The sequence below is a fragment of the Echiichthys vipera genome (assembly GCF_963691815.1).
Source record: "Echiichthys vipera genome assembly, chromosome: 3".
Classification (NCBI taxonomy): domain Eukaryota; kingdom Metazoa; phylum Chordata; class Actinopteri; order Perciformes; family Trachinidae; genus Echiichthys; species Echiichthys vipera.
Genome location: NC_139828.1, coordinates 21481668 through 21553756, shown reverse-complemented (window position 1 = coordinate 21553756; position 72089 = coordinate 21481668). Strand labels below are relative to the sequence as shown.

Below are 72089 nucleotides of genomic sequence, written 5' to 3'. Positions count from 1 at the left end.
CCCTAAAAGCCGAATAAATGGAGGCAGCGTTTGTGTCTAGTGTCAAATCATTTGATGTTGAGCACAAAGGAGTTCTGCACAGGCAGGAAAATCTTGTACATTGAAATGTTGCCTTGAAAAAAAAAAAAGAGAGATAAATAATTTAGAAGATGAAAGAAAGGGGAGAAACAGCAGAAAAAGTTAAGCGATGTATTGCTTCAGGCCAGTTAAAACATGTTGATCTTACAGGCAAGGCAAGGGAAGATAAACAGGTTGCACTTCTATCAAGTTGTCAATGATAATCTGACTAAATGATGACCTGACAGAGAGCTGGTGGCTGTTTTGAAACCTCTGGACAAGCGTTATAGACCAAAACATGAGAGACAGCCTCATTTTATAATAGGAAGTAAGAAATAGGTGATCTAGCAAACTTAACAAGATAGTCGTCCAGGGAAGCAATAAGTGAATCCTGATATTACAAGCTATAAGAAGACAAAAGAGGACTGCTGATGGCTACACAAAATGTAATGGCAGTCCATCTAATAGTTGTTGACATATTCCAGCCACAGTGGTGGATCGACTGACATGACAATCCATAGAGCAATGCCGCCAGCATGGCTAAAAAAAACTTCACAGAATGAAAAAAAGAAAGACAAAATTATCAGTTCCTCCATCTGCTTGCCATTTGTTCCTGAAACCAGTGCTGATGCTAATTTAAATTAGAAGGGCAATCACAGAGTGTGCAGACCTCTGTCAAGTCTAACGCCCTATTCCACATGTTAACAAAAGTGAAAAAGATGATACACCCTTTCACCAAATTTCATGAAAATTGGACCAGTAGTTCAGTAGTCCCACTAACGAACAAACCCAACTGAAAACCCAAGTTCCTTTGCAGAGTTAAAGATAGAAAAACAAAAAGAATGGACCCAAACCATCTGTTTACAAAACATCTGAAAACTATTGCTTGTTCTTGCTCAGGGAAAATATCTGGACTGATCAGGGAGATGAAAAAAGAAGCATGACAAAGCACAAAACGGATAGGCAGATTACCGATGCCATTAAGTCCATTGAAAGATATTGAATTAGAGAGTGACTGGGCCATTTCATTCCACATTAAACTCTGATTTCTTACATTCTTGAGAGCTTGAATGAAAGCACGTAATGCATAGTCACAGCACAGGAAGAACAGAGATGTTCAATAGGCCCTGCAGCCAACTGTAATGAAGCATGGGCAGCTCTGCACTGGTGTGTTGTAATCAAGAGGACATCAATAATTGAATTTATTGAAACTGAGAATGATACAAATTCTGAGGTTTTTTAAGGCATTTGGGCCACTTCTGAAAAATCCTTTGAACAGACTGATTAGTCATTGAGTCAATTATTAGACTTACAGACATTTGCTGATTAACCAAATGACATTTCTATCAAATGGCTACATAAGGGGTTAATGAATTACCTGAGTGATTTTAACTAATCCTGACATGAATATATCAACCACAATGTATGGCAATCTATTCCCACAAACGCCAGGTCAGGGGATCCTGAAAGTCAGCAGAATTCCTCCTCCGGTGACCACAAATATGACTGTCAAACTTGCCTGACAATAGCATGGCTATGGTGCTGGTTTCAGCTTCTCAAATGTAAAGATTTGCTGGTTTATATCTTTGCCAATCGGAAGCCTAGAAGGAGATCATGCATTCGGTGTGTGTGTGTGTGTGTGTGTGTGTGTGTGTGTGTGTGTGTGTGTGTGTGTGTGTGTGTGTGTGTGTGTGTGTGTGTGTGTGTGTGTGTGTGTGTGTGTGTGTGTGTGTGTGTGTGTGTGTCCTAATCTCACACACTTCTGGACCCGTCAGCCTAATATTTCTTGTGCACATTCACTGCATATTCGAGGAACTCTTTGGGTGCGGTGCTTAAAACGTTTTAGAAAGAGCTATCTTATTGACCGTTTAAGCAAAGGGCAGAGCACCTGTTTGGCTCATCTGTTAGAGTGTGTGCTTTATATATAAAGGCTTATTGCAGAGACCTGAGTTGGAATCAGACCTGTGGCCTGTGTTGTTTTACCAAAACACAAATATCACTTAAACCAATGAAGGGCATAAGCAAGAGGATTGATAAACTCTGTTGTGCGTGATCAAGCATGTATGCATAGTAAGAATGTTTTCAGTGCAGGATTAAGAGAATTCTTAATAAAAATATCCCTCTAAAGGATGGAACAATTGAGTGACATTCAACGTTTCTTTGTTTGGTGAGGGAGAAGGCGACACACCTGGTGGAGAACTGCTTGCACCTTTCTAGTTCTTAATATCATTGTAAATTGACTACCCTATGGGGTTTTTAGTTTTTTAATTTATAGATGTCTCACTGGGTTCTGGGATACTGTGATGAGCATTTGTCTCACATTTTACTGACAGTGAGATGTTTTAACAGTAACCAGGTTTTGGATCTATCACATTATCTATGCCTCCACATTTGAACAAATTCAGTTGTAAGTGGAAGCTGATGAATTGATCAATCAATATCCTGCCAATTGTTTTGATTTCCTTAGTCCTTATATTGTTGAATGAGCCTAGGGTTAAAAATCTTGCTGCATCTCCAACCCCCAACTGTCAGTTTCCATAATGTCAAAGTATGCAAGAAAGATGATCACCCTGCCCTGTATTGCCTTAGTATTTGGTATCCCACAATGAAACCCTGAGCAGGGAGATCAGAACATCCTTAGGTCCTGTGTTTAAGTTGGGATCTTGCATGTATCTGTGCGTTAATCATGAGTGTGTGGGTCAGATGGGGGTGAGAGAGAGAGAGAGAGAGAGAGAGAGAGATGGGTTAAGGTCTTGAGATGAGAGTCCTTAATCGAGCATCTCTGGTTACATGACACCATCTATTCCTTAGTCCCTCTTTCATGCTACGTCTCTTTCAGATAAGTGGAAATCATTACTGCCATGTGGCCCAGATCAGCAGACCTGCATTCATTCACAGTGGTTCATGGAACAGAGAAAGAGAAACTCAAACACAAAGAGACAAAAAGGATGTGAATTATTGGTCAATATGAATTACCTCCACAGCAAATATAAACAAAGGATCAAAGTTTATAAAATGGAAAACAAACATAGTAGAAAGACAGCAGAGCAATAGCAAAATGGTTTCAGGTGGTTTGTGTAGAACTCTGAAAAGGTTTTTATGATTTGAAGGTGACATTAATATTTCTTCTGTGTACAATCCTAGGGAATATAAAAAGAGTGATGTCCTCTACAGATGTCTCCCTGTTTGAGTATATAGTAGCATGAAGACAGTTATCCTATTAACATCCCCGTCAACTCACAGCAAAACAGATAAAACTAGGTTTAATTCACACTCACACATGAGGATAACCATGCAACACAAACTGACAACCAGGAAAGTAGGTGAGGTGAAAAAAACAGTTAAAAACAGATTATTTTTCCTCTGAACCAAAAGTCTCCCAAAGCTGATGAAACTGTGTACTGAGTACATGGCAGCTTGTTCCAAGGATATAGCGTAAAACTGGAGCATATTTGGCCATCCAATGCTTCACTAGTTAAGCTGTATAATCATGCAAAAATTATGAAATATTGGATGCATGTTGACTGTTAGGGTTTTGTTGAGGCGGAGGTGAACGCCATTTATTTTGCCCATAGACAAATAAATAACATTTATTTTAAATGTACTAAGATATAGTGACTAAAAAGATCTACAGAGATGATGTACTCAAATGGAGCAGCATGAAGGATTGAAAGATTTGTTTTCCCCAAAACATTTAGTAGGCTATATCTCCTGATACTCAAAAGTTAAAGTCTAAGGGTTTTAATACATTATATACGCAAGTATGGTTGGAACTCAATAGCTGGAAATTTACATGGAGACAAATATAATCTTTGTGCGTAATTTGTCTGCCCTGGTCTCTGTGTGTGCTAAAATGAAAGTGTAAGGTCCAATTTCTGCTCACTGGCTCTGTGGATTACTCACGTCCACACCAAAGCTGTCTGGAACGCCAGCACAGAGCTCAATGACACACCACACAAAGAAAGTACACAGAGTGCAGACGAACCATCATCTGACCAATGTCGTCCTGACCCAGGGTGAGTAACACATCCAAATGTAGTTTCAAATCAAGTTTGGAGAGAGATCCAAAATGGAAAAATTCATTTTTAGTGCAAAATGATATCATCCTACATCACAAAGAGCACTGGTTTTGACTTTTAATAGTTCCAATGTTCCACAAGCATTCTGGGAGGACCTGTGCACATACTAGTATCCAATGTACTTGATACAAGCTAGTGCCACTATCAGACATTATAATTATGCTTCTGTTATGCACGTCTGAATATCACCAAACTGCAACAAACTACATCACATACTCTTTTCATAGAAAGCTAACAAAGAACATAATTTACTGAACTGTACACCTCTGTCTTCCTGAATTATGTTAGGGTTTCTTTTATAGATCATGTCAACTCTTTTCACTCCTTGAGGACATTGGAGTCCACAGTCGCAAATTTTTCAGAGGCTGTAGCAGGCTTAGTTTAGCCCCTAGAGTCGCCACAATGTATTAGTATCATATACTAGCTTACTATTCAAAGATAACATGTTAGCTTGCCGGGAAGGGTGCTCAATAATGCTCCAAAGTTAGGCTAAACTTATGCGAGTGAAAACTAGCATGACCATTTTCAAGACAGTTTTTGTCTTTTTAAAAAACAGGACTTTTCATGCAGTACAAATGTGTTATTTCTGCATATTCTAAAATGGTGTATTTCAATATTTTTGCATTTTTGGGTCTCTAAACACTATTAGAATGGAATAAATTGGATAGGAATGAAAAGATGAGACTCTCGTGGACTCAACGAGCCCAACTGTATTCATGTGTGATGTTAGTTCCCATAGTGGCCATTTCATAGTGCGACGATACTGAGAAATCTTCATCACAAAAATTTAAATTTATATTAATAATCTGTGTGATAAAACATAAATCAAATGCTACATGCTACCATTATGCAGATGATGCAGTTATCTATTGCTCATCAGATTCAGTAGCACAAACCGTTGAATTCATGCAGTGTGCCTCTGATGTTGATCACTCACATTAAACCCAACTTAAGTTGGTGTAAAATGCAGACAGATCTAAACTAAAAAATTTCAATCTTGTGGGAGTATGTAAGTATAAAACTCAACAAAAAAACATGTCACATCATTTTTAGATATTTTAGTGCAGAAAAGTTGCACATTAAAGGCTACCTTTAACTAAAAAGTACACCGACTAGTTTTTCCTCTCCTGCAGCCAGCTAACATTCATGCAAGTTCACCGTCAGCTGGCTGTCAGCAGAAGTCATTAGCATATCACAACCCTAATATGATTACAGAACTAACTAGGGCTGCCCCCTTATGTTATTCAAACAGAAAGGTCATTGGTCAGACCAGTTTTCATTGGTCGCTCTTTCTTTAATTGATACGATTTGACCATGTGGTAATTTAATTTGAACACTCAGAAACAGTCCTAGTTTGCTTGCAACATACCCGTCGTTGTCTCGTAGCCAGTAGGTTACAAACAAGACAAACTTGGAGGACCAAACTAAGATTGATGGGGGTCCATTGGCATTGCAGCAAAAAACATAAGGAACAATATCCAAAATTTGCCAGAGCAGCACCCCATCCCTTCCACGCCATCAGAGCACATCTTTTCCAAAGCAAGCTTCATTGTGAGCAGGACAAGAATATGCATATGCATACGCTGGTCTGTTTATTTCGCTTTTGCACTGATATCTATTTCTTTGGTGATTAAGTTTTCTGTGCGCTGGATTATGCATTTTTTTATATTACTCATCACTCACTCATCTTCAACCGCTTATCCGGGGTTGGGTCGCGGGAACAACAGCTCTAGCAGGGGAACCCCAAACTCTCCTTTCCCGGGCCACATTAACCAGCCTTAACTGGGGGATCCAGAGACATTCCCAGTCCAGTGTGGAGATATGATCTCTTCACCTGGTCCTGGGTCTTCCCCGATGCCTCCTCCCAGCTTATCTCTAAGGGAGACTCGAGCCACCCTCCTGAGAAATTCCGGCCGCTTGTACCCACAACCTCATTCTTTCGGTCATGACCCAGCTTTCCTGACCATAGGTGAGGGAAGGAACCAAGACTGACCGGTAGATCGAGAGCTTTACCTTCCGTCTCAGCTCTCTTTTCGTCACAACGGTGCAGTAGAGCGACTGCAATACCGCCCCTGCTGCTCTGATTCTCCGGCCAAACTCACGCTCAATCATCCCCTCACTTGTGAACAAGATCCTGAGGTACTTGAACTCCTTCACTTGGGGAAAGGACTCATTCCCTACGCGGAGTAAGCAATCCATCGGTTTCCTGCTGAGAGCCATGGCCTCAGATTGAGAGGTGCTGATCCTCATCCCAGCTGTTTCACATTCAGCTGCAAACCGATCCAGTGAGTGCTAAAGGTCACTGACCGACGATGCCATCAGGACCATGTCATCTGCAAAAAGCAGAGACGAGATCCTCAGCCCACCGAACTGCAACCCCTCTCCACCACGCGTCAATATCCTTTCCATAAAAATCACGAACAGGATTGGTGACAAAGCGCAACCATGGCGGAGGCCAACTCCCACCGGGAACAAATCTGACTAACTGCCGAGGATCCGGACACAGCTCTTGCTTGGAGTGTACAGAGATTGAATGGCCCACAGAAGTGACCCCCTTGCCCCATACTCCCGTAGCACCTCCCACAGTATCTCCCGGGGGACCCGGTCATATGCTTTCTCCAGATCCACAAAGCACATGTAGACTGGATGGGCATACTCCCAGGCCCCCTCAAGGATCCTTGCGAGAGTGAAGAGCTGGTCGGTTGTTCAACGTCCAGGAAAGAATCCACATTGTTCCTCTTTAATCTGAGGTTCGACTATAGGATGAACCCTCTTTTCCAGCACCTTGGAGTAGACTTTACCAGAGAAGCTGAGTAGTGTGATACCCCTATAATTGACAGACACCCTCTGGTCCCCCTTTTTAAACAGGGTAAACCACCACCCCAGTCTGCCACTCCCTTGGCACTGCCCCGACTTCCACGCAAAGTTGAAGAGATGTGTCAAGCAAGACATCCCCCTCTCAATCCCTTGGGCTTTGTCACTGTTGAGTTGTTAGACTACCTCAGTCACTTCTGCCAGGGATATTGACAATGATTCCCCATCAGCCTCCAGCTCTGACTCTACAAAAGAGTCGGATTAAGAAGTTCCTCAAAGTGCTTCTTCCACTGCCCGATTACCTCATCAGCTGAGGTCACATGCGTCCCGTCTTTACTGTAAACAGCTACGACGGTTCCCAGTTCCTCCCTCCTGAGCAGTCGAATGGTTTTCCAGAAGCACCTTGGTGCCACCTAAAAGTCCTTCTCCATGACTTCTCCGAACTTCTCCCACACCCGCTGCTTTGCCTCTGACACAGCAGAGGCTGTAGCCCTTCTGGCTTGTCGGTACCTTGCAACTGCCTCCGGAGTCTTCTGGGATAACATATCCTGGAAGGACTCCTTCTTCTGTCAGACAGCTTCCCTGACCACCGGTTTTCACCATGGTATTTCGAGGGTTACCGCCCCTTGAGGCACCTAAGACCTTGAGTCCACAGCTCACCGCCGCAGCTTCTGCAATGGAAGCTTTAAGCATTGCCCACGATTGAGAGGGTGTATGTTATTAATAGCAGCCTGCTATTTTATTAAACATATAATAGGTACTTAATGGTGTTGTGTCGGCCAGGGAAATTCTTAGTCGCAGGCAGCCCTAGAACTAACAGACATTTTTGCTTGTATTGGTTGTGATGGCCTGTCTTCGTGTTCATGGTAACTTCTAAACCTACATCAGGTGCTAATTAGTGTGCATGTGCATATAAATGCATCCACTGGCTTTCATTTAGTTCTGTTCTAACTCTCAATGTCTTGGTCCTTTACATTTAATGTTTCCTTCTGCACCACACTGGCTTTTTTCAGACAATGGCACAAGCAAACCTGACCACACACACACACACACAATCCACAAGGCACCCTGAAACAATTGTGTACATCAGCAGGAAAAATAATTGAATCCCAAAATAACTTCTTGCTCCCTCCGCCTCCTCCCAAACATTGATGAAAGCACTTAAATAAGTACAAGAAAAAGAGGGGATGGAGAGGAGATGAGGACTACCAGCTTTAGGCTTCACTAGGCAAGAAGTAATCAGAGGACCTTCAGGAAGGTTCTGCTGACCCTGACGTTAGTGGTACCTGAAGGAAACATGGTGTGATAGCTTTTTAAAAAAAGAGGAAGGCCAGAAGGGAAAAACACACAGGGGGAAACATGTCTGCCTCTACCACCACCACCACCACCACTGATGACTGACACCTCACCTGCTTTAAAGTCTGCGCTTGCCTGAGCGAACCGTTCATCCACCAATAAAATTGCTATTAACAGAAAGACATGGAAGTAATCATCAGAGTCCGTAAAAGTAAAAATTATACTGTATATGTTCAGATGGTTTACGAATTACCACCACAAGCATACAGAAAAGCTTCAGTGCTCCTTGGCAGAGATCCTTCCAAATATTTGTGTTTTTCACGATGATGGTGGAGAGAACTGAGTTAGCCGTCGGACCAAGGTGTTAAATTGGTTTGAGATCTGGTGACCGAAGGCAATAGCATATTATTCAAGTTCCATTCTCAAATTATTCTGTGAACTCAAGTGTGGAAGCATCTACATTTTTCTCTACTCATTTATTCATCTTTTTTTGCTCTAATCTGTCAACATTTTGGTGTAAGTGTGTGTGTGTGTGTGTGTGTGTGTGTGTGTGTGTGTGTGTGTGTGTGTGTGTGTGTGTGTGTGTGTGTGTGTGTGTGTGTGTGTGTGTACCATGTTCACACTGCACTCTTCTAGTAGAAATAGACATTTCAGCTAAATTTATTCCCTAGAGCCACACTGATTAATCAATTAATAAATGACTCAACGGTCAGAAAATGTTAACTACTTCTCAAATGTGATAATTTGATACTTTCCGATGAAATATGAGATAATAAACTGAATATCTTTGAGTTTTGGACTGTTGGTTGAGTATAAGAAGAATAATTTGAACACATCACCTTGGGCTGTGAAAAGTCACTTTTTTCTATTTTCTAAGTTATTATTGTCTTATATATTATATATTTTAAAGACTAAACATTACTGCCATACAAACATTATTTTTCTGGGTTTTTGTAAAATATTAGATTTTTTTTTTTTTGCGTTTAAGGACAAACAATTTAATGGTCTGAGATGGGATCATCACTCTTTCTGACAGATTTGATATAAACATATTAATCAGTTTGTCTCAAGGACGTCTTTCTTGGCTGCAGCCCCAATCAGGACTGATTTACACTAACCTTTCCAGCAGCCCTTATCTACTGCAAGTCGAATCAGGACTGATTAGCTGGTTAGGTAAAAGTGTATCTGAATCTGACACGACTACTGGCTGCCCACCAAGAACTGGCCACTTGCTGTTGGTGTACACGTTATCTGAAACTACACGTTGTACCTGTTGCTCTGTGCGTGTGTGTGTGTGTGTGTATGTATGCGTGTGTGTGTGTGTGTGTGTGTGTGTGTGTGTGTGTGTGTGTGTGTGTGTGTGTGTGTGTGTGTGTGTGTGTGTGTGTGTGTGTGTGTGTGTGTGTGTGTGTCTCTAAAGACATGGTGCATAAATAATGAAACAAGACAGTGTCATATTCAGCAGGCTGAATGCAACATGACAGATTCTAACAAGATTTCCGAAGTCCAGTATTCAAGTTTCCAGAACACATGGAGGCAGGATATTCACCCTTGACCCCTCTCGTGTTCTTGCAAGAGCTAGTCTGCTGTTCCGCAACCAACACACAATCCACACTGCTCAACTGCTGAAGCTCAACATCCGCTGGAGTCTCCTTTACATCATCCTGGCATAAGCTGTTCCTTGTAATTAAACCGGGGCCAATTTCACAACACATTTAATGTTGCAGCTGTGCAACGCAGCTGTCTATCAGGAGGATTTTTCGCTAGACAATAAATGCCCTATCCAGACCCCACTTAGTGCGGCAGATCATTCGCTTCCCCTTAAAGTGTTTGTATCATAACTTTCGTTTTAGGGACTCATTTCCTCTCAGCCAATAACTGTGGTCATAGAAGGTATGAAAATGATGTCATCCGTAGCCGGGAGGTCAACCCCGCACTCTAGTCTAACTCCTTAGTAAAAGTTGGTCTCAGAGGCTTTAATAGGTTTTAAGGATTACTATTAACTAAAAACTGTTAGTGCTCCTTAGGAGTACTCTTAGCGCTAAAATAAAATGTTTTTGTGAATTCAGCCCCCGTTCAACAATAATGGTGACATCTTTGCAAGATTAAATAGGAACATCTACCAAAAGAACACAAAAATATCAAGCACTGGCTTCAAGCATCTCAGGGTAAACCTCATCCAACCCTGATGCTTTGCCTCTGTGGAGTTTTTTGACCTGCTCAGTCTTTATTCATCCCCTCAAAGGATGTAACTGAAAAGACTAATTTCATGTACCAACATGATCTGGCAATGACAATAAAACTTCTTGAACCTTAATGCAAAAAGAGTGTGACCATGACATGGTTTTTCCACCAGAGAGCACTAACAAGTCTGTTTTCCAACTATAAAATGTCCTGTTCAGTCCATATCAATTCTTCCAAATAAGATTCAAAAGATTCAGATTTAAAAGATCAGTTGATATATTGTTACCCAAATCTCATATCCAATAATCATTATTGTCCCCAAAACACTCCCACAGCTCTTTTCCCCTGAATGTTAATGTTTTATTTCATAAAAAGTAAATTCATTCTCTATGATACTAAACACTTTCAGGAAACTCTGGGTCAAAGCCGCCCTTTAATCATCAGTAAGTGCTGTATCTAGCTGATGGAAACCCAATATCCACATCAGCGAAAGCATATCCCTCTCCAGTAACACACACACCAACCTCCCTCGACTCAACGTGCCAGCGGTGCAGCCTGTGCACTTTAATTAGAATGAATCCAAAATGATTAGTCTGTCACTGTTGTGGTGTAAAAACAATGTGTCAACTTCTCAGGAACTAAGAAAAGCAGCCGGATGTTTAGATTACTTCAGGTGTTTGACTGTATGCAGGTGGTTTTACATTGTGTCGTTAACATTGGGCGCGTTAGTGTTCTATTGCTTTTTATTTTCCTGTCCACTCACCATTCAGGATCAACTGGCGTGATGTCTATCCTGGGAGGGGCTCCAAAGGGTAAAGACGTTGGCCTGGCCATGATTTCGTCATCTGGTGTCCGCGCCCTCTCCCTCTCCCCCTGACGCCATGACAACGGGGGAAGCTGCAGGTTGCCTGAGAAACGTCGTCGGCCACGGCGCAGGTCCACACCCAGTGTGCAGGACGGAGATGTGAAAGACTCACTGAGGAGGCAATCTGGAGGCTCTTTGCAGTCCTGAGAAGAGAAACAAATGAAGGAGGAAGTGCATGAAACTAAAGAGCACAGTTTCAATGTTCATGTTGAGTTTCAAATAGAGAGAAGTGGATAATTAGAGTAAAGACATGATAGAATACCAAATGAATGTTGCAGGACTAAAATTATCAAATACGTCTCCCCCTCAATTCAAAGTAAACCAGTGTTAAATTGCAAGGCCCAACTTTGTTTCTACAACTCAACTGTTTGGCCACTAAGGGGCGCCACAGGCATGTTTTTGACTAAAGATGGAGTTGCTTAGGTAAAGCACTACACCTCACCTCTGTGGTAAACTATTACAAAATATTTATAAGCATGCCACTCGTCTCTCTTTCCCCAGCCTACTGTCTCAGATAAACTCATATATAAGTGTAGGACGAAAAAAAAAACCTTAACCCAAACCAAAATGTGTTTCCTAAAGCTGAGTTAGTAAAAAAATGTCTTTAACATTTTTTAAGAAAACTCATCAAACCTTTGACATCCCATATTCTGATTACTTTAATAAATGTTCTACTTAGGTAAGTGAACTGTTAACCATACAGTATGCCAGCATTAACCCACACTATTATTTTCTTTCATCACCCCTTCACAAATACAGTATATCTCGCCTCCACTCTTTCCTTCTGCCTCATTCACTGATTTAATTTGGCTTGTTAGCATGTGCTGTCTGTAGCAAACTGACGGCAGGGCATTAATAAAGGTTTATTTCTCAGATGTACAGTCCGATTTACATGTAAATCTGAAGAGCACGATAAATCTGTACCTCTGTTGTCTCATCGGCTTGCGTTTATAGTTCTGAAAACCAGGGCCGTATTTATTGAGCATCTCAGAGAATGAAATCATTCTGTTTGACAAGGACTAAAATAAACCTTAATACATTCTCAACAAGAAATATAACTCCTCGCCTTAAATTGATTCACATTTACTATTTATCACGATAAATGGTTTTCACCTTTTGTCCAGGATTATTTCAATAAACAGTCTTAAATTATATTGTATTATAAATATCAAATCTGTGTTATCTTGTTTGTCTCTGCAGCTTGACCTTAAATAAATCCTTATAAAAAGCAGAGATAGGTCACTTTCTTTTTAGGGTCTTACAAGTTAAAACAATTCATCTTTTGTTTGTGAGTTTTGTGTATATCACCTTTCATACACTTTAGTGCAGTTTAAAATGCTTCATAGATGACTGAGAAGCCGAAAGAGACAGAAAAAATGTCCAAAAATATAAAAAAGACAAAAAACGATTTGGCAATTAACATTTAGAAACCAATGTAGCTGAAACTAGAAAAATTAGGGGAAAAATAGATTAAAACAAAGCAAGAGTAAAAACATGGTGATCAAATAGATTTAAAAGTTATAATGATAATGAAAATAAGATTAAGAGATAAAAACTTGACTATGTAAAAAAAAAAATTATGATAAAAAATAATGACAAAGTAATAGATTAAATGAAAGAGTTAAAACTTACAACATAAATACTTGAAATTCTTTCAGGATCAATACAGTTTTATATATATCTAAAATTTTAAAAAAGTGAATAAAATAATACTAATAATGTATCTAAGCCAATCTCAATCAAACGTCTGGTTGATGCCCCCATCCATAAACTGTACAAATATTCTTAGGGTTGCCAATCACAGCTGACACAGAGAGAGACAGCCAGTCAATTTAGAGTTGTCAATTAACCTAACCTGCATAGGACATAACGGGTTCATCTGGATAGAACCACAAAGGCATGGAGAGTACTTGAACGAAAGTTTGAAGTTCAAACCCAGAATTTCATCGCCAAAGTGGTTTTTATAAAAGATTAAAATAATTGTTAGTTGGGGCCCTACACTGACAGCATTCTCAACCTCCACTTCCTGCTGATAGTGTAGTAAAATTCATACAGTAAATAACTCAGTAAATTTACCCCTGGTCCTGTACTAGACAAGTCTAGTCAGAGTTGGCAGAAGTGCAGAGGAAAATACTAAAAGACCAAATCATTTGATTCTTTATTTTTGAGCCTGATACCTGAGTTTCACTGCCTCCCACTCGTAGTCCCACAACAGCTCTTCTTGCCTTCACTCGCTTACTCACGGCTTCTGTACTTTACCAAACTAGTAGCACAATGCCAGTGATAGTAATGGAAGCCCTACAGACTCAATTCATTGTTGCTTTACACAGAATGAGAAGTATAGCTGACTTCTAGCAGCGTGGGTGGTGACTTCTTTTTCCTGTTCAAGCTGTGCTAATGTGGTGAACACGTACGCTGAGTAGTAAACTCAACTTGCATGTTGGTGGTAGCAAATACAGCAGATGCTTATGGGGACTTGCTGTTTTGTTGTTGGCCTCCAGACATTCATTGTCAAGTACAATTTATGCATGAAGAACTTTAATGCAGATATTTTTCAGTTTTATTGGATAGAGGATTTACTTATTGTATTTCACAATGTGACACCTCTTCGGTGTTTTTGCATTCAGTGGTTGTCTACTTTGGTTAAGTTTTGGTACTTGATCCTATACTGAACACTTCAACTTCACAAAACTTGGTACAATATGCTTTAGATATCAGAAACCATTATGCTCATATTATATTATTGTACTTGTATGAGCACTTTAGATTAGTACTGTGAAACACTATTCCGCCAATTCTCTGGAATAGGGTATCTGCCATGTTTTAATTCTATATTTGAGTATTTTTACTGTGTTTTTCTTCATTGTGTATGTTTAATTTTGTGCCCATGCTGCAAACCAATTTTTCTCTGGGATCATACAGTTGATCAGTCAACCCACCAACCAATCAGCCTGCAAATACTGTGCATGCTACTTTGTTTTGGCAAGACTAATATGTGGCTTGTTTTACATATTGCTGTAAATAATACTTAACTTTTTAATTATAAAACTAAGTTACCAGGAAGTTAATACTAATCCTAAATTAAATTGTCCTATTTCTTCAGTACTTGCACAAATTATCAGCATGTCCTATCCTCTACTGGCCTAAACACTTTACTGAAGACAAGACTCAAGCCTGTAAATCCGTATTCATTTGGGTACTAACTCCATGCATATACTTTTATTTTGTAGTCAAATTTTAAGCGTGATTGCAAAGACTATTTCCACTGCTCGATAAGTGGACCTGATTGTCATTCCATGATTTGTATTTAAAGACACAACCAAATTTAAGAGTCAGTAATAAATAAAATACTGTGATTAAGTTCACCATTCTGGCTCATTCATTGCTGTTTAAAAGAGTATAAATATGGTAACCTGAAGAAATATGTTATGAAATACAAAGCAGTGAAATTAAAACAGGGATTAAAACAGTCCCTGCTGCACTGACCTCTGTTAGTATAAAAAAAGAACAAGGAACAGAAAGTAACACAGAGAAAGAAAAGTGTTGCTTACGGACGCTGTTTTCACATAATAGCTCAGAGAGGAGATAGAGCTGTGTAAAGCCAAGGACAATGTGAGATACGGAAGAAGTCGGAAGTTGGTGATAATAGATGAACAACAGCAGAGAGAGAGAGAAACAAAACAGTTCAACACTAAGCGGAATAATACCTGTTTCAACTGAAAACAAATACAGAGGATTAGATCATGCTGGATGCCTTTCAAAGCCAGTGTCATGTAAATTAATTTGCTTTTTGATGATTTTAACAAATTGACTATTTGATTAGTTGCAAATACATAATCACATGTTGATGGATGATGACGGACACGTACAAAAAAAGATATTTAATTTATGGCCCATTCAGAACCCACCACACTTAACAGCTCTGTTACACATGAATCATGATGTACAGGAAGAAAGTGTGACATCATGACCACACAAAGGCTAACTTTTTAAAAAGTGGAACATTTGATCGACTGAGAGAATAGAGACTTAAGTAGACATCTGGCACTGATAGTCCTAAACCAATGCAAAGGTGTGACTCATCAGACAGGAAGCTGTGACCAGGCTTATGATGATTGTATATTTTCAAAGACGACAAAGGTCCACAGTCACGGATAGAGTCGGTAAATGCAGAGATGTGACTTCAACATGAGTCATCTTCTTATTCACTTTACACCTAGAATTTTTCCAACCCAGTCGCTGAAATAAAATGTTGGCATTGCACATTTCAGCAAGCAGCAGATATGGTGAAAAATAATAATAACCATAATCATTTTAATGTTTCTCAGCTGCTACAACCCATTCTCGTTTCCTACTTGTCACATAGTGCCCACGAGCGTTCACACAGCTCTGTTCTAGGCCCTAATACACTTTGACAATTTATTTTAATTAATTATTTAGTTACTTTAATTTTTGATTTACGACTAGAAGAACTTGACCCAAAGTGCTAATATTGACCAGGACACCATGGTAGAAGTGAATTTCCTTATTATATAAAGGATACATAAAAAAAAAACGCTTTTCATAAATTTGTGTTTTAAATCCTTCCTAAATTATAAGCTTATTGGAGTTTACATGTTCTCCCAGTGTTTAAGTGGGTTCATTGATGACTCTTAATTGCCCGTAGGTGAATTGTGAGTGTGTCTCTCTGTTTGTCTCTATGTACCCCGCCTCACGCCCGATGTCAGCTGGGATCGGCTCCAGCCCCCCCGCGACCCCGATAGGGGCAAGTTGTTGAAGACGGATGGATGGATGGATATTACCTCTTCAAATCTTAACAAGTTGTGTTTTAGCTGAGTTACAGTTAGAAGTGCCAGTTACTGGGTGTAAATATTTACTAAAAATTAATGTTGATTCAACTCTAAGTTAAATTTGAAGCATTTTTTGAGGCACAGTAGAAACTGAGGTTGGACTGCAGCTAATACTTTAGTCATTCGTTCCACGTACCTGCTATCCTTAGATGACCCTCACCCACTGTGATGTTGAGGGCAGGAGCCGGAGGGGTTAGGTGGGTGGGTGCATGCGCACACGCACGCATGCACTAGATGATAATGTACCATTTGGATGAATGTAGACCATACAATACACATCTGTCACAGTCTATAGAGACTGTCCTCACCAGAGCACCAAAGCATTGATCATTTGTTGGAACTGTCCTGTGATTTATGACTGTCCTCTACTGGAAAAACAAATACACAGAGGTTAAAGTCGCCTATGATTATGAGAAAAAAACAAAGCAGCAAGGAGCAGGATGTCTTTATGCCAAGGCAAAAACAGAAGACTAGGATTGGAGTTCAGTCTCATATAAACAGTACTAGTTTCCTTTTACCATGAAGATGACTTTTCTCTAGCCACAGCCCATTTGTTTCAGATGTATAAAGTGCATAGACTAACATCTTGGCACCTTAAAAACAGAAGTGTTTTTTTTTCAAGAAGGTATAAGGTCTTCTTGCAAGTGGAAGCTTTCTCTCTGGTATACACGCTGAGATCTTAACGTGTTGGATAGTTTGTACAGTGTGAACCGGCCTATACTGAATTTTTGAGGCTCTGCTGGCATGGCATTATTAGCTACACATGAAAGCATGGCAGGATAACAGCGGTTTCTCCATCTTTCCATAATGTAGTCAGACACTGTAGTCAGTGTCAGTGTGTCAGTTCAGTTACTTTGCAGCCTGGTTACTGACTTCATGACTGCAATCATACAATATACGCTCAGTACTGGACAAAGTTCATTCAATTGTTGTTCCCATTAGTCACTTACCCACAAATACACAGGGAAGTAGGGTCCAAGTTAAAAAAAAAAGTATATACAAAATTTTTTATATAATAGGACTTTCAGAATAGTTTTGGTCTGGAGCTCACAGGTTAAAGCATTTTCAGTTTTTAGTTTCCTCCAGAAATGTCTGGTTTTAGAGTCAATGCAGCAGCACATGGGCTCTGCAGTCCCGAATGTGTAGGTCAGTTTGCTTCCAGATGAAAAAGCACACATTTTTCTAAGCTAAAATAATGTATGAAGAGTGTAAATTGTGGGAATGAGAGCAAGTTAAAGAGAGTTTTCTGACAAGATTTTCCATCTTCTCTCCATCACTGTGATGTCTTAAGCTTCAAAGAAAAATGAATATTTTAAAAAGTTTAAATGGGATTTTATAGTTGAATAGAATGTATCAAGGTATGGAACATGTGAGTTGCTATCTGAAGGAATAAGTGGATGGATAAGAGCTGAAACTGCACAATCCGTGGAAATGCTGAAATGCTTCACATTCCATCCATTCTTATGAATGCAGAAGATGTAATGTTTCTGAAAGTATTAAAGCTATCAATCATATAAGTAATAGCTGGAATGTCCTACTTGAGCTTAAAGTTTTGATGTTTGATTGAGGTTACTATGTTGAATAATGTGGACGGAATTAAGTGAAAAAACACAAGGCGTAATAAAAAAAAATGGCTTTACACAACTCTTTATAATTAAGTGTATCCGGGGGTTTTGGTATGAGAGAGACTTTTTCAAAACACTCTTTAGAACAAAAACTTGAAATACTTTTGCGATTAAGCACTAAACTAGGAGAAACATTTCCAACTCTGTCTTAGCTAAAATAAACCATCTGCTCTTCAAATAATTGCTTTATTTAAACATCCCAAACAAAACAATCTATTTGTACATTTGTGATTTTTTTGTTGGCATAATGCATCTCAAGGCATCCTCGACTGGCACACTTCCCATCTGTCGCCCACCCCCGTTAACACCCAAATCTCTCTGCACTCTGGCCATTTCGACACCAAGGCAACGGCACAACAGAGAGGAAATGAAGAGATGAGCTGAGAAAACAACACCTGCTTCCCATCAGTTAGAGAGGGAAGTATAGAGAGTGGGAGAGGGAAGACAGAGCATTGTCTGTGCGGTGGAGGAACAGGAGGGGAAAAGGTCTGACAGACAGGAAAACAAGAGAGAGGATAACAGCAAGAAAGGAGGGGAACAGCCGGGGCAGGGCATGGAAGGGAGGACTTTCAGAGAATGGTGAGTAAGGCAGAGAGAAAGTGAGAAAGGGATGGAGATTTGCCGGAGCAAAGAGAGTGAAAGGAAGATGAGTGAGAGCAGGAGAGAGGGAGGGAGGGAGGGGAGCAGGAGAGAGGGAGGGAGGGAGTGGAGCAGAGGGGGAGTAACTGAAAGAGACAAGATTAGTATTGTATGAAATAAGACATATTCATCTACAGCTGAGCATAGCTCCCAGCCGTATGGACGTGCAAACATGCATCTTTAACAGCAAATACTGTACACTTTGTACTCGCACATGAATAGAAACGCCCACTTGTGTATGCACAACACGCATCCATATGCTTACAAATATGAGCATGGTTGCAAATACATTCATGGCCTTTAACTTAAGGGTTGTTTGAATAGTGTCAGTGTGTGTTTGTATGCGGATGTCTTTAAATCCCTTTTTGTAGAGTTATTGTCAATTGCTTAACTACATCAAAGTTTTTTTTAATTAATAGGCAGATTAAAAGACAGAAGGACAAATAATTGATTTATAGGCTGCTAAAAGAGATGAAATATGGCCAAGAGGTTGACAGAGGAAAAGCATATTGATACAACTGTTTGGTGAATTATTATCTCTTCTTTCTTTCTTCTACCAGAATCTTTACTTAATCGCCATGAAATAGCCCATTTCCTTGTGTCAAGTAAGACAGGTAATAAAATAAATTGCCTACTTTCCCTCTCTACAGCAACATGTGATGTGTGATAAATTGTGCTTGTCGGAGGGTTGAGCACAAGAACAAATCAAGTGTAATTCGCTGAAGGCAATTTCAGCTTCATTTATCTAGTATGCATGCAGGGACAGTTTATTAGAGAGACAGGGAAGACAGTTGCGATGTAACAAAGCATGAGAACAGACTGAATTCATGTTGCTTCAATTCATCATTTATTTATTTTGAGAGCAAATTGCCCTAAAATACATACATACATTTTGATTATATACTTTATTTTGTTGGTACAAAAAAATCACAGTAAAAGCACAGCCTTTTTTGTAATATTGCTAATGCCTAATTTCAGAGTTGTTGTCGAGACCAACTCAAGTCCAAGACCAGGTCCAGTTGAGTCTTAGTCAGGACCAAGTGTATAAGCTGAGGAGACAAAAACCGAATCCAGAGCAAATTGAGTCGCGTTCAAGACCATAATAGGCAATAGTGTCCTTCCAATGCGACAGGGATTAAGGAGTGAGGATGGATCTATAAACAAGTTTGATCAATCTACTGATATCAAACTAATCAATGCAAATAATTAAGGCAACGTTCTGTACAACTGTTCCTTAATCAGCAGCCAGGAAGAACAAGTACAAGACATTGAGACAGAGCCTGGACTACAGCCTTGCCTGATCTTAACATTTATTGAGATGAAATCCTGCCAACTTTGCAGGGTTCACATGCATTAACAAATCATCAAGCTCAATAACTGTGAGAGATATGGATAAAACAGGCTAAAAAGTATTTGGGCCCATAGCTAGATAGCACATATTCTGGGCACATAGGATGATGCAATCTCTCCATCAATAAAGAGTGTGTCTTTGGCGAAACATGAATGAAACCAGTGTCATCTTCCATTCCTTTAATGCCAGGTGCGGCTCCACATTTTAGAGAATGTACTGATTTTTTATTTCCTTATTAATGATGCATTATTTTTTAACCAATACACTAATCAGAGTGTTAATTTTATGAACTGACCAGCCCGATCCCTGGATTAACCACTATCCTAGCATCACCATCTCACTATCTGAATAATGCGCCCTTTAAATAGCAGGAAAATATGACGCCTTTGACTTTGATTGTCATTCTAAGAACAACAAATCCTTCAGTGAACGGATGGTTACAAGTTAATTTGCTACACACAACATGGGTGCGGACAGGGAATTGTCAACAGCTTGCAGCTTTGCGCTGGGTAGAAGATAAAGACCTTTCTATTGGACTAAATATTATACTAAATACTAAATTCATTCATCACATAAGTGTCCCTCTCACTTTCACAGCCACTGTAAGCATACATTTGTGAAAAGGTTTTCATTGACAGCAAAAAAAAAGAAAAGAGAAGAGGAGAAGAGGAAAAGAAGACAATAAAAGGCACCATTCATACTACCTATTGTGTAAAAGAATGACAAACTAGATTATATGAAATAAATATTTTGCAAGTGCAGGGAACCTAAAGCTCCACATGGGTAACATTACTGGAGGACATTTAGAGAATGACAAGGCGTGAATCAAACCAGTGCCAGGCGATAGAATGACAGGCGAAGTGCAAGAGGTCACAGTTCATATAATCCCAAGGTGCCATGTGACAGAAGAGTTATTGTTGCTGTGGTAACCAGCATCACTACTCTCCTCCTGACCAGACACAAGAGTGAGACAGACAGGGTGACAGAAGATGACAGTGTTTGTTAGGACCGAAATAGAGAGAGTGGAACGGAGGTGAGACAGAGGTTGTTAAAGAGAGATAAGAGTGAATGAGACCAGGACAGAGCAGAGAGGATGGGAAGAAGAGCCAGACAAAGTACGGAACTGTTGCTTTCACTGGCTAAGATTTGTCCCTCGGCTTCCAAGCTCTCTAATTGGAGAATGAACAGCTGTTCAGTTTGACCCTTACTCTCTGTAAATACAAACTGAACTGCTGGAGAGGGAGAGAGAGAGAGCTGTAGAATGACAGTGAAGAGATGGAAGCTAAAATAATTCAGTTTTATTTATAGTGCCAAATCCTAACAAAAGTTATCTCAAGGCACTTTACATATAGAGTGGGTCTAGACCACACTTTATGACTTATTTATGATTTACAGAGACCCAACAATTCCTCCATGAGCAGCAGCAAGTTGCAATATATATAATAATAATAATAATAATAATAATGTCCATTTACAGCATTTATCCAGCAATGTTGTGCCCATAGTGGCTACGAAAAAAAAGGCAGGAACATTGAACAGACTCAGCTCTATGTCAGACGGTTGGGGAGAGAGGGCGAAAACTAAGAGAAACTGAAATGGAGAGGAAGCAAGAGAGATTAAGAGTCTAAAAGGAGGAAATAAAAGCATTAAAGAATGAGGTGAAACAACTAATAAAAACAAGTTCTCCAAAAAAACACCAGAACGAGAACCAGCACAAAATGAGCCAATTCACAAAACCGTTACAATACATGAGGTCATTACAAGCATGATTGCCCTAGGTTTTTGGTTTGATTGTTTTTTTTGTTTGTTAGCTTGTTTGTTTGTTTGTTTGTTTGTTTGTCAGCCAATTACTAAAAAACTACTGACCTGATTTACATGAAACTTTGGTGGAATGGTATAGCATGTATAAAGAAACAACCCATTTAATTTTGGAATGGATCCAAATTCACAAAGCAGATACAGAAATTATTGCTTCACTTTTGAGATGGAGCAAAGCCTTGGTGGAGGTCTGCGCTCTCCTAGTCCCCTTTATCCCTTCATGTCTTCTTATCTGCCACTTCTATGGTTGAGGTTTGGTTAAGTTTAGGCAAAAAAACAAACTATTCAGATTAAATAAATAGTTATGAAAAAAAATTGAAATGCACTTATTTGCTTTCTTTATAGGAGTAACAGTATTAGGTATACACTAATGTCTGTGTGCTACATGTTAGTTTAGCTTAGCATAGACACTAGAAGCAGACGGAAATAGTTAGCCTGGCTCACTCCGAAGTAGTGTATCATTTCCAAATATGTTGAGCTATTGCTATAAAAGGTTAAAGATTTATTCATTACTTGGATGAAAAAAAAACGGATTATTGTATTATTGTTCAGGGAAGCTTAAAAGGGGTTATAACTACATTACTAGTCTTACTTTTCACAATGACAGTTCCGTGTCAGGTAAATGTAAACAACACATTTACCACAGCGCTACATAACATTTAAGAGCTGTAAGCTCCTAATAGTTGTGTACTTTTATATTTAGCTTTGTAATAGTAACTTTAGTCAATTATTTGCTATTTTATGGTATTTTATTTCATAAAACTAACCCTCTAATAGCAGTTATTAAAATAAAAACTGTCATAACATTTTGACAATAAAGAACTTCAGATAATAAATTACCGGTACATTTGAGGACTTGCTGCACACGTCCTTTAGCAAAACCCTTTCAATGGCATGGTAAAAACTATTTACTGAATTGCTGACATGAATCAGAGAAGACAGTGAGGTTAAATTAAATTGATAAATTCAAATACATATTTTAATTTTGACAGGCCTTGATGAGAGAAATGTGTGCACAGACACACTTCCCTGCAAACCTTAGGATGTAGATTTTAATTGAATTGAGTGAAAAATTGGCCAAATGCCCGAAGCACCTGTAATTCTTCATTTGTCAGCGGAGATGAGCGTTAAACACATTTCCAGAAATATGCAGTCACATATCAACACACACACCAGCTTTGGTTAGCTGTGATCTGCATGGGAATGAGGTCATTAGGTCTGTAGAGCACAGTCCCAACACACACACACACACACACACACACACACACACACACACACACACACACACACACACACACACACACACACACACACACACACACACACACACACACACACACACACACACACACACACACACACACACACACACACACACACACACACACACACACACACGCACACGCACACGCACACGCACACGCACACGCACACTCACACACAAATGTAAAACAGATCATACGCTTGCACATACTGAATCCTGATGACTTGCCTACACACCCTCACCATTCACAAACAGCCTAAAAACACACCAAACTAACCCAAGTCAAATGTCAGCTTCACGATGGAACAAAGCATTAACACACATTGATCCCATCTGAGCGTCACCAGTTAAACCAAATAACTACCTCCTGAAATCCAATAACATGGTAAGCTAATCTACACAAGGGTAGTATCAATCTTCTCATCAAACTTAGTGTATTTACCATTCTGAACTCTAAGTTTACATGGACAACCCCGTTTTCTTTTACTTTAAAAGACACATCAGGTCTTAATCTCAAGCAGAAATACACATGTGTCATTGTGGCTCTGTAGCTTACCATTAAATGTACTGTTTAAAAGCTTCCAAATGCTTGTATTCACAAACTTCAGTATCTGTTTTTCATCAACCAACCAGTCACTAAAGTAGAATTCTCCTTCTGTTTCTTACCCCTCTCCACAGGAAGCTATCAGTACACCTTGAAATCCCAAAGAGAGCCTACTAGAGGTGGGAAGAAATTGATGTCAAGTGCACATCTTGCCCAGATTCCATTGCTTTTCTGGTAAAGGTCTCCCCTGTGACTACAGAAACCCAATACCAGGTGTGATCTCAAGTGTGTCATCATAAACGTACTGAACCATCTGACAGGTAATACCACCCACCACCCCTAATCCAAACTATATTTGAGCTCCAAAATCTGCTTTAGAGAAAGCACATACTCATCTTATTCATCTGTTCTTCATATTCCTCCTCCATCTGATATACAATTGTTACCATTATTACTAATATATAGTTATGATAATTATTATTATATCATCAATATTCACCCCCCACACACACACACACACACACAAACACACACAGGGTCTCACATGCATACTAACCAATCTTGCTCCTCTGATCCTCCTCCCAACACGCTGTTGCTGACAACTACATTGATGGGGTCTACCGGCTCAAATATGGTCGGCATCTCAGATGCCCAACGTTGTTGCAAGATGTATAGACCATATAAAAAATGAACGTAGCCACTCCGCCGGGGCCCGTTGTCTCAACTTGTTCCAATCATATTCGCCTGTGGGAGCCACCAACTTGTCAGACTGTGACTCCTCCTCATTTCCTCTTCCCAAAAAGGGTGTTGATGTGACGTTGGGGGGAGGGAGATACGTCCATCTGGCTAAGGTTTACAGAATTAGCCACATTAGCTCACATTTGCTCTACCGCCAGTTTCTAGATAAATGGTATAATGGTAATAAATGGAATAATTAGCATAACAAAGCTAATGTTAACACGGTGTGTTCCTAAGCCATCTGTTGGTACAGTTGATCGAAGACCAAACCATCTTGTCACTTATGGAAACACCACCACACGAATGGCCGCAGTCAAGGTCCAGATGACGGAGTTAGTGTGCTAATCCTGAAAACTAGCCTCAGAGGAGATGTGATGGTCAGAGGCTAACTGTCACTTAAGAGGCCCCTAATTATTCATAAACTTTAACCTCCCATAAAACAAAAACTAGCATGTTACAAAAATATTCTCCCTCCTAAGTGTTGACATGGAGATATGATTTAAACATACAGACTAGAATGTTTTTTGCAAACAAGTCCTAAATAGGTTTAATTATGCCGCGAAAATTGGCCTGTTTAACATGGGGGTCAATGAAAAACTGCTCTACTGTGCAAACTACTCCTACTGGACACTCAGAGAATTGCAGTTTTTGGCACTTCTGTATTAGATCAATCAGAAAGTCGCTGTGGTGGGGGGGTTGGTTGATTTGAGGAGTGTGATCACAGCCTAAAGTACTGTGAGCTTCTCTAGGAGCTCACAGTACTTTAGGCTGTGATCACACTGAAAAAAAAAGGTTTTCATTAACACAAAATTTCAGAGGGAAGGGAAGGCAATAAAAGGCACCATTCATACTACCTAAAGCACCACATGGATAACATTACAGGATGTGTTGATTTGATAAGTGTGATCACAGCCTTAATGGTCTGGGAGCTTCTGGAGGAGAACCCTGGTCTTCATTTTTTTGTTTCTGATCCAGGGGTTGAAAAATACACTACTGAGTCACTCTACTGGATGTATTTTTTCATAACAATAGCACATCCCCCAGAAAAGCGACAGAAGTCAGGGTCAAGAGAATAAGAAGAAACAAAGGAATACATGGTAAAGTCATACAGTGGGAAAAAGAACATGTTCGAATAAAGAAAAGAGTACACAATGTTCAAACTGACACAAAAGGAGAAAGAGAGAGAGACGGAGAAAGACTGATTAATTCACACCCACACCTTCAGCTAGGAATGTTTGAGCAACGGCGCCAAACACCTACAGCCACCGTTAAGTGCACCTGCATGTTTCTGTCCATACGATATTAGCGTACAGTATAAATGAGCAGGTGTCACACAATAGCGGTCCCAACCCCGTCGCATACAAACTAAGGCAATTGATTTGTAAAAGCAATTAACATTCAGTTCCGACGCAGATTGAGAGTTGTGGTAATGCAGTGGAGTTAGTTTAGAAAGGCAGACGGCCTTTAAAAGCACTCCACTTGGACACCGGAGCCTTGAGTCAGGATTTACTTTTCAATATTCCACAATGAACATAATCTCTCCTTCTCCATTTCCGAGTGCTTTAATAGCCTTAAGAGAACTATACTGTAGTTGCAATGACCCACATTTTATCCTAACATAAATCTTGCGCTTTCAGGTACACAACTTAAAATAGTTCTCCACAGATAGAGCATTGCACTTCTACAACTTTGTCAGACTCGCAATAGAAAGTAGAGATGAAGCGGTAGGAGCAAGTCAAGTCATTTTCAAAGTTATCAGTATCACTGTTCCCCTCGACGCTTCAAAAAATTGAGTTTACTGCATTCCAACATGAAAAGCAATGGATTCTCTTTGCATATTGAATCAGTATAGTATATAGTAAGACTACAGCATACCTCTGGAGGACTCGATAGGGGGTTACCCCCTCTGATTGCCACGGGGTTTTTCGCACACTGCCTCAGGCTACTCTAAACCCCGGATTTGTTTTCAATTTCAAACTTTTTGAAGCTTTCAGAGCAGAAGGACGCTGACTTAAGTGACATCGCTTGAGGTAATCAGACCTTATGCAGCTTCCTCTGGAGACACAAAAGGCTTTATACAACTTTTTCATAAATGTAGTAGTACTCCCCATGACATCTAAAGTGACTTAGATAAGAAAAATAGGCAGTATTTTTTCCTATATACATTAGTATATAGTGTACATAGTACAAATGTAGTTTAGATGGAAAGAAAAGTAATTGTGTTGTAGTGAAAACGCAATTAGACACATGAATGTAATTTTGGTGAAGCGGTTAGCTGTCAGTGACACAAGTGCAGGAGGTGTTGGGCTACAGTGCAAAAGACTACAAACACCATGTCTAAACACCAATACCTGGTGGGGTTCACACCACCTGTGACTCAGAATGAAGGAAGAAGAAAGAAAGATAGATACAGAAATAAGAGGAGGGAGAAGTAGGGAGTTGGAGGAGGAGAGAGCCAGCCAACGCACAGAATAAGCTGTCAAAACACAGGGTGAATAACAAAGAAAGGACACACAGAGCATTAGAAAGAAAGTATACCATGCTGCATCCTCTGGATGTGGAGAACCGCTCATCTCTGCACTTCAGTTTTTAATACTACAAACTTATGCCCTGCTTTTATCAATAAAAAAAACTCTTCCTACTTGTTCATGATCCACATTATCCGAAATAAAAGTGCCTGTCTCAGTCAGTAAGTCACTTTATGTGTGCTAGTGTTTATGCCTCTTTTTCTGTCTCAATTCTTTAATTAAAGAACATTATGTTATGTTGAATAAGTAAGAACAAGGAGTTGTTTTTAATCCGCTGTCTACCTGCCTCTGAGCACTAAAGAGGGCTCTTTCTTTACAACAAGGTCAATATTTTTTAACACAGTACAGCCTAGTGATTACACCTGTCATCAAAATGTATTTGATGAATCTCTGGTATATACAGCTTATTATTTAAATGGTGAGATGTATCGGGACATGACTTACATTGTTGGGAGACACCGTGAGAACACTCCTGCTCTTCCTCATCTTCCCCCTAGTATCTCCCTCACTGTTCAACCCCTGGCAGCTTCACATGCACACCTGCAAAACACAAATATACAAATCTTTTTTTTTTTTAGAACAAATTGCAATGAAAACCATTGATGGTGAGGTCTGTGGATTATCTTGAGTAATTGGACATTGTTTCCAGACAAACACATTGATGTTGAGTTTTTTCAAATGACAAATCTTAATTGCTAGACACAGAGATACATGTTTTACCTTAACTTTTATTTCCCAATCCAAGGTCTATTTCCTTTGCAGTATTTCTGCAGTATGCCCCTTTTTGGGGCTTTACAAATGAATACAAAAACACATATAAACAAACATTTCCCTGTGCATCAAAATGGAACTTGTGAAATATTGAATTACAGTCATTTTGGTTTGTCGCCCTATGAGGAGGAGTAAAGTAAAGCAGTCAAAACAAAACAGCCTTGCATTCAATATTGCTCTGTTGAGGGTCACTCAGTAAGTGTGATTACACTGCTGTAAAGCACACTGGAATCCCCCGTGATGCACTGCTATGTGGAAATGTGCAGGATATTCTTAAAAGCCACACAAAAATAAAAATAACAGACTGAGAGGCTGGCATGCTATCAGGGCAACATGATCCCTTCTTTGCTGAACTCATTTTTGTTTTATTTCTAAAATTCTTTCTTCATGTCTGTCCGCACTGAAATAATAGGTTAAAGGTATTAATTGTATTTTGGGGCAAAATGAAGGAATGCGTGGCACACATCTTCAGCAAGGCAGCACAGAAATTCTATACAATCAGCAAAGTTTCAAGATTAGTGTCACCAATTCAGTATCCAACCAAATGTCTCCCCTTCTGTTGAGTTATGGCGTTTAATAATGGATAGAAACATTATGTCACAGAGACGTTGACCTTTTTGGATACATAATACATAATCACTTCATCATTTTATCCTATTAGACATGTGTGTGACATTTCGTAATTAGCACAGGAATTATGGATCTATGGCCAGAGTTTAATCAGACTCAGAACTGTAAAATACAGTGATAAAGGGCATGGAAAACAGATTGGTAACACAAGACATTACCTGAAGCAGGATAAATTGGTCAAACTAATTCCAGTAAGATAAGATGTGAGAAAGAAAGAGGCAGTTCAGAAATTAGGTCTTAAGAAGAGATTTAAAATATGATACAGGCTCCAAGTCGTTCCAGAGCCTCAAGGCCCTGACTGTAAAGGCTCTGATCTCTTTAGCTTTAAGCCGGAAGTGTGTAACAGACAAAACACCTCTGTCTGAGGATCTTAAACTACATACAGGGCTTAGATTGGACTTAAAGGTCAGAACTATAGCAAGCAGCCATGAAGAGGCATAAAAGTAATCAATAAGATCTGGAAGTTAATCCTACAACATCCGGGAGCCTGTGTAAGGAGGCTAAAATGGATGTGCTGTGGCCTGGCAGTTGACTATTTATTAAATAAATTCGGTGACTGTATGGCTGCAACTAATGATTTTTTTCATCATTGATTAATCTGCAGACCATTTTATCTAATTTATCTAGAAATCATTTTGTTTATAAAATATCAGAAAATATTCAAAGATACCTGTTCACATTTTTCCCAGAGTCCTTTTTGAAGCCATAAAATCTATTGCTTCGAAATGCCAACAGTCCAAATCTTAAGAATATTCAATTTATAATGACATCAAAACAGTTATGAAAATTAATTGAATTATTAATTACAATTCATTTCTGTCGACTGACTAATTAATTAATGGCTTTATCACGGCAACCCTATGTAATCATATGCTCCAAATATGTACACATAGGGGTCACAGGATCAAAGCAGCAGAACATGGACAGTGGAAAAAAATATTCAAAGAGTGATGACTGAAACAAATGTTTAGTAAGGTTGTATAAAACTATGTAGGACAAGAAGAGAGAACTACACATATTATAATAAATTAATTAATCACTTTATTAAGTATTAATTAGGCTATGTGGTTATTAAATGCTTTCTATGCATTTCCCTATAATATTAGGACATTGAAATGATCAACAGCTGCCTGGCTGTCTCTCTGGCTGCACAAATGACACTGTCAAGTGATGTGAACTTGAAACACACTGCTACTGTCTTTTTGCAGAAAAAAAATCATGTACACATGATAAAACACGCTTCTGACGGGTATAGAAAAACACACAGTGAACATATTGATCAGGAAAACGGACAATAAGAATTTACAAACAGTAAACTAACATGTGTGTTTGCGTTTATTATGTAGAGCAGGGTGGATCTTACACCACAAAGGAACATACATATTACACATGATCCACACAAAACACACTGATTAGTACCTACCTTCTGTCCCTCAGCTCTTCCTCTGATGTTTTCAAATAATCTTTCCAATTTCGCTAATCCTTATCTCTCAAATTATACTTTCTCTTTGTAATTTTTCCTCTCAACAGTACGCACTGATGAAACCTTAAGCAGCCTTAATGGTTCAGCACACTTTAACCCCCCCCCCTCATGCTCATCATTCAAAAGCAGTAGACAAGATTGACTCCACAGCCATTCAGCCTCTCTCTAATGAGCCAATTTAGGCAGTTGTTAAAAAGGCCCTAAGAACTCATATGTTTCCCCTGTGACCCATGATAGTGTCTTCTTTATTCTTTAATATAAAGGAAAGAGGGGGAGGTGAGCTTCAGCAGTAGCAAAGAGTAATACAGAAGGAGCGCCTGACGGTAAAAGACAAAAGAGACTGTTTCAGGGAAGATCAGGCAAACTTAGGTGAGGAGGGGTTCAGAGGATGATATGAAGACATAGATGGAGAATGGGAAAGATATACACAAGCAAGAAAGCCAAAGAGGATTTAATTAGATAAATAGAAAAGGCTAAATATAGAAGGATTGAAGAATGAGGTGTGAAATTGGGAAGTAGAGGAAGAGAGAGAGCGAGAGTCAGGGAGAAACAGGTAGAAAGACTACTGTAGATACATCTTTCTGTTTAAAGAACAGTTCAACATTGTTGGGAAATTATGAACTTTCATGCCAGTGCAAAGCTTATATTATGTAGTAGCGACCCCTCCCACCCCGGACGTAAACTCTTTGAAACACTCCCCTCTGGCAGGAGGATGAGGTCCATCAGGATCAAAACCATCAACAAGACTCAGGACCCCCGCTGACACGGACTCTCATCCTGATCCACTCCTGATGTTATGGGTCACACACTAATGCACATCCTTTCCATATCCCCATATTTTATACTTAGACTATGAACTTGTACATGCCCTGGACAATCATTTGTACAATACTGCACAACTGTTACATTCTTATATTTCTTCAGATTGTATTGTAACTATTCTTATTTTCATTTTATATTATTTGCAAGCATATTTTTTCAGTGCAAAGAGTGTGTGATTTAAACTGCAACAAAACTCATTGGGCAGCACTTCGAAGCGCTAGGATGCAGTTCCCCAGCACCCTGCAGGCGCCTTGTATCCAGAGAAAACTTCCTATGTGGACACAGACCCTTATGCACCAAATCACCAAGTCAAATTCCCTGTATGTTCAAACCTACTTGGTAATAAATAGTTTCTAGTTTCTGGTTCCTGATTTCGATTAGATAGACAGACATGTTATCCTTCGTTAAATCCCGTATGAAACACTGAATTGTCATTTTTACACTTGTGCTCAGCTAAGCTAGCACAGCCATGAGAGTGATAGCAATCTTCGCGTCTTCACTTACTCTCTGAAAGAAATGGATACGTTTATTTTCAAAAAATGACTATCCTTTCTTAATCATTTATGCAAACAGGGTAATGTCACATCTGGTGATGACATATGTATCCTGTTACATGATGAGAAACTAAATCATAAATCGTGGACAGCTCATGCCCTTGAAGCAGATGGACATCTTTCAGCTTGGTGAGACAAGATAACCTTGACACCACTATTTCATAAAAACACCCCCCATCCTGTCACTTTAAGCAGTGAAAGAAGAACAAACAATGTGTCAGACCATGCAGTATTCTTCTTAAAAACATGGCAATAATTGTTTTTGGCCTGCTACAAGAGCTCACTAATAGCAGCTTCAAAAAGGTTTGTTAAAATGTACTTTTACAGTGTAATTTTTCTAAAGTTTACAGCAAAGACAGCAAACAACACTGACTGTTGGCTGCTAATAGAAATGTTTTCCACAAAGTGATTTCTAGGATAGCTCAAAGGCATGCGTCCGACCCTTTATGGTTGTTGAAAATGAATGAAAATAGCTGAAATCTCAATAGTCTTGAAGGAAGTAGAACTGCCCCGCAGTGTGGATTTCCTGACTTGCCTTTTTTGCCTACTTCATCACAAGTACCCTGGTTTCTCCAAAACAATCACTTTTAAGGAAACAAAGATTGTTCAAATGATTGAAAATGCATTTGTTGGAATTACTCTATCTCAAATACAATTGTTCCATCACTTCAATGTTGTCAAACATGATGCATAAATGCAAAACATCCTCATCATGTTTCATTAGAGATTTTCTGGTGGAAGACATTTCGTAATAATTACTTTGACAATTGTAAGCTCATTAAGCTGAATGACATAAATAAGGTAAATCATTAAAATATGAAACAAAATCACATCTAAGACACCATGGGTAAGTGATTATCCTGTTGAGCTCACTGATCACAGAGCTCACGGACTGATTCACACAAATAAGACAGAAGTGAGAATGAACAGTGTATTCCTAAAGCAACTACTGTTGATACCAGGCGTGGCCATGTTGGATGCAACGTTGGGGTTCTGAGACATCTCGACTGGGAACTCAGAAATGCCTCACATCTACCAAGACTGAATTTTGGATTTAGTTTTTTTTCATAAACAAAGATTTATTTTGCAAGAATTATCAGAAGTTGTAAACAGTAGTGTTTACAGTAAAACATTTCCATGCACTGCAGGGTAAATTTACAAAAAGTTTAAAGTCTAAAGATACTGCAATTTTCTGTAAATTGAGCCCAAATTGGGAGGACATTAGTTTTACAGTTTTTAAAAAAAACTGAGTGATGGACTTCATAACTCTTGCCTGTTCAAAGCATAGGAATATTTTAGCTCAACTTTGTGGCTCAACAGGGCCCACATCTCAGTGAAAGTTGCAAAGTGCTACCACGTATGACAGACTTAACCTTTAGAAAGTTGGTGTAACTAAGAAGAAAATGAAAAGCTTGTCTTTGAAGGGATGATGATATGTTTCAGTTATCACCATTAGCAGATAAGTAAAGGGAACATCAGACATTTATGTTTTAGAGCACATCTGAAAGTTGTGCTCAGCAGCACAGATGTAGACAGCAGTTTATGAACACAGATTAGTGCTGCAACCTCAGGGGATGAAGCACAACGGAGCTGGTGTGCGTGCGTGTCCAAATTAGCGTTTCTTCTTCCTAATTAAGAACATTGGGGCAGACAGGTGTGAAGACAGAAGACACTCAAACATCAACACCTTCCAGGAAGCAAACTTACACATGCATGCTCTGAACGGTGAATGTCGAAAAGGCCCCAAAGTAAGGGCTGTTAAGTGCTGTTGCTCATATGGTGTAAGAAGTATACTGTTGGTTGCTCAATTGCTCAGCGGTTGTGCAGAGTAGTAACTTTCATATGTGAATGAAAAGAGTGAGTACTTTTCGGCTGTTCGTTCATGGTATATGTCAAACATGAATAAAAAATCTAAATTACAAACCATGTGCTGTTATAATGCTGTATACCAACATATGTCAATTTGTAGAATTAATAGTATTACCAGCATTAGTATTATTTCCATTATCTTCTTCTAGATATTTTTACCATTACAGAAACCATCTCAGAAATGGGGAAAAACATCATGCTGATATTTTATTTTCATCAAATATATAATGGAATAAGTTCATAAGTTTTTCATTATGTAATGTCATAACCATAACCATTGTACAGATTATGTTTTGTGTGTGTCCTCTGAATCGCCAATATAGATAGGAGCAATAGCTAACACTGTTTCCCCAGTGTGGGAATAATAAAGGATTAACTTATCTTAACGCCTCTCATCTTTGTATCTGCTGATATAAACATTATATATCAGTGTTTTACTCTGAATCTTGGATAGAGAGATGGTATTTCTTGCAAAATTGTCTAGTTCCTCGTTATTGTTTGATGGTAATGGTCATATTAGGCATATTACTGGGAAATTCCTTTATGTTATCCTTAATTCAGTTGTGTGTGGTTTCTCTTTATAGAAACCACACACAAACACAAGTAAACAACCAAACAAAAATTAAACAACGTATGAACCATCTGATCTCTCAGCTCTTTATTCCATACACTGGAAGATCCTGGCCTTAAGTATTGTTCTTGCCGACACACCTGAGTGGATCTAGTGATATAAACAGAACTAACACTAGTGCCCCCTGAGAATGAACATTCCATGTTGAGTAAAGTTACCCTATGCTTTTTTAAAACAAGGAAGCTCTCTGTGACATGGCTTTGTAGAAACATTGAGCTTGACATAAAGTTTTATAAAGTGGCTTTCTACCGCAAAGACACAATGAAATGTGTTATAAAAATAAACTTGACTTCTCCCACTGTGAATTCAGGAGCCGCATTTTAAAAGGAACTCTGAAGATAGTTGTTGGAAGTAGTGGGAATCTAATGCTTAAACTGCAAAATAACTTGCTAAGGTTGCATGGATATGTATGACAGGTATATTGTCATATTCTATACATACACTGCCAGGTGTACCTACTAAGTGCAGTATCTTACTTCCAGCTTTCTTCATTTCTACCTAAGTGGTGCTTCATCAAAAGGCAAACATTTCCTCTCCGAGCCATTAGTTAGTCAATGGCCCATACAGTGTAATACCTGAAATCCCAGTCCCCAGACTGCAGTGCACAGGTATTCAATTTCATATGCCACACAGGGAGGCAATTTCAGGCGGGCTTTTAAGCAAAAAGGGACATGGTGTACAGTCACATCTCATCTTGTACCTCTCACACACATGCACACTTTGGATCACATGCAACAACGTCATTGGAAGGTGGCTTCAACAGAGCATAACAACCTAATAGAGCAGAGATAACAAGCTCTATGCCTGCCCGTCCTGTTGACTGACTGGCGCAGTGGGACGCCTGACAGAGAATGAGGAGAGGCAGGCTCTGAGCAGCTGGCTGTCTCTCAATGCACCCATCTTCTGGGCCACAAAAGGCTACAAAAAACTAATCAAGGCCCACAAAAGTTGAAAGAGGGAAGTGGTGAGTTGAACGGATGGGTCACAAAAACATGGACTTTCACCAAGGAGGCTGCGGTTCGTTTCCTGTGTGAAACCAAGTCAGTGTTGGTACTTTATGTTTTGCTATGTAGACCTAACATACGTACAGTACTTAAACCCATACCACAATGTTTCTAAAACTAAACAAGTAGTTTTGTAGCAATTCACAACATTAACAAGATGTTTAGAACAGCGGTTTAGTTGTAATTTTGTAGGAGAAATGGTTGACATTTCTGTTACCTGACTGCAAGTTAGAGCCTAAAATTGTCTGCTTATCAGCTGTTATGGTCCTCCTGAAAAAAAAATTCCAGAAATGTTCCAAGGGACGTTAAGCTCAGGGAATTTGGAAGAAACATTTAGCATTTCAATTAGTTCTTCAATATCATAATAATCTTATGTGGATTTATTTGAGTGAAGAATACACATAAAATCTTAGATGGAGCAAGTCCATGGAGAGGATATGAAGACCTGAGAAAGAAATCTTCTGGAGTGAAGTCAACTCATTAGTTTTGACATTTTGTTAGTTAAGCTGAACAAAATTGTTTTTATTCGGCCTTTTCATGGCTTTATGTACCAGGACAGCTTAAAGGGTGACAGGAAAAAGGGAAGAGAGAGGGGACAACTTGCAGCAAAGGGCTGCAGGTCGGGGTGGAAGACGGGCAGCTGCGGCGTGGACTTTTAGCCTCTGTATATGGGGTGCCTGCTTTAACCATTGAGCCGCTGGGGGCCCAGATTTTTCATTTCTGCTAGAAGGGTTAAAAATGATGTATGCTTATGTCATGGTAAAAGATGCTTGAGGAACTAACCCCTGTATTCTCCTTTTGAATCAAGTTATTTCACATGAATTCCCATGGAAAGCTTCCAACTCAAATATTCCTAGAATTTTGCATCGCTAGTTCTACCTTTTGCTCTAATTTAAGAGTTAAACACCTTAGTAAGGAGCTGTATAACACAGTGATCCAGGGAATGGTTGAAAGACTCAGAGGCACTTCTAAAAAAGGGAATTTATATCCCAATGAAAATCTAAGGTGGAAATGAAGAGAAATCAGATAGATGCCACAGGAATACAGCAGCATCCAGTCTGTCTGTATTTAATTATCGATTCACTATGACCTGCCATGCTCTTGCATCCTGAATTGAACAAAAGGCAATAAATAAATACCATAAACATTGTAGTGTGGACAAATCCACTTAATCAGTCTTTATGCCGCACTCCAATCAGACTCCCTTAAGATTTTGCACTTGCCATTACTGGGGTCAATCCAATATCTATTTCTATAATATTTTGATTCAATGCCACAACTGGTGGTGCATCGTGATTTCTGATCACAGCAGAATCCAGACTGTGCCACATCTTGAAATTTTTACCTCAACCTGTTTTTTATCATCATGCGTCTATATGTGTGTGGGTGCATGTCTGTGTCTGAGAGGGAGACGGCAACAGAGGGAGTGTGCACACACTAATAACACAATGCCAATACAAAGCAGGTTAACCTAATTATGAAGAACTGTTTGAATATTCTGATTTATTGGTCTTATATTAATGAATACTTTGACATTAATAAATACTCAGAACAGCCTTAATACACAATTTAATCCTTGACAGATTCGAAATCCAGTCAAATCCAGTGAGAGCCCCCAGCAGTGCAAACTCATCAGTTACATGCAAGCTAAAACTTAATAAAACCTGACCCTTAACACAAATACAAAGTTAATATAACATTGAGGACATCTGATTTTACTAACGGAGAGAAAAGTGAGACGGCAAATAATAAAAGTTAATGAGCGAGGCACAGCACACGGCTGAACAACTTCGTGAATTAAATACTTGCTGCAAGAATTATTATTCTAAATGTGTAATGGAGAAGTTATTTTTACCCTTTAATTTTTTGAGTTTGTTGATTCTGTTGTTAAAAGCCAGATATTATGGTCTTAGTTTCAGCTCAGCACGATTGCTCTGTTCTTTGCATGAAGAGCATGCATATACATTTCTATACAGTATTCCTAAATGTATTGGAGGATTAAGTATCTATTGTTTTTAATCTACAGTTTTTAACCAGTACTCCTGGTAACTGGAGGAGAATCTCAAGCTGACAGTGCAGCTTGCAGTATTTCATCATCTCTTTAAAGGGATAATTTAGTTGAGGGTTTTCTTTTTACGTAGGAGTTATTGCCTAGAAGAACACTGATGCATTGACTGTGGCTCAGGCGATTTCCATCCTGTGTTCAGAGATATTCGCCAGCTAATAGAAATTACATCATGGCACCCTAAAAATGTTTTATTCATCAATAACAGGACACAATATTTTTATTGGGTTTTTTTTCTTAATTTTCCCATCAGAGCTATGTATGATATAGCTACACTACACTCTGTATAAAGGAAGGTTTAGAGCTATGATTTAAACTATACTGTTTATCAACCCCACAACCGCCTGCTAATTTTGTGAAAATTGGAACTATCCCTTTAATAGTTTTCAGGCATTTCAGCTATGGATTCAGTTGTATAAAATTGCAGTCCCACAAATCACCAAATACAAGTAATCCATTTCGATTGAACAGACTTGATTATGATGTATTATATGTATTTTTCCTTCCTCCAGAATTGCTATTTCCAGAACCGTAACTGCTGTTATTATTATGTTGCTATTGACGCTGTTGTTGATATCACTATTGGAGCTGTTATTGTTGCGGCCACTGATATCATATACCTCCTTTTTATGATATTTGCCTTGTGCTACTGTGATTGACACTATAGTTAAACGCTGGATGTCAGGTTTTATCCGTTGAACCAGACTAACACACTGCTAGAGTGTTCATGGAAGCACTTTGTCGCACCAGAGAGGGAAAGCACTGTCTGAAGGAAGCTTTAAAAAGGTTCTTTTTTATTTAAACAACCCTGCCCCTTTGGCACATACAGAAGGAAAGACAAGAATCATCATAAGTGATGCAAAGAGGGACGCAGAAGCATCCTTTCAAGTGAAGAATACTTTGTTCAGATTACAAAGCCTGTGTTTTATTGTTGTATTACCTTTACAAGTACACAGGCACAACTTAAGCGCTTTCCTCTTCCATTTTGTTGTCATGTAGTTTGTACCCGGTTGCAGACAGTGAAAGCGAGGCTGAATGCCTATGGGGTCGTTATTCTATAGCCATTACATCGTGCAATCAACATTTACTTCATAATAAGTTAAAACAGAAAAGTTATCTGTTAGCACTTTAGTGTGCAGAGATGAGTAATAAAAAAGATTATTACCCTTATTTACTAGGTGTTCAGTCGCTTTAACAAACACTTTATCCACATGCACATTAGAAACCTCAGACACTACAATATGTGTGTCCCTAACAGGATATTTTGATTAGAACCTAAGTGGAAGTCACCACACAGGGTAATTATGGCCGTAAATTGGCTACTGTCAAAAAATAACAAAATTGACAAACAGTGTAGCAATGCAACAAAAATATGTACTCTTAAAACATGCGGTCAAGGTGACTTTAATGTGTCTGTTTGCAAGGACTCATCTTGGCATGTCTATAAATTTGACGTGGTGAGTTAAACAGTGTCCCCAAACCGCTGCTGATGCGGCACTATTGATGTTGTGTTTTATCTGGATTTATTTTTAAAAAGGAAAATGCTACCAACCACTAAAGCTTAAATCCACCAATCAATTCCCTGTCTTCCCTCTCATTTCAGGAAATGATCACTATGTTATCACATCATCTGTCAGCCTCCAGTCTCTGAAACCCTCCCACATGAAAATAATGAGAGAAGACAATTCACAGAGCCAGAGAAAGAGCAGCGGAAATGGATAATTGCTCGAAAGTTTTTCCAAACCCAGGTTTACTCAACAAATGTAACATAGGAGAAAATGATCTTTAACTACACATTATTTATTTCAGCCCTAAAAGAAATGCTGCGACAACATGACAGCTGACTTTAAATTAATTTGACGATTTTGACAACAATATTAAAAGACCATTTCTAAACTCCCCTCATGCAAAGTATAGGTCCTGAACCAGCTGTTGAGAAACTTCACATCCACACCAATTTATCTGCTGTCTCCAGTCCACTCTGACTCCACTTTCCTCCTCACAGAGATCATCAGTGTGAGACAGAAAACTGGCGCTCAGGGAACTCCCTAATGAGCAAAGTCTCTTTCTTCCCCCTCTGCGTTTCTCTTTCAGCCGCTCTCTTCCCCCTTTTCAGACCCTGACTTGAATGTTGTCATTTCATATGCACAAACACGGCCATGTTTCATCCATCCTAGAAACCTCTACATGACTAAGTCTTGGAGAAATCGGCTTATGAAAGATCTCATAAGTTCCTGTTGAGACAATTAAAAAAAAACAAAAAAAAAACGTGATTAGCATGCCTCATTTATTCGGTTCCTCAAGCAGTTGTCATTCTAATGAAGGGGGAGTAATCAGAGAGAGGACTGCACTCCTGTTGAGCATTTACTCGAGAGCATAAACACTCTATACTACTCTGTACTGAAATTAGCTGTGTTCATAATAAAACGGGGGACAAAATGGAGGTGGAGGGAGAGAGAGTATTCTTTAACATGGAAGCAGACGGACAAAAATGTATATTTGTTTGGAGAATGTACATAAAGACCTGACAGTAGCTCTGTTGTTCTCTCAAAGTGTCATTCCGGCCTCCCATGGTCATTTTTGGCATGAAAATACATCAAATAGGCCATCTAGACAGTTTTTTTTCGTTGATCATCTACTAACAGAGAAATCCCAGAGTCGCTAGCAGCCAGACATGGCTTACACTGAGTAGCTCAGGGCAGAGCGCTGAACCATCCAAAACGGCTTTTTTTTTTTAAAAACCTCTAACCGTGCACTCACACCAAAAGTGATGGAGGCAATGAAAGCGTCAAGCTGCCATTCAAAATCAATGTAAATGATGCAATGACGGTTTGGGCGATGCGTTCTGAGCGATAAGAACGATGCGATGAAGCGTGCATCGCGTCTATCGTATCTATCGTGTTTATCGCCTCATCGCGTGAAGCTGTGCCCCGACAGCCAATCAGTGTTGATATTGCGGTAAGCGTCATCGAAGCTCTCCGTGAAACATCCAGGGGCTCACCGGGCTCACCAAAGCCGCTATTGTTGCAGTCCTTGGGGGAAACCAGACTGTTCATATGGATATAATATAATGGATATAACTATGAACTGTGCATGGCAGCAGCGTGCCTTTAGGAATCTAGTCTGCCGGAAATCCAGAAGAAGAAGAAGAAAGCCGTCAGTGAAGAGCAAAGCGTATCCCGGTCTGATCTAACAGAGAACAGCAAGTGAGCAAGCGACGTGATACTCGCGTTCCGGGCGATTTAATCGCCTCCATTGCTTTTGGTGTGAATGCGCGGTAATACTGCTCAAAATAGAACCAAACCTCTGCAGTAGCAAGAGTCCCTACACATATTTATTTTTTCCTATTCTGAAGGTTTTACTGTATTGTATTACTTTTATTTTATCTTAATTTTTATTCAGCTTTTACTAATCTATTACTAGATTGTCTTGAACTGCATTAACGTGAACAAATGCATTTGGATTGCTTGATTGAAATTATATAACAGACACTTCAATGAAACAAAATGAAAAGTATTTAGACTGCCTTCAATATAAAGAATTATGTTTGTAATTGCATTGCCCCATTTCACATCCTGTTATCCATGGTAATACTGTATACCATTTTCACACGCAATCCATTTGACATGGGATTATGTTCATGGGATCAACCCGTGTTTGACCTAATCGTAACCGGACTGCTGTTGTGGGGTTAATACCCACGTTGTCGCTATTCAGTCCGCAGCTGTAATTCTGTACACATCACTGCTCACCCACAGAATTACAACAGAGAAAATATACAGACAGGAGGACACATTGCTGAAAAGAGTTGACTTTCCGGTTTAGCTTTACACTGGAGGTGAACTGGTGAAACTTTGAGTTTATTTTGCAGCCGTTTTCATTCCCAGGATGTCAAATACCACCATATTGTCACAGCCCTCAGCATTTGGCACCAACATACTAGGGTGGCTTTCAACTGTAAACCCGACCACAGTGGCATTAGACGCTCAGATCAAGTGTTCAGTGATCCAGAGCACCTAACACTAGACTGTCAACCAGGGGATCACAGTTTGTGTCCTGTTCCTGTCCCATGCTTCACTTTAGTTACATTACAAACGCACTTATTAAACTGTTGGGTTTTTTTATGTCTTTATGAAGCACTAATCAATTACTTTAATTTGTTCCACAATACAGTTCACACAAACGTACAAAAAACGATGAACAAGATGTAGCTTCAAACTGAGCAGAAATATAGGCTTGAATATTGAGAGGGAAATCCTACAACATGTATCTTAAACCTCTCACACCAAAGAAGAGCAGAGGCACATCAGCCTTCAACATGGTCAGATAACAAGCAATCATTACTTTGTCAGTCTAGAAGGGTTATAAACTGTAGACTAGATGTTGTCAATATCTGCTGCAATTCACCAGAGTACTGATTAGTTATTGCATCTAGCAAGAAGAGAATATTGATCGACTCAAATTGATTCTTCCAGATACACTGAGGACCTTCTTGACACAAACATAATAGGCACAATTTTAGTTTTCACAGCAGGAAAAGCACCCGGTGCATTAATAACCTTGGTTATGGTTCTGTTTGTTCATTTGTTTCAGTTGAGATTGATGTTATTTGTTTCCAATACACTTTACAGCAAAACTGCATTTTTTAAAGGCAGTGCTTGATATTTGAAGTGTATGATCTGTGTTCATCAAAGCTGTATCTGCATTACGTCACTCACAAGTGTCTCTCGCACAGAAACCCAATCTCAATCCTATCACTCAATATACTAATCAGTTTTATGTCCTGCTTCTCTTGAACATGAAGACACGAGCTGATCGCTTGGCATGTTAATTACTCTAATTTATCCAGCTGATCTCTTCATCTCTATCAACTCAAGCATTGTGAGGGTGATACTCTTTCAGAGTCAGTGAGTGAGAGGAGGGAGAGGGTGTCCCTTTATTTAGTCAATGATTAAATTGAAAACCAAGATTATTCACGTTTGTTTATGCTATTAATAAGAAGTTCAAGAGCAGAGAGACATGCAGAAAATGAGATAAAAAAAGAGAACATTTTGAATTAAAGTTTGTTACCTAAAGTAGAATAAAGCAGGTATCTAACAGTTGCAGCTTTTTACAAATAGGTCAAAGTATGACACATTTCACAGAATACTTAGACAGTCTGTCATTTTCTTCCACTTTTTGGTCATTGCATGGAATAGGCAGTTGAAATCAAATTATAAATTCAAAACCGTCCAGATCAGTCAGACGGCCACAGTGTGCATGACACCTACTGTCTGGATAATCTAAATCTGCTGATGAAGGATATATGATTTGATCAAAAGCTCTAGAACAGCCACTAATTGGAAAATGAGATGGCATTGTTTTTCTCAATGACTGATTCCAAGGTTATGAATGCAGTCAGCTTTTGAAACAACATGGACAAAAAGTTGTTTTGGTTTTTTTGTTGTTTTTTTTTTTTAAAACTGACCGACCTGCTGAGTTCCTACTAGACCTAGTGGTAAGACTGTTTTCTTAATGTACAACTACTTTGGTGCTGATGCAAGGTTAGACCCAATTCACATGCAGAATTCAAACAACTGTAGTTGATTGGTCATTTTTTGTCACACAATTTGCAATCAAGCCATCCAAAGAGATATTTTTATCTCAGCTTGGTAGACCTTCAGGCTGCACCTGACAAATAATGTCCCAGGACCAACTTATTCCCATCAGTGGGTTCATATGATATCTTATCCACAACATTTCGTATGATATCTTACAAAATAGGACTACTTTTTTCTTCTATTTAACGCTTTGAAATTTGTGACCGGCTATGACCGTGATGTTTAAGTTTAGGCAACAACACAACTTGGTAAAGATTAGGGAAAAAAAGGTTGGGGTTTGGCTAACTTTTTCAAGGACACAAACACTGTAGGTACGCCAGTGAAAGAGAAATCCTCCACCCCGGCCCTCCTCCCTACACACACTTTGAAGCTCTTTTACTACTTCACATGATTCCCTTCTTTGCTCCGGAAGGAATTACGCAATAATAGATACATGGATAACTATACAAATTACAGTGCATTCGTTTTCGTACGTATATGTACGAACAGTGAATGAGGACAGCCTGCTCAGAACACATGCACTGCGAGTCCTGCTTCTAATCATGCCAGCAGCGCACCTATAGTCAGGCATAATGAAAATAATATCTTCCTATGCAGGTATAATTATATGTTAAAGTGAGGGTAAAGCTACGCAGATGCCGTATTGACAGATTAATGATTAATGGGAATACTATTTGGTGGTAAAGTGGTGAAATACGTATGTACTGCTTGTGTACATTTCATTGACTAAATAGGCACAAGAAAGCCTTCATCTTTTGTTCAGAATCAGCTACTTATCACAGGTAACCGGCACAACTTCCTTCTCATTCATCCCCACAGTGTCACAGCGCTTTATACAGTCGGACACTCATCTTCTAATGACTTCAGTGGGGAAGCGTAGAGCGGGTTGTTCCCAAGTCCCCACCACAGCGACTTCCTGGTTGATATACGGAAGTGCAAAAAACAGCAGTTCTCCGAGTGTCCAGTAGGAGTAGTTTGCACAATAGAGCAGTTTCTCATTGACCCCAATGTTAAACAGGTCAATTTTCACAGCATAAATATACCTTTTTAGGACTTGTTTACAAAATAAATTCTAGAATTCTTGAAAAGGAACGAAGGTTAGAATTTACATATGAATAAACAAATATATTTGTGATGTAGCCCGGAAATATAAGCTTCCCCTCTTTGAAAGACCAGCAGCCGCCACTGCAGAACTTCCATTTGTTAATACAATATATTAGAAGTAAATTCATTTTGGATCATTACTAAGACTTTGCTAAAGTAAGTACTAAGTAGTACTTAGTAGTGTGAAAAAAAGACATTCTGTATGGAAAAAAATTATGCATTAAGATACATCGATAATCGTTTTATGATTGCATCGCAGCCCTCTGAATCATTATCTACTCAAATCAAATTGTAAGGTGCCTAGAGATTCCCACCCCTAACGCTTACTGTCCAAATGTTTAGTGTTACCTGCAGAACTATAGTTAGCCGAAAACTAACAGTTGCTTGCTGCACAAGTGTCACTTTCGCTTCTGGCAGCTAGCTAAGGCATCCATTTTTTCAAATCAGAACTGACAGTTGAGAAAGGCCGAGGACAAACCCCCAGCATTTCAGAATAGAGTACTGCTTAGGTTTTATGGTTGTGAAACCTTATATATTCATACATGGTGATATTTCTATCAATTTGAAGTGGGCTCTGTGGTGAATAACACATTTAAGTAGTGTGAAAGTAGTGTGAAACTCAGATCCCACTTTTGTCATTGATTTACACTAGGGCTGCCCCCAAATAGTCGAACAAGCACTGGTCGCTCAAAAAATCATGCGCCGACCAAAATTTCGTAAGTCCTTTGGTCGCAGCAAAAAAAAAACATTTGGAGCCGTGTCTTGTCAAAATTAAGTGAAGATCTATGTTACTGGCGACTGGCCTTGAAGGCTGGAGGGCTTTTAAATTGAAGGGCCAGATACAGGAAGTCGTGACAGTAACTGTGTTCGAAATCATTCCCTATCACAGTAGTAGTGCTATATAGTTGTTATAGTTGTGTTAGCTGTTTTCATAAAACACGTCATGCGCGGAAGAAAACAGCAGCTCTGAGGAAGGCAGGAGTACAGCCGAAACTGTCAACTAAGAAAAGGTAAGAGGTAATTAGGTTGCACATTCAAATAATCCATATTGCAATTAAAATGACAGAATTAGGGGACTGGCTGAGTGACAGGAAGGGACTGGAGGTCGGGGCTGAAGAGAAAGATGTGGAACATGATGTTTGATAAGCACATACTGTAGATGAATATCACGTACATGTATTAAAGGAGTGGTGGTCCAGTCCGAACATATGACTGATCAAAAATGTGTGTAAAATCTGTTCTTCTACCTTAACAACAACTGATGAGGTATGGCAATTGCTCTAGGAGACTAGAGATTCTCTACGGCCAGCAGCATAAATATACATATTTAAAAAGGTGTGAAAATCATGCTACTGTGAAGCAGGGTGCTGTTGGTTAAGAACACATGCAGTCGGCATCTTCATTGTGTACAATGTCACAACACTGTGCATATACCAGATGTGGAAACTCTTGAGTGAAGAGTGTAAATTAAGGTGTTTCAAAAAAAAGAACACAAGTATACCTAGCAAATCCTTACATTATAAGAGCCTCCACGCAAAATCATGCATCTCTAGTTAACCTTGCAATGGTAGCCCTCAATTTCATTTCTTTCATTGCAACAACAGATAAGTCATTTTGAGTGGGATGTGAAATAAATGATTGACAGTCTTTGCTCGTCACATCACCACAAACACTTCCTACACCTGAATGGATGAACTAAACTCTCTCTGAGTCATCAATGGTGTTTTCGACCTTGAAAAGAAGATTCAACAAATTTCTAACCACAGAATTTTAGTTCTCGTCCTACTGGGGACCTTTGTTGCATGTAAATCCCTATCTCTCTCTCTCCCCTTGTGTCCTGTCATCGCTCTACTGTCAGCTCTCTGTTAATATCTTTAAATAACCCAAAAATAGAGAGAAATAGGCCATGTGGTTGCAAAAGCAACACCTACATTATCTGAAATAGCAGTTCACGAGGTGTGGGAGTGTCAAGATCCCTCGAGTCATACACTGGAGTTCGAAATTAGAGAACAAATTATTAATACTTGATTTATTCTACAAAACTGTTATTTTTTATTGATCAGAAGTGTTTTTTTCTAAATCAAACCAAGGCACTTGAACAAAAACCTTTATTTTGTGAAAAAACAGTGAGCAATGTGTTTTTTCAATGTTTTCTCAGGCCTGTAGGATTCAATAATGAATAGGAAGTGTAGAGGCCCTTGCTTTGAATTACTTCAGCACAACTGCGCCCACAGGATATCACTAGTTTCCCACACTGCTCTGGTTTGATCTAGGTCAATTCTTCTTCAGTCTCTTCCACAGTTTGATAACTGTAGTGGGTTTCTTAGTGGTTATTTGTTGCTAAGGATTTCCCAGAGATTCTCTATATGGACAGTTCCACCTTCAAATTTAACTGACTTCTTTAGACACTTTGGGTTCAGTCATTCCCAGTCTGACGCTGATCATAATGTTTCCCATCAGACCCAAATAAATGAAATTTTAGCAATTTCCTGTCATGATTTGAGAGATGTTTTCTGCAGCAGGAGTTTGGTCTCTTTTACAGCTACATGACAGGGTGAATGCAAATGTTTTGCAGCAAGTCAAATGTTGAATCAGCAAGTCAATGCCCCCTGTCACACTTCAAAACATGTTAAGCAGTTCCTTGAAGCTCAGAATATCAAAACAATGAAATGACCAGCCCAGAGTCCAGATCTAAACCCCATAGAGAATCCTGTCCTGTGTACGCAGATGTGCTGAAGTCATTCAAAGCAAGGGTCTCTACACTTCCTGTTTATTTTTTAATCCTATAGACCTAAAAACAACATTGTTGAAATCTTCTCTTCTGACACAGTACTTAGTGTTCTCACTGTCTTTTTTTCACAAAATAAAGGTTTTTGTTGAAGTACCTTGGTTATTTAAAAAAACATGCTAGTTCAGCAGTGGTATAGCCACAGCGGATATTCTATCAATATATATATATAATAAAAAATAACAATATTTCAGAATCCATCAAGTATTAATAATTTGTTCTCCAATTTTGATCTTCAGTGTATATGCACTCAACAATTGTTCTAACATGGATCAGTCCAGTTGAAGGGCTTCTCAGACTTAAATCTAATAACAAAAAGGGAGCTCAAAAGGCTTAATCGGACTTTGTGAGATTTACTGACTGTGGTTGCTGTCTATCTACTGTATAAAATGTGATTCATGAAAGGAATAGGTCAGCTTGTTCCAGTAGGAACTACTGTAGATTGCAGTGCCCAGACATAAACAGTTATCTCTGAATGTGTGCAGTGTTCACTGACCTACTCTGGGGTTAAATCCTGCTGGAGCTATTTCTACTGTGTCGCTCACCCTCTATACAATAAAACTATGAAAAGGTGAGGGGACAGGCTCACTCTCTTTAAATAATCAATAAATGAATAAAACATGTCACAATGGCAGCTGAAAGAAGGAACCAGCATTAGTGTCTGAAAGCCTGATTTCTTTTTTTAGTTGTGATGGCGGGCTAATTGGTTGGCATGCATGCAGAGTGGTAAATTACTGAATATCCAAAAGGTTTAATGTACATTCATATCCTAGTGTGTAACCCACAACACCACACCCACACACACACTTTAAATGCAATCAAAGTGCCCACATTATAAAGTGCTCAATTACAATCCCAAAGTTGGGTCAGTGTAACCAATTTCAGCCCCATGACGACACCAATTAAATATTTGTAAATAGCACCGTCAATCTTGACAGTCAGTATAGTAGATGTAATTGCTCACATGCTGTGGGACTGAATATAGTGGTGGCTCTCCACTCAGAGCTCTGCTCCCGAATCAATGGGTTTCCACATTTAAACATGAAGTGTGAGCAAACAGATCGATATACCCAGAGTTTTGGATGGAATGACTGGTATGGAGGAATAATGTCTTATAGTTCTCCCATCCAGTGAGGGAATGACAGCGAGAAAAAGAAATATCTAAAGACTGAGGATGTGGAATGCATGTGAGAAGAGCTGGAGGATTAAAAGGAAGAGGAGTTGAAGACGAGTGGGGAAGCAGGGAAAGATTGTCAGTGAGTCTGTACGGTGTCGAATCAGATGTATGTGATAAAGATAAAGGGTAAGAAAGAGACAGAAATTACAAAAAACAAGAGAGATAGAGCTGTTGGAGGAAAGAAATAGATCTGCCAGCAAAATCGTCCACAGATTGAACTGCGTGTTTGTTCACAGTTTCCGTCGCAAAGCAGAAAATCCTGCTGGTTTGAATCTGTTGCCACTGGGAGTCCCCACGCTGCCTCTGCGACCTGCGAGGAATTCCCGTTGTACCAAATCTGCATTTGAGTTCATGATCTGAATACAAACACAGTCTCTTATTTGCAGATTTATTTCAAATGCTAGTTACACGATAATACAAGACATCTTCAGCCGACACAGGCTAAGTTCAAGCTGTCTACTAAGTCTGTCATAATATCTGAAACTGTCACTGTCAGTCAGGACCAAAACCACCAAAACAGAAAGCTACTGTTCTCTGCAATACTGCAATCAAGACGCCAGGCTCAATGACATTTTGACAGACTACTTCTCTAAATTTGGGGGAAATCCCTCCATTATCTGCAACTGCTTATCTCTCTGCATGGCTGCGGGTGGCTGGAGCTGATCCCAGCTGACATCACGCTTGAGGTGGGGTACACCCTGGACAGGACACCAGTCTATCACAGGGCACATAAAATAGACAAATAGAGACAGAGAACCATTCACACTCACATTCACACCTACGGGCAATTCCGATTCATTAATCAACCTAAAACCTGCATGTATTTGGACTGTGGGAGGAAGCCGGAGAACCCGGAGAGAACCCACGCACACACAAGGAGAAGATGCAAACGCCACACAGAAGGGCCCCAAGTAGGATTCAAACCAGCAACCCTCTTGCTGTGACAGTGCTAACCACCCCACCGTGCCACCCTTTGAGGGAAATCATATTGTAAAAATGGACAATTGAGTTCAATCACGACAAGGTTCAAGGATTAAAAGTGGACAACAACATAATGTAGCTGTAGTTCTGATAGATGCACCTGCACCTCTTCCCGATAATAACATTTTTAAAGAAGGGTCAACACTGTTTGACTGCAGGCAGCATCCACATGACCTCCTGGGAGTGATGAGCAATTTCCTGCAAGGTTGAGGCAGTTGTGGATGACATTTATAATGCAGATGGTGAGCCCAGGAAATAAGTATATTATGTACCATCACCCGATTAAACATGTAAAAGCTAACATGTTGTGTAATATATCCAGTGAAAGATTATTAAATTGTATTTTTTTCAGACTTAAAATACATTAAAGTCAGTAATTGAGATTTAGAGAAATATCTGAAAGACATGTTTCGTATTTGCCTGCATACATTTGACAGGAATATTGTGATTTACAGGGTTCAATGGGTGACTCGTTAAATAGGATGCAGCCTGCCGATATGACTCAAAGAAAGGGGGAACGCCTGGGGTGAGAGGCCAGGGTCAGGGTGAACTTAACGATGACAGGAGCCAAACAAAGCCAGACAAGATCCAAAATCCCATTGGCGTCCAGCTCTTGTCTTTACTGTTGAAAACACACGCTCGTCTGGCAAATTAAATACAAATATAATTCGACAACCTAAAAAGAAAAGCTTCTTGATTACCTGATCCACAGCTCATCCACACACGTGGGGACAAAGGGAACCCCGACGCCTTTTCCGTGTTGGTTTCGTAGCGGAAGAGAGCAGCTGTCACCACATCCAAAATAAATTATTTTATTCCGAAACAGCGAGTATTTTCGCCATCCTATGTTTGAATATGTTTACTCCACAGCTGCCCCCAATGAGCAGGGTAGCCCAGACTCTTCTGTCTTGATCCAAGCTTATACACTTTTTTCCTAGATTAAAACAAAATTGGAAAAAAACTGCCGCGTTAATTGAACTGTTTGTTGTTTGTTCCAGTGGTATTCCCGTTTCACCACTGGCAAGCTTCCTATCGGGAGGTTCGCGCACCAAATGCATCTGAAACTCGGTGATCCCCGCCGACCACCCCTCCCTCCTCCCTCTCAACAGACGAGGAGTGTGGACCAATTGAGAGAGAGAGAGAGAGAGAGAGAGAGAGAGAGAGAGAGAGAGAGAGAGAGAGAGAGAGAGAGAGAGAGAGAGAGAGAGAGAGAGAGAGAGAGAGAGAGAGAGAGAGAGAGTGTGTGTGTGTGTCTGGTGTGGGGCCAGCAGCGAGCAGTCAATTATAGAATGAACAGCTATCTGCAAACTGAAGCCTCAATGAAACCATGAAGAAACATTAAATCTTTGAGATTTAATCATGACTAGAGAAGATTGGTTGGACTGTAAATATCAGTTATATAAAAGGGGAATTTCCATATTTTTCAACCTGAACCCTATTTCCACATGTAGACATCTTACAGACATATAATAATATACTGATTCGATGACCACACGTGAGTTCTCTGTGTTTATTCATTTTCCATGTGAACAACCTCCTGTCTATTTTCTTATTATTATTATTCTCTATCAAGTGTAGAGCAACGCCCTGAGGCCAGAACGACCCCTACAGGTCTACCTGTCATTACACTGTGTAAGTGGCTAATGGCAACAACTTTTGTGAAACGTGCTACAGTGTAGGCTAATCGAACGGGGCACCTGTGCACCGACAATATACGTCAACTAAAAGTATTGGTTTTTGCCACAGACAGGCTCAGATTGTTATCAGTGTTAGGCTACATTGTCGAAAGATGGAGAAGTTGCCATTATCCTGCCCTGCTTTTGCGTGTAGCTGCTGATGCAGGTCAACATAGTAACTTTAGCTATTAGCATTAGACTACCTCAGCTCTGTCTGCAGCAAGTGTCCCAGTCAAACTGCGGACCTGATAGTTTGCAAGGTGCATTGTATCCGGAGTTATTATGATCCATTTGTAGCACAGCTAGCCACAACTTCTGCCTGTCTGCATCCAAAGGTAACGTTAGTCTGCTATGCAAACTGCAGGAACTGCAGTTTCGGAATTTGGAATGCGCACAAAAACAAACCATTGTTTAAACTAAAGACTGTAACTTTCAGAAAGCCCTTGTGTTTAGCTACACTGTGTGGCCGTTAATGAACTACATTGAGCATCCTCCGTGCTTGCACACTACATAGCGAGGAAGTAGCCTACCAGTCACAACAGTGAGACTACACATAAATGACTGACAGATAACAGATGTTACAGAAGAGATACTGTTGAGATCCAAAACCACCCCTGAAATTACCGCTAGGTGCCGCCAAAGACAACAAAACAGAGACCTTTGAGATTGTAACTTTAGCCATGATATGTAGGATTCCTGTACACAGAGATGACAGTGTTTTTACTTGGATTCATTCTGTGCGTTTAGCAAGGCTTACTGTAACATGTAATGCCTCCCTGTACTTAACACAAATAGCTCTATGGGAATATGGTTGGAATATTTTACATTTATCAGTCCAAATAACATACCCATTCTCAGACATTTCTCCACTCGTTCCCGAGAGATTTATTCAGTGTTGTGTTGGAAAATATGCCTAATATTAAGTGCAAGGACTTAACCATGTGTGAGGGTTAAGTGATCTGGAGCTTTTGTGAAATGACCAATTCTACTGTTACTTCACCTGTTAACGTCAATCCCATGATTGTGAGAACATAATGTGAAGATGATGTTGTTTCCCTATATCAGCAAAAGTATTATTATCTTTTCATCCACATGAGTGCAGTGAATTCCCATAACTCTTTTACGTAAGCCTCTTTCGACAAATAGCAAGACTTCTCAAGACACTCTCACATTGCAGTAAATCATCTGCACTTTAAGACTGTGCTGTTCCAGCCAACTAGAGGAAGAAGAATGTGGAAAAGAGGAGATATTACTCTCTTGTGAGTTCATATATTTGTCAATGCCTGTTCTTATGTTCTGGAACTTCTCTATAATAACTTTGTGACTGAATGTGTGTGTGTGTGTGTGTGTGTGTGTGTGTGTGTGTGTGTGTGTGTGTGTGTGTGTGTGTGTGTGTGTGTGTGTGTGTGTGTGTGTGTGTGTGTGTGTGTGTGTGTGTGCCTGTGCCTGTGTGTGCCACTTTGTGACTGGGTCATGTAGTGCGTGATTACTCCACATATGCTGTCTCTATTCTGTTCCTGTTCATTAAGCCCTGTGAGACGCACATATGGCTTAAAAAAAGCTGATTTTTTTCCCCTGTCAAATATATACTGTATCATTTGTGACATGTGTCTCATTTAATCCAGTAGAACTTACATTTACTGACCATAGCGATTGCAGGGAAAGCTTTTCTATGCATGCAGTTAAAGGCTTAACTTGCATACTGCAAAAATACATTTGGACAAAAATCGAACTGAAATAATCAAAATGGGCTTAAAGCATCCATGTTAGTTACGGTTAAGCCATATACGTCTTTAAGTTTTTGATCCGAAAACTTACAAAAGAACATCTGTTGAACATCTGTTGTTCTGCCTCGGGCAAGAGTACACAAGTCACGCAAAGTAAATGACAAAATGTATTGTTCATCAGTGGCCTCCGGAAGGACACAAACGCTTTTCTGATCTTCAACAGCATCTTCAAAACCATTACAAATCATTGTTGGAGCATTGATCAGTTTAATGAAGTGACAACGCTGTGGTTAGGGTTTGATTAAGTTAAGCCACAAAAAAGACTTGAGGAGACTTAAAGAAAGGTCATGGTTAGAAGTACTACTACTTGAAGGTTAGGGGACCTTCACCATCATACAATAATAACAACATGTCTACAGTCATGGTTGAAAGAAAACAACATTGACAGTCACTAGGAAACTGGAAATAAATAAACTGAATTCTATTTCTGACTAAAGAGCTTTAGTCATAGATTGAATTTCCATTTCAATACAACAGAACATATACTGTAGATTTTAACATCTTTCTAAAACAGATGTGAAAATATTATGTATGGAAATATTTGTGCTTTTTTGTACATTTTTCAATCCTGAGTTGAATTTAGAGAGACTGTGAACTGTAACTGTGCAATGACATTGTTTTATTCAAATATGTTAGTGTTCATTGTGGCACTTTTTTTTTCTCCCTCGCACAGAGAATTTTTTTGTAATCCCTTGTCTCTGCCACCACAAAGCATGTCTAATCAGCTCAAGCACCACAAGAGCAGGTCTCTGTTGAAATGAGGATTTAGAAACAATGGAGCAGCCGATTGACAACAAATGTTATTTACTCAATTCCAGCAACCACATTGTTGACCCTTTGAATCTCTTGTGTCAAGTATCAAGTCTGTTTTTATGTTTAACAGAAAAGGATCACACACAAACATGCGAGGGCTTAGCATTGAGGCTGAGTTATGCAAATAAAGTATTTAGGACTTCACATTGTTAGAAATGAGGTAGTAAGATTTTACAAGGAGGAGAGGCCTATTTAAAATCATTCCTCTATTGTACTGCCACTTACAGGACCATTTACTGTGCGTGCGTGCGTGCGTGCGTGCGTGCGTGCGTGCATGCATGCGTGTGTGCGTGCGCGCATGTTTGCATATGTGTATTATTGTAACATGGTAGACCGGTTTTATTCACAATCATTCCCCTTCACACAAATTGATTCTGATTGGAAGTGGTTTTGTGTGTGTGGGCTGTGAATCATGCTGATTGAAGGCAGTGTGTATGAGTGTGGCTCTTCTCTGTGGTCTACTAAAGCAATTCTCACCTTTCTGGCATTTTTACACTTTTCTTTTGTAATCTTAAAATGCTCCTGATAAGCGTATGGCACACTAAAATGTAAAATCACTTCTCAAATATTTCGCATTCACTAGTAGGAGGTTCCACTTGACAGGCATTCGGGTGCACTTTGCCTGGTAGGAGGTCTGAAACTTCGGACTTACCATGGCACTGGAACCCATGGCAGCATTTCTCTCTTACCGCATGTAACGGGGGAGGAAGAGTGTCTGAGGTCAGGTAGGGGGAAGAGGGTGGTGGCTCGGATGACCCCTTTTTGGATTAGCCTGGAGCAAGCGGCATGACACTGCCAAGATGGTGACAGTCGAAGCCACTGGGAGCCACCCACTTTGAGCTTCATTTTGACTCTTAAGAAACCTATTACTTATTACTTATTTCTTAAGAAACGTATTACTTATTACTTCCTGCTTATTACCAGGCTTCATAAACCTATTGTGATTTGAAGTCAGGCATCACATCCTTAATATATTGTTCAGCAAGCCAACTGGTCTGACCGGTCCACAGTCATTTTTACAGGAAGATTCACATAGCTATGAGTACACCACCCCAACCTCAGGTCACAATATGTCGTTCAGTTACAGTGGAACAATGTCAGAAATGCAGAATATGAATGTGTTTGGACTAGATTGCACATATAGCAGAATACTAATATACCTTCATAGGAAGTATCTAATAATACTACTACTACTAATAATAATAATACTACTAATAATAATAATTATTATTATTATTGCAAACATGGTGATGAGATCAACATAAATGTTTATTTAAAGTTGCTTTATAGAACAACAGTTCTTTTTAGAACTGCTCCTAGTAACTCATGGCTCGTGGAGCTTCCATGGCGACTGAAATGTGTCAGGGAAATCCTAAGAGTTGGATTAAAAGAATGATGCCCCTCTCCTGACTAGAGTGATATCAATCTTCTCATCTGATGTCTAAGTCCTCGCCAGAGATAATACATTACAAAAATGGTGAACTAATCCATTATTCCTTGAAACAAATACAGTTTTAGAACCCCTTTTCTATGTTTACATGTTTGCTTATTAATGAAAAGTGGCTGGTCATGAGTGACAGTGGTATACAGAACAACATCTAGCCTTACATAAATTATTGTTATTATGATCCCCAAAGAAATATAAGCCAAAAGCAACTGGACTTGGTTATTTGTCTTGGAAGAAATTTCACCTCTCATCCAAGAGGCTTCATCCGTTCATGTACGCATCTGACCAGGCTGGGACTGGTCCAACTATCTGGTGTGGAGATCCAGGTATTTAACCCCTTTTGAGGGCGTTCACGAGGCCGATGGAGTTCCAGTGACATCAACCTCCAAATAGGCAAAGTTCACCCGTGTAGGTGCAACTGGCACCCCAAAGATGATTGTTCATTTCTTGATTAACTCAAACTTTCAGTTTGATTAAAAGAAGGTCAGCCTGCTGAAACAAAGGCCTCAGCGACCTTCCCCCACAGCATCTCACACCCAGGTTATTATTCAAGGGACCCCAAACTGTTCATTGGCTGACCTGACCTCTGGTGATGACATCACCAGTGTCTATAAAACTGTAGGACACTTCCTGCACTTTCTCTGTCTCCCGGCTCTCTCTCTCGGATCTCTCTCTTCGAATCTCCACTCAACTCGACGCCTCCTGCTGGATCCAGCGACCAGCTGCCCGCTGTCCCTAGGCCCTGAACCTGGCCTATGGCCTAGGATCACCAGCAAAGGTTAACCAACCGGTTACCAACTCAACTGAGCAGAACAAAGAGCGATCTGAGTCCTCTTTTGTCTAAGAGCAGCAACCAAGACAAGAACGTTTCTGCAACCAGCCACAGGCATCAAGCAACGCAACTTATCTCCCATCTCATGGACTGGTAACTAATCACCAACTGGGCATTACTACGTGTTATAGGACTTTACGGCTAGATAGAATTGTAACTTTGTCATAACCTGAATAAGAACTGAGATCTCCAGGCTGCTGGCCTTTGTGTAACTTAAATGTTCACACCTTCTCTGCAGGGGCCCAAGCCCCACCTCTCCTCTTTGTCTTATTCTCACACACACACACACACACACACACACACACACACACACACACACACATTTGCTGTTAGCTTTAGTTAGTTAATTGTGTTTTGAACTATTAGATTATCGGTGTTCAACCCTTAATTAGTAGTTTAATATATTTAATGAGAATTTAATATTAGGTGTCACTCCGTCTATGCCGGTGGTGCCGCGAGGAACTCTGGTTTGACTAGAGTAATTTTTATTATTATCTTTGATAATTATTGGTGATAACTAATATTTACTTGATTAACGATAACTTTATTGAGATTACTCAATCTCATAATCTGAACGAGTCAAGGCCCTACATTTAATTGGTTCTCTGTGTGAAGTTTTAATAAATTAAAGTTATTCATTTTTAGTCATTTTTCTTTATTAATTTTCTTTATCAAATATTTCATTTGATAGTCACACTTTTGATCCAATTAACCTAAAGTACCTACACCCGAATGCCTGTCAAAGTGGAACATCCTAGCGAATTTGAGGGAGATCAACCTATCCCAAATTTTCTAGTAGGAGGTTTCACTTTGACAGGAACAGTTGGACCAGTCCCAGCCTGGTCAAATGCGTAAATGAACTGAGGAAGCCTCTTGGAGGAGAGATGAAACATCTTTCTAGACAAATGACCAAGTCCAGTTACTTTTGACTTACATTTCTTTGGGTACAACGATAACCTGGACAAATGAGAATATTCACAGGTTTATTGTTATTATGAATTAACCAATGTGAAATATCTCTTTAAAGCCAATAAGCCTGGGATGTGTTTGGGTCTAATTTTATAGTGAGCAGAAACTCTTTCTTCTTTCCTTTCTGAGCCTCTGGGCACTCTTTTGAGAAAATACAACACATATACACAGATTCCTTTTCCACATCCCCACACATAGCTGCACCGAACAAAGCAATTTAAACCACTTGCGTCCTTGCTGGCTCCTGCTTTACAGACATCGTATAGCCGGTCTGAGGCTGTCCCATCAACTTCACGGTAATAAAGGCGAGGAGCAAGCCCCCGCTATCTGAGTGTGAACACATTCACACCCTTTGCTTTGTGGAGGCAAGGATTGCAAACACACACGCTGATGAGATATGCAGCACCGCCTCCACTGTGCAGACACTCATCTGTCATCCTGATATGAATAAAGTCATAGGATGAACAGATATGTTTACATGTGATAAACATTTATCTGCTGGGGTGTAAAGATCACCTCTACATCACAACAGATTGAGATGAAATGAATCTATCAAGGTATATTCATATTCCAAAGCAGAGCTGCATTTTATTTGCAACCAAAGAGGGAAGAAAAGGATTACGTTGATTTGAAAAGGGAACAAAACAGAGGTGACGATTCTGAATGCAAATCAATTCTATCCCTACGGCTGCATCTTAGTGGATTGACTCAATCTCACATTTAGACATCCCTATGTCGAGTTACACTAAAATATCTCTTCATTATAATATGCGAAACAGATCTCAAGGCTATTTGCTACACAGATTAAAATACCACCTACCATCATACAAACAGTATTTTATGGTGCTTCCACTCTGATCTCATTTCACAGATATAATTGTTCTACTCAATGCCTGAAATGCTGTCACTGAGCACCAAAACTGAAGAGAATTTTATTATTTCATAATGATGAATGATGATGCCACTGTGGGTGACCAATTGGATTTTATTTAAGAGATGACAGGCTGCATTTTGTACTTCTAATTGGACACAAATCCCAAGAGGTTTGTGTTGTGTTTAATTAATGATGTGCATGACACGTGTGCACATTACAGGGAGGTTATTACATCAACATGGTGTGTGTGTGTGTGTGTGTGTGTGTGTGTGTGTGTGTGTGTGTGTGTGTGTGTGTGTGTACATAAGTACATGCTCTTGTGTGGGAGGTGACCGAATCGGAAGACTACTGAGTGTGCGTGTATCAGTGTATGTGTGTTGTTTTTTTTCTACAGGGGGATTTACTACTTAAATGACACAACTGTGATTAGAAAACATTGCCATCTGGTAGTTTGAGGGGGATGCTGAGACACATAAGCATACACACAAATACACAAGGATGCACATGCAAACAGGTTCACAGGCACAAATAGCAGCATGTAATAAATAATTCAAATACACAGAAGAGCAGTGTCCTTCACTGTCTTTCCAGCTGTACCAGGGATTCACACATATACATACATAAGCTTGTGTCTTGTATAATTACCAGCCACTGCAGATTTACTTTCAATGTTCCTCAAACTTCCAGATGCTGCTTTTATTTTCTCCCTAGTGGAAAAAAAATGGACTAAAGTGAGAATAGAATAACACCTCTATCTCGCATTGCATGACCTATCTTCGCAGAGCTGTGGAGTATGGTTTGGCTACAAGACAGACCAACTCATCATTCTGAGATAGGGGAAAACATTTGCTCTGGCTTGTTTGTTTGGATTTAAACCAATCACAATCGTCTTGGGTGGCACTTAGCCAACAGTGCCTGTGCAAAATAGATAGCAGAGAAGGGGGAGGGGCCTGAGAGAGTGCATCCAGTGAGACAATACTACCTCCTTAAGGGAAATTGAATGTTTCCAGGCAACATGTTTATCTCTTTCTGTATCTTTCTGTATCTGTTATCCTACTGAGTAGAGTATGCATGTTTTCCCTGTGTCTGCGTGTGTTCTCTCCGGGTTCTCCGGCTTGCACATGTTAGGTTACAGGTAAGTGATGACTCTAAATTGCCCATAGGTGTGACTGAGTGTGAATGGTTGTCTGTCACTGTCTGTCTCTATGTGCCCTGCGATAGGCTGGCGTCCTGTCCAGAGTGTACCCTGCCTCAAGCCCCGTCAGGGACAAGCGGTTGAAGATGATCGATGGTGATGGAGTATTTACATCTCAGACAAATGTTTTCTGTTTAGTCACTATTGCCTCACATATAGGCAGTCAGCCAAGTTAGCAACAACCAAGGAGGAGTTATGACCCCAATATTAAGAAAATGGTGAAAAACGCAGCAGACTCATCAAACAACTGTCAAGCAGCCAAGAAACACGGTGTCACTGTAGTGTTCCAAGATGACAAGCCCAAAAAGTGTTTCACCAGTCAATTAACTCGAGGAAAAAAGGAACATGTGACAGAAAAAGAAAAAGAGACAAAGAGAGACGGTCAAGCAGGCTTTATATTATATTAGATTCAACTTTATTACAGTACAGAGAAAACTTAATGCAGTTAGCATCTAACCAGAAGTGCAACAAAAAAGTAGATCTGCCGTAATACTATCTCATAAAGTGTATGAAGAATATATACAGTACAGGACGGGGACAAGAACAGAAGTATTAGTGCAGTAGTCTTAAGTACAGTTGTGAAGAATGTTTACATATATATACATAAGCAGTTCATCATTACTCTTTACATTACTCTAGACCTTTTCAATGGATATCCAATGTAAGGCAACAGCCTTGGTCCTTGTTAACTTCCTGTCAGTTGATGCCATTCACATACGCTGTAACAGGAAATATTTAGAATGGTTATGTTTACAGGGAATTCCATTGAAAAGGTCTATAGGCTGTTTTCACCTGGTATCAATAATGTGTTCTGAGTGATCTGATCACAAGTGGACAGCTCTCAGTCTGTCTGTTCACACATGGCAGCAGCCTGCGTCTCCACATGCGTCTTCAGTGACTACGTGTGATCTAATTCCACTTCCCCGCTCTGTATGTAAATCACCACGTACATCATTATTATCAATGAAAAATTGTTTTCGTTAATGTTCTGTCATGTGTGATTTCAGTTGTTACTCTTATCTCACATAAATCACTTTTACAGAGACGTGAGATGACTTCAGAATTCCGTATTTTATGAAAAAACATAAATAATGTTTACATGCGATGGTTTGTGCAGGACAGCAGCATAGGACATAAGACATTTTAAAAAGTCTCCATGTTCAGCTTTAATTTACCGTCATGTTAAGTTACTATGTCATTAAACCCCAGCATTTCTTGATTTCGCTGCTTTACAATACAAGCATTTGAACAACAAAATAACAGGGAATTTTATATTTATAGAAAATAACTATGATTATCCATTTCATCAAAACCTTTTTTTCATCCCTGAACTGTTTGTATATCATTGTGTGCACCTGGATCTGATAACATTTCCCACTGATTGAAATAATAACATAGTCTACCTCCAGGACGCTCTGTCTGTCTGTGTGTGTCTCTCTCTCTCTCCCTCTTTGATTGCATATACTTGTGGAACCAGAATGACCCACTGCAGGTGATCTTTTGATCGTATCATGTTTTTATATGAATGCACATTTTCTTTTGTGCTTTCAAATGAGTCCCTGTGAATGCATACAGGCCCGCTACGGAACTAATAGCGCATGCAATGGTTGTTTTCCTTTATTAAGACGGTGCTCCAGGAGACAAAGAGATGTGGAGGAAAAGCACTGACCCTGAAACACCACTTACATATGTTTCTGTGAGCTCATGCAGACTGTACAGAGTTATGACTATCAGTTATATTTGTTTTACACTCTATCCACCTGATCTTCCCTGGTGGGAAAAGACATTAATTTGTTCTTTTTTCCAGAGGTACTTGGACACCAGCTAATAAATACTAAATTCATTAAAACAGTTATTTAATTATACTTATACAGTACATCTACATATAATATAAGACAAGATACCTTTTGCTACCAGTAACCAGGGTTGTTTTCCTTATCATAGTCCCAACAGAACATTAAGTGTTGTTCTCGCTGAAAACAGAAGACTATGAAGGTTAAATACAGCATAATAGCAAATTTTCATTACACAGTTTAATTTTTATATATTCAATAGTGCTGAATAACATCCAGTTTATGATCAATTCAACTGAAGAAATTTGGAACATGAGGGTGGGTGTTGATAAAGTTGCTCTTGAGCTCATGTATGGTACATCACTTCATGGGAACAACTGGTCAAAAATCATAAGTATAAATTAAAATGAACTGTATACAAAATGTTACCGCCACACATTATTGCATAACATGTATGCTTATGTGTCTCTCTGCTAGTTTGTGTTGGTGAGTCATGTCTGCAGATCATGCTGTGAGGTCTGATGGGTTGAACTCATAATGCGGAGAGAGAGATACCACAGTGCGTAGGCAAAACCTCTCAGCACGCCTCGCTCACTATGCGCAAGATGACCAAAGTGAGTAGCAGAAGCTTTCCCAACATGCTTGTGTGTGAGTGAGAGTCAGTGTGCGTTCATGCACACGAGCATGATTGTGTAATATATGTGACAGTGAGTCATAATCCTCAAACCTTCCAAACCGTGCCCATTCCAAATGAACTGACCTCATAACACAGATTCAGAAAACAAGCGCAACTCAATGACCTGACGTCCAAAGAAAAAACATGTGCTACAGTTGTGAACTCCTTATGAAGACACTAAGAAAAAGACAGAATTAGGGATATGCAAACTTGAACGTATTAACTGATTCTCTGTTTTTGTCTTCAAGTAAAATGAGACTCAAAAGTGCATTTATGTCAAAAAGATTTTGGTTGGAACAATCCTGATTTTGTTTTAATTAATTTAGTTTTAATTAGCTGCTACAATCTTTGTCAACTTTAAGTGACCTCTGGTGTACAAGTACCTCTGATGGGAATCACTGCTGTAAATACACAAACACACACACACACACACACACACACACACACACACACACACACACACACACACACACACACATGCATACGCATGTATGCACATACACAAAAGAAAAAAAGCACAAAATGAATTATGTTCTTTTTGCAATCGGGCACACATGCAACGGCTAGCTTCTGATACAGTGGGTGTAGGTTCTCAACAGGAAAGATCTGGTGGATAGAGTGACACACAACAATTGATATTCATAATCTGAAGCATGTATTCAGCGCTCTGTACAATCTAAATTTTAGATTAAATGGTTCAAAGAATATACCTTGTCTGCCAGGAGCCGTCATACATTTTCTTTTAAACTAGTTCATTTTATAATGATTTTAACTATATCCAGGATGTCCTACGTTCACTGAGGAAACACAGATTTTTATAGTAAAACAGCTTATTCAATTAATTTGGCTGCTGATAAAAGACTCTAGAACAATGATGAACTACAATGACAGTAATGGTGGTGAAGACAACTAACCCCCTGATCCCACGCTACGTCACAACATCACCAAACTGCGTCTTTTGTGATATATATTGTACCTTTAATGATGGTTTTATTTTCTTCCTGGAATTTGTTGATTATAAAAGAACAAAATAACACCAGTCATATCATTTAGCACTGCAGCTGCACCACAAGCACAACAGGAAAATTGGTTCCATAGTATCAGTGTCTTTGTCTTCCACTGAGCCATGAAATAGAGGCTCATGATTTCCCTTTAATCTGAAGGACAAATGCCCAACCCCCACTTACCCGCTTGGCAAGAAATCTTATAATCAACCAGATTCTGCTTTGCAACACAACAGCTGTTTCCCTCGCTCGAAACACGTCTGATCATTTTTATTGAGGTCTCTTTTTGACTTTTTGTGACTGACACATTAAACTAACGTTTCTCTGAGGAGACACAAAGACACTTTTCTCAGGCGGAGAAAAAGCACTTAGTCTTCAAATTGTACCAATACATTTTGCAATGCAAATACATTTTGGGAGTAAATAGATTCACAGTCTCTGCAAATCAGTTGGAGGTTTTGCATGTCCTTACATTTCCCAAGGTGGAGTGAAAATGCTGTGACCAATCGTCTTTGTAGTGAGTGTTTGGAGAGCAATCACTGTGAGCCCAAACACGCTGCACTCTGTGACAGGCCTGTAACAGCAGCATTGTTAGCTCGGCGAAAGAGAACTTTAGCAATGAAAGGAGAGAAAAAAAAGACTTTTTTTGTCCAGACAAGGAGGCTGCAAATGTGTTTGTATTCTTGTTAGACCGAGCTGAGTTTAGACCTGAGGAGGAGGACATTATTTCAAAGTGAAATTCTGAAATATTGTAATTTTTTATTGTCCAGAATTTGATATAATATCCGCTGTGGCAATGCCACTGCTGTACTAGCATGTTTTTTTTTTAAAACTTTATTTTGTGAAAAATTAGAGAACACTTTCAGAGGCCTCCCAATTATTGGTGTTAATCTGGTACTTGGTGACAATTTACTTAATTGTTGGACACACCCTATTTATCTGGCAGCTCTCCTGGTTATTTTGCAAGATGGCAAGCTGCTTTAAGGAGACTGAAACCCTGCTGCAGCAGTCTGTCCAGATGAAGGCCAAAGGGATGACCCTCTCAGCCATTAAAAGAGAGATTGGGCATTCCAAGTCTGTGATAAGCCTGCAAAACAATGTCCCAAAACAGGTTACGCAGTTCCTTGAAGCTTAGAATATTGAAACAATGAAATGGCCAGACCAGAGTCCAGATCTAAACCACATAGAGAATCTCTGGAAATACCTTGGCAACACAGTAATGGGTAAGAAACCCACTACAGTTACCAAAGTGTGGGAGAGACTGAAGTAGAGAAACCAGTGATATCCTGTGGGCGCAGATGAGCTGAAGTCAGTCCTAAGAAAACATTGTTCAAATCTTCTCTTCTGACACAATGGTTACTATTCTCTAATTTTGCTCACTGTTTTTTTTTCTTCACAAAATAAAGGTTTTTGTTGAAGTACCTTGGTTATTCAAACAAACATGCTAGTACATCAATGGTATAGCCATAGTACATATTCTATCAAATTCGAAACAATAAAAAACAACAGTATTTCAGAATAAATCAAGTATTTATAATTTGTTCTTTAATTTAGCTCACTGTTTTTTTTCACAAAATAAAGGTCTTTGTTGAAATGCCTTGGTTATTTAAACAATTCTATTTTTTTATTATATATATATATATATATATATATATATATATATATATATATATATATATATTTATTATTTTGATCTCCAGTGTATAAGGATATTGAGATGGGGAACATAGGACTCAGGAAGCATACACTCCCGCTCTAACTACATATTTACTGTACAAATATGAGAGTGGTATCAATCTTGTCATCTCAATCTTTCAGCAAGAAAGCAAATAGGTGCATTTCCCACAAAATATTCCTTTAAGATTTAAATTAGAAGATGCAATAGGCCTATGTCAATGAGATTCATGACAAGCACAGCATAAACATGTGTCATAGGAACTCATATATATATATATATATATATATATATATATATATATATATATATATATATATATATATATATATATATATGATACATCAGCATATTAGCTTCTGAGTCTTCTTCAGCATTCAGCTGAAAGAGAAGCTACAAAATATGAAACAGGACAAGAAAAACCCATTCAATAATAATGGATGTGCCACATCTGTTGAGAAAAAGGTGACTCATTTTGTCACTTTGTCACTTCTGCCTGTTTTAGTACAGACAAAAGAGCTACCTGTTGAGCGACCCTTAATGGCAACGATGACGGAGGCATTTCATTTTCATTTACCTAAAGGTCATTGTCATGGTGATGAGGAAGGAAGCCGTAGGTTATATGGAGCTCTCCAGGGACAGGAATAAGAAGGGGCTCACAGTATAGTGTTTGTGTTTGTGTTTGTGTGTGTGTGTGTGTGTGTGTGTGTGTGTGTGTGTGTGTGTGTGTGTGTGTGTGTGTGTGTGTGTGTGTGTGTGTGTGTGCCCTTCCCTTGTAGTCTGTTACAAAGGGCTGAAAAGAAGTAGTCTACACCTTGTTTGCTTTGTTATTGTGTCAAAAATATAATAACAGTGATGTCACTGAAGGAGCTGTACTGTACTGAAAACAGTGGGTTTGGATTGCCTCCACATGGCTCTCACAGACCGTTCCCCCATACGTGACATACCTTAGTTTTTTTCACGTCCCCATGTCGTGACCGGCTATCAAAAAACAACAACAGAGAAAATGTATGTTATGTATGACTGTTTAGGGCTTCCGTAGTTTACAACAGAAACAGAGAGTTTTATTCTCTGCTCAGGACGCTATATCTTAACATAGGAAATATCTGTTTGCTGCTATGTTAATGTTCTGAATGTCAAGTACAGAAGCTTTAATGATAAAAAGTCATGATGTGATAAACTTATAATTTAAAATATGTGGAGTACATAACTCATAATTTGTGTGAAACAGACAGACAGAAACAGACAACAAATATGTGCATACTTAAAGTGCATTTTATGGATAACATTTTGTTTTACATTTCTATATGTGCTAAGGATACATACACACGTACAAACATGGATTCTGTGCAGTAGTTGCAATGCAAAGTAGTACATAGAAATAAATTAACAATTAAAATAACACTAACATTAGGGTGAAAATCCAAAATATATACAAAATGTGCAATGCCAAAATCAGGTTGACAGTGTAGCTCATTAAAGGGGGAGGTTAAGGATAAGGATCAGTCAAAGCTATGAGTGCGACATCACAAGCACATTAAACCAAACAGAACCAAACATTCAATAAAAAAAGGCTTCAGATTTAGTGAAGCTACAGTAATTGTCTGTCCTCATCTATCATGTTACAACACAACAGTATTGGTCTAATGACATCATATAATAGTAAACATCCAAATCTTTAAGCTAATATCAGTGTTTCCGTTGCTCTCAGAAATGCACGTCTGCATCAGTCTGATGTCTCTCGTTAACAGCATCGGCACTGTGATGTTATGATTGAAGAAGAGTTGTTGGAGAAGGGGATGATGAGGAAGGTTAAGATGTCCACCTGTTGCAGAACAGCTCAGATCAGCATGCATAGCTACTAATTTGTTATGATACTTGTGCTTAAAGATTGGAAATGGGGGTTAAATGTCTCTTAAATGGGAAATATAGATGAATAAAGATAATCGACCTTGGCAATTATACCAACACTCACACTGACGAAATGATTGACTGACTGAATAAGTAACTGACTGAATGAATCAATGAATGTGTTACCCTTTGGACCAGTAAGGAGTATTCAATCTTAAAAAAGATCTTTAGAAAAGTTATGATTACTTTTATTACAGTAAAAAAACATCAAAAATAAACATTTTTTTAAAGAGCTACTTGAGAACTTTGACTATCATGTTTTCTTCAAGGATCCAAACTGAATGCACGCATGGCATGATAACTAATAAATACTTAACTTGGTATAAGTACAGAGGGTATCAGAACTGAACAAGGGTGAGGACTCAAGGATGCAGGCTCAGACACAGGTGCAGTTCATTCATCTGCTTCAACCGCTTGTCCCTAACGGGGTCATGTGGGCATAAGGCAGGGTACGCCCTGGACAGGACGCCAGTCTATCGCAGGGCGCATAGAGACAGAAAACCTTTCAAACTCACATTCACACCTACGGACAATTTGGAGTAATCAATTCAACCTTACACGTGCGTGTCTTTGAACTGTGGGCAACCCTCTTATACCACTGTGCTGCCCAGGGTTTAATCAGTCCAAGCCGGTACACAGGAAACCAACCCACGGGCAAACAGTTCAATCAGGCACTCAAAGGCAATGGTCAAAAAAACGGCTATCATCATACACTCACAGACTTACAAGAAATCCATGCTGGAATGAGGCGACACTAGGGAACACACAACGAACTGGCAACAAGAGGTAAGACACAAAGGGTTTAAATCCACAGAAAGTCGGGGATAACAAGACACAGGTGAACACACCTGGGCAGGGCAGACAATCACATGAGAGGAAAACTTGACAGCACCTTATTTATTAAATAAAATTAACGTTTCTACTGCTTTTCGTGAGCTACTGATTGAATGTGAAAGGTGTAATTGCAACTATTCACTAGTATTCATCTTGTAATTAGAATATACTGGCACAAGGATGTACTGGCAAAGGTCCCATATTGTAAAACGTGAGGTTTTTTTTTTAATTATAGAGCAGGTTGAGGTGCTATATTACAGTTCGACACACTAAAATGACATGCATGACACAAATATTTAAACTGAGACACAGAGAACAAACCCTCTTCTCAAGTCTCCAAAACTTTAAAAAAAATGTCGCTTTACATACGTTTCAAAATGGCACTTTTTAAATGTACTGAACGCGGTTCTCTGCATAAGACACAACAATCTGACATACCAATTAAAAACATAGCAATGCAAAAGGTAAATATATCTGCTGTGCATATGTTGCAATGACTTGTTTGGTGAAAAAAAAAAATGTTTCAAAAGCATGTGGGTGTATCTGCAAATATGTCTGTCCATGTGAACAATCTGAAGAATGCTCTATAATTTGAACTATTTTAGTGATATGGCAAAGCAAACTAAAGGTGAGAGTGCTTTTCATTATGCCCAACAGTGTGTAGCTGAATAGACGAAAATCTTGTGATATGAATGAAGTCTGTGCCATTTGGGGCAAAAGTTTCATTTTAATAATGCTATACGTAGTTTTGGTTGCAGTGGTAATTTTAAAGGATATTTGAGGTATTTTACAGTTTGAGTGTTTGGTGTTGTGAGATGTGTTAAGTATTGTGATAAAACCAGCCTAGTTTACAAAATTGCATTTTAGCAATTTAAAAAAAAAACTGTAAAAGTATCAAAAGACTCAGTCCAAAAAGAAATGCACACAGCCCATATTCAGAAATTGTCTTTAAACGAACCGTGAGGACTTCTGTACGGTTGTGGCGTCACAACTATATATTACAGAGATGCAAAGACTGCAGATGAGAAAGACCCGGACACACTGACCAATCAAAGCAGACTGGGCTTTTTGGGAAGGGGGCTTAAAGAGACAGGTGCTAAAACGAGCCCCACAATGTGGAAGCAGTGCCAATCCTCCGGGTATTTTTTGACCAGGCAGATGAACTTTTTGGACTTCATACACCGCTGATTTCATATGAACGGAGCTCCGCATCCATATACAGTTCCTTATACGAGAATACAGGTATATTGAAACAGGCAGTATAAGAAAAATTAGGTTTTATTTGAACAATAAAGCATATAAACGTTCTAGTACAAACCCAAAATACAAGTATGGACCTAAAAATGTGCATAATATGCCCCCTTTAAAGGATAGGTTCATAATGTCTGTCTTATAGTCAGGTGCCCATATGAACATTGCAGATTTTTCTTGCTGTAATCATTCTTCCTGTTTATACCAGAAGGAAGGAGATCCTTTTATAATGAGCTTTCAATGTAAGCTAAGACACTGGGGCGAAACTGTCCTCCTATGCAAAAATAGATTCCAGTTTATCTGAAGCTAATACAAGACTTAAGCAGTCTGCCAGATCAAGTGGATATCTTCCAAAGTTACAATCTTTTTTTAGTATGGAAATCCCCCTTTGTGTTTTGCTGGAAAGTCTTTCCCTTGAAATCTGACTTTCTCTTTATTAAAGCATCGTCCATGTTTTACATAACTACTTGCAAAGTCTCTTATCCATATTTAGCTCTCTGACTGATATCTTCCATTACTGCATACCTCCTGCAGCGCTGACCTCCTCAGATCTTTCAAACCGCCCATCTCTCTCCCTCATTGCTTAATCTGGCTCAGTGCTCACCACATCCACCTCAATGTCCTTTTAAGATCCAAACTCTTCTTTTCTTCTCTTTTCTGAGCTTTATCCTCCCTTTCCTCTCAATCTTCTCACTTCTGCTCATCCTCGCCTCCTTTTCCCTCTCCTTTTTCTGTAGAAAAGTTTCACCCAAACAAGAACTCAAGAAATCATAATAATAATAACATTACTGAGGGTGATTACATTACTGAGTTACTCTCTGCATCGGTTTGGCTCTTGTAGCTCCTAAGACAAGTGGGCTATGCTTTTTCGAAACAGGACTGTAGATCCATCACGTCAAGATGTTCGGCAGGGCTGCTTCCACTGCACAGACTGCTCCGTCTTTGGAGATTCATCTAATGAACAGACAGATGTATTGTGTGGCCACATCAACGCTTGTGACACCTGCTAGGCAAATTTGTCCCAAATTTGGTACAACAATCAAAGCTGCTGTAACAGATGACCGTGGTGAGGAAGAGCATTCGATGTAAATTTTGCCATAATAATCCTCAAAACGAATTAAATTGATGACAGATGACAGATTGATCACAGTCATGATATAACATAATCTCACAGGATGGTTTAACTTTGAAGCAGCCGCCAGATGAATTATTAGAATTAGTGTGATCTCCTCCTACAACTGACTTAATGTAAAGTGCTGCAATGCTTTCTTTTACTTACTTTTGTTTTGGGGGGGGGGGGTAGTTTTCTATAAAATTGATGGTTCCTTGGCACAAGACTTTCACTCAGAAGTTTCTGAGAAGCTAAGATCTTTTTTAATCAATTATTCAATTTGCTGCTCTCAAGGTTCTCGACATAAATCATAGTTAATAGTTGGCTGATGTGTCTCTGCCTGTCTGCACTCTACTTTAAATCTGTTGAAATTCCTTTAGCATATATGGTTATCATTAGGACTACAAACCTACTAAAACCACTTTCTGTTTACAGATTCATAGTGCCCAAAACAATTGCCAGGACTGCCAGAGACACTTCCAACAGACTAAATGTTTAAATGTTATGAGAGCTGGCTCTTAGCACTTGGCTCGTTACAGTGCAGCACTTTACCTGGACTGGTTGTTACGGTTATGCTTGTAAAACTTCAGTGCGACGAGAGTAACTCTGAGTTATCTGTTGTCTGTGTCTTTTTGAATTTTTATTTATCATCAGCGGTGGCTTTATTTTGTCTTTCTGTTACTTATTTCAATTATATTTTGGTTTCATTGTCTATTTGTGGGAGGTTTAATATATTTTGTTTCATGAGTATTTTTAGCCCTGGCTGCAAACCAATTTCCCTCGGGACAATAAAGCTGAAATTGAAGTTGGGTGCACCAGACAGATAGGCATCAGACTCATCCCACCAAACATTTATCCAACTCTCTCTTTCTCTCTCTCTCTCTCACGCACACGCACACACACACACACACACACACACACACACACACACACACACACACAGACACACACACACACACACACACACACACACACACACACACACACACACACACACACACACAGGGAGGGCAGCTACCTTCTGACTCTTATCGGCTCATCCTATTAGTTTCCCCACATTGGAGGGATGAAGCAGTGCTTTGCAGCCCGCCTCTGTAGAGCTTAATTAGGTTTAGTGGGTGAGGAAGACAGAGACACCCTAACCTACAGCTGAACGTCCAAACTGCCTTCAGACCATTACAGCCAACCTCCATAATGGTGCTTAAACCAAAGGAAGCATATCAGTTAAAGCTGATATCCCTATTCTAGTCAGTCCACCATTTTGGTCCAGACTCAAATATCTCAAGAACTTTTAGATGGATTGCTTGGAATAAACATGCTGTATATTGACTCCAAAGGATGAATCCTGATGCCTTTAATGATCCCCTGACCTTTCCCCTAGCGCAACGCCACCATGGGGTTGACATTTGTGGCTTCCAGTGACATGTCTCCACAAATGTTGGGATAGATTGCCATGAAATGTGGTCCAGACATTCATGTTAATAATCTTGGGAATCCCCTGGCCAGCATCAAGTCAAAATATTGTTTTTGGTTAATAATGATCGAATACTGCAAAACATATGACATTACCATCAACCTGAGCTGTACTCTAGTTTCATTCTAATTAGCAAATGTTAGCATGGTAACAATGTAAACTAAAATGGTGAACCGAATAAACATCAGCATGTTAGCATTGTCACTGTGAGCATGTTAGTGTACTGACGTTGGCATTTAGCTGAGTCATGGATGTGTTAAAAGAAGCTCTTGTACTACGTCTATGCCCCAAGTTGGGGAGAACGGGGTTGGTCGTCACTCTTTTTACTTTTATTTGTTTCCCTTTAAGTGTGTAGCTAATGAAAGCCTAAAGTGTCAGCTAGGAATAGAGTGACCCTAACCATTCCCATTGTGGGGTTGGTAGTCACACACCATGGGGTTGGTTGTCATTTTGTTGGGGAAAAAAACAACAACTTTTAAATGTTTAATTTCATTGAAACTAAAACATCCCTTACGTCAAGAGAGCGTAAACAGGAAAAATTATTCTTGCAAGTGTACTTTTTTCTCAAGAACAAGGAAGAGCTTCTATCCTCGGGCCACTAGGATAAAATCAGGAGCCTGCTGTTCCTGTTTGGTTGATGAGATTTTAATTGCATATACAACACAGGAATAAAGAGGGGAAACGTTTTCCCGTAGATTTGAGCTTTAGAAAGTTACGATATTCTGCCAGAAGCAGTTGGTGTGAGTTGAACATTCTGTTGCTAGTAGCAACCCCTATTGGCATAGTCCGAAGGCGGATGCAGTTTATCATTTCTATAGAAACAGAATGAGAGTAGAGCAGGGGTGAAGCATAAAAGGACTTTTTGTGAGTGTGAAAAGTTACCCAGGAAGAAAAGTGTAGAACATACTGAATGAAGTATTATATGAGTTTACAGCTGCTTTATGCCTGAAATCAGGCATGGTGCCAGAGAACTTTAAGGCCTGGTCAGTCCCAACCAAATCAACATAGCAGGATGGTCAGAGCAGCGTCCATTTTTATGTATACTGTTGCCATTGCAAAGAATTGTGATCATTGTAGCAGGTTCATTTCCACATAAATTTTCAGTATAAACTAACTTGCAGCAAATGACACATTCACTGAGGTGAGGTTTTGCAATAAATCAGCAGGGGAGTAATATGAAGCAGAGGCATCTTCTGTGCACAATGTCCGCTGCCTTGCGTCGAGAGAAGAATTGGTTATTGCTGCATTTAATTGCTTCCTATTTCTATTGGTAACTCATCAAATTCTATTCATTAAATGAATACTGACTTCTCAAAGTAGTGAGTTTGACACCCTTTCCAGCCAACAACATTCTCAAATTTCTCTTGTAATGACCACTTCAATGACCATTCTACTCTCATTCTGAGTTTAACTGACATTGTAACATCACATTCTGTCAGTTAATGTACTGATAATGGAAAAGGTTGACTGTGACTCCTATAACAACAGCACAATACTCACATGTGTGCTGAACAAAATCAAAGAATCAAGTGTAAAACAGGCAGTGCAGCATAGGCGGTCTGAAGAAAACACTCCCGACAAGCTGAGGTGATGAAGCCCGAGCATTTATCTTAAACTGGAACGTACCTGTATATAATGCACATAGTTAGCATGAAGCTGTACTTAAAGGTCAACTAAATTACAGGCCTGCATAATGCTTATCATGACATTAAAGTATGTAACAATAAGTTTATCAGATTTGCATAACTGTCGGACCATCGCCTCAACTGGTAGGCATGTGTCAAGTACGTGCCCTTGAGCAACACACTCAACCTCAACCCAGCCCCAGGATGATCATGGCAAGATGATAATTGCTGATAAAGGGCCCCCTCTTCTGGTAATTATAAAGTAATGCAGAAGTTCATTAAGCTGCGAAGGCTTTAGGTGTTTCTTAACTCGCTAATGCAGAGATCTGATCCTGATGAGATTATTTTGCTCAAGAAAAAGAAGATAAACAAAACTCATGACTTTGATGCAGAGATGAGATTGATAAGATTACCTTTTAAGTCATACTATCCGTGGTGGAAGGACAGATTTAAATCAGTACTGGATCTCAAGGACATCTGTTTAAGGAGATGTTTGAAACAGGCACTGCTGCCTAAATGTGGCAATATGTGCATAGAACTTGGTTAGAAGAGGATATTAAACATCAACTATCACTACAAGTACAGCTTAAAAGACGTCTTCCTCCAGCCACTGTATGTTGTTGCCTCCATGTTTCCTTATCAATTAAGCATGTTTTTTGTTAATAAGCCCAGTGCACCACTCATTCAAAACTACTTAAAAGAAAAGCTGCAACAATTTTCCCATCATTATTGGCCTTTTAATAACAACAATAAAAACAGCCCAGAAACAATTGTTTTTTTTAGCCAAAGCAAGCATGTACAGTAGTAGACCAGTATATGTACAATACAATCTGTATATAGTTATGACTCAATATAACAACAAAATCTAGGTTGGAAAGAATATTGAATCGAAATAGCTGAGGTCACTTTGCCATTCCACTCTCGTCACTCTGTAACAACGACTTTCTGCACCTGTTTAAATGCATCCATGTGAAGCAGGAGGCCTCAACAATCGTCAACATAGAGAAACTG

The 72089-nt window shown here is 39.3% G+C and overlaps 1 protein-coding gene across 1 annotated transcript in view; it reads right to left on the bottom strand.

The window, feature by feature from the left end:
- Positions 1-71819: 71819 nt before the first annotated feature.
- Positions 71820-72089, bottom strand: part of LOC310966521 (uncharacterized protein) — a 10211-nt gene continuing 9941 nt past the window's right edge. Inside the window, exon 10 of the mRNA XM_083940276.1 lies at positions 71820-72089. This exon is cut by the window's right edge and continues 1073 nt beyond it. The gene's annotated coding sequence lies outside the window, so the exon portion shown is untranslated.